The sequence below is a fragment of the Cryptomeria japonica genome, chromosome 5 (assembly GCF_030272615.1).
Source record: "Cryptomeria japonica chromosome 5, Sugi_1.0, whole genome shotgun sequence".
Lineage (NCBI taxonomy): Eukaryota > Viridiplantae > Streptophyta > Pinopsida > Cupressales > Cupressaceae > Cryptomeria > Cryptomeria japonica.
Window position 1 is genome coordinate 106,917,129 of NC_081409.1, and position 70,805 is coordinate 106,987,933.

General features: G+C 36.4%; 1 protein-coding gene across 4 annotated transcripts; it reads right to left on the reverse strand.

The window, feature by feature from the left end:
- Window positions 1-11,548: 11,548 nt before the first annotated feature.
- LOC131067286 (tRNA-dihydrouridine(47) synthase [NAD(P)(+)]-like) lies at window positions 11,549-60,726 on the reverse strand. Of its 4 annotated transcripts, none has more exons than XM_058002268.2 (10): window positions 60,128-60,726; window positions 42,136-42,252; window positions 41,738-41,977; window positions 25,516-25,705; window positions 25,028-25,293; window positions 13,745-14,017; window positions 13,020-13,301; window positions 12,730-12,850; window positions 12,083-12,252; window positions 11,549-11,962 (listed from the first exon to the last, which is right to left on the reverse strand). In XM_058002268.2, exons 1-10 carry the CDS (start codon window positions 60,416-60,418, stop codon window positions 11,864-11,866), a joined length of 2,049 nt encoding a protein of 682 aa, XP_057858251.2. In that variant the 5' UTR covers window positions 60,419-60,726; the 3' UTR covers window positions 11,549-11,863. The 4 variants fall into 4 exon arrangements, with proteins under 4 accessions (XP_057858251.2, XP_057858243.2, XP_057858235.2 ...); XM_058002260.2 differs by having other exon boundaries at window positions 25,028-25,296; XM_058002252.2 differs by having other exon boundaries at window positions 25,435-25,705.
- Between the last annotated feature and the right edge of the window lie 10,079 nt (window positions 60,727-70,805).

Below are 70,805 nucleotides of genomic sequence, written 5' to 3' on the forward strand. Positions count from 1 at the left end.
GCAACACAAAATGGAAGAAACTCTTATCCGACATATGATAAATATATGCAAAAATTAATGTAATCACATGTGAAAGAGAAAGTAAATCCAATTTATTAATTGCCGTTAAAAGTCTCTTAGGTGAAGTCTGAATTTGTTGGAAAGGCAGCTCTAAAATTAGGACCTTTTAATGAAAATTAATTTTAAGATGTGAATTAGATGAATTTTGAATTTGTGTTTGACCTTAGAGAGTGTTAAAATTGATGAAGTGTGCTTATTTTCTGGATCTGAGTAGAAAAATACAGTCACTTCCGTCTCCCGAAATTTTGGGAAAAAAGTCGAGGACTGTGGCGAGAACGCACATGGTTCGACCAAATTTTTTGAAATTTTTATGGATGATAGAGATTATGATTTTAATGTGAAATCCGAAAAAATAGCCGATTTGGAGATATCTAGATTAGTCAAACTTGCAGTCAAAGGTCAAAAATAGAAGAATCTTAAAAATTAGGGTTTTATGATTTAACCACTGAATTTTCAGAATAAAGAGACAGATTTGAATTACAATTTTGAAAAGAAATCGGATCTAAAACAAGTAATGTAAATTTTACACCTCATAAGCTTAATTTTCTCAAAATGAACAATTAGGGTTTTTATGCAATTAACCTCTAAAATTTGCAAATAGCTCAAACTTGAAAATGAAAATTTGAAATTAAAATTGCAATTAACCAGATCTAAGAATGAGAAATCAGAATTAATGTGTTTCACGTCGGGTTCACCAAAATGTAAAGTGGAAAATTGGATTATAGTGACTCCCCACCTAGGAGAGAGAAAGGAAGCCACTAGGATGATTTTCACTTGGGAGGAACTTTACATTCAAAAGAGGGGCTTAAATCTACTAGATCCAAATCCGAGGGAAACAAGGATGTGAATTCTGAGTGGATTGCAAGTGATTTAAGTGTGATTTACCCTCTTTTGTAAATGAGAAAGTTGACTTGTTGACTATGTGGAAAAGAGAAAGGAAATGAGTGAAATGAGGGGCTACTAGTTTGGGATCACGTTGTAACTTCAGATCTGAGCTAATTAGACTGATGCGGATCTGCCCTGCAAATTTGGAGAAAAGCCGTCAGGACCGTGGCAGGAATGTGCATGGTCCGCCACAAAATCCGCGAAACGAAAAGGGTTCTTTCGTCTCTACAAATGAAGCCCAAACCTGCAATTACAGTTGCGCACCTACAACCTACACACATAAAAGAGAGTGAGAATGGTTATGGATATGGGTTTGTGATGTAGAGCCCTGGTATAGGTATAGGATAGGTTCCCCCAATCCAAGGACAAACCAAGGACTCTATCAATCACAAAAGATTCTTAGGGGTATAGAAGGATCAATTTGACAAGTCCCACATCCTTACCTTCCTAAATGCTTCCTCACAAGGTCACCTACCTTGAGTGTTTTACAAGGTCTTCTAGTGATTCTTAAGGACCCTATAGCCCAACAAGGTTTTGTCCTCTCTCCAATTCATCAGTGCCTATCGAGGGTTTGATTTTAAGTCCCCTAGGTCAGGAAGACTCCTTCCAATCACCAATTTAGGCTCCCTCTAATGGTTTGTGCTAGTTGTTGCAATAAGGCCTACATATCCTAGTAGCCCTGCCAGATCGGTTTTCCACATTTAACTCCTCATTTCTCCAAAGGACCTAGAAAACTAATTCCAGATTTGGATACCCTTTAGAGAGTTACTAAACATATCCCAAGGGTTCTAATAGTTTGGGAACACAAGAGTCCAAACCCTATCTTGGTTACGAGACCTAATAGCCCTAATTAGGCCTATTTTACAAAGGAGAGGGTAGGCACAGACCCTCTCTTGTCAAACCAACATAATTAACACTCTTAGGGAATGGTAAATCCACCAATTCCTGAGTTATAGGCAATGAACAGACCCCTAACATCAGATGTGAGACCTATTTGCTTGCACTTGTGCGGTGGCCACATGGAGTTGCCCACCTTAATGCATCAAACCCTTGCCTCCAACCGGTCCTAACCTGCAAAAGGATTTCAAAATCTTAAAATACATTGGCCATACTTGCATCTCCTCTAGATTTGTGGGTCACCAATGAAGGATCAGCAAGATGAGTCCATTTCTTTGTGAAACCCTAATTAAAACTGTCAAATCTGCACCACTTCCAGAAAATGACCGGTTTCTCCCTTATCCTAGCGAATTAAGACCTCATACTTGATGCATATGAAATGTGATTGACCACTCTAACACATCCCACTAGTTTCCTAATTCCAAAATGATAGTACAATACGGTACCCTGATTAGAACAACAAAATTGCAAGAAATTCTCATAATTTTATTGTTTCAATGATGCCAATTATTTACAAAACTCTTCCCTCTCCTCAATGATGATTGGTAATTAAATTTTATACCTTACTCAATGGTTATCAACCACCTTTTGAACCGAGGTGACCGTGGGAAGGAATTTGCTCTTTGTAACCAAAAGTTGTCATGTTTGAGCAACTTTGACACATGTTAAGTCCGCATACCGAGAGTTGTTCCAACATGTCTCAAACCTTCCTAAGACATATCCAACACATAAACACCTAGAAAATACTCAACTAAATACCCCTAGGCCCATATGCTCATGGTGGCTTATCAACTTGCCAAATCCCTGTCATTGGGTAACAAAGTGGGGTGTATTACAAAAACCAAACAAAGTTATCCTAAAAGCAATCCTATTACATAGATTGAAAGGTCACATTACCATGTGTGACCTTTAGGCCTTCATTGCCCTGATTATCTTAGTCATGAGGTGCCCCTGCACCAGTTTGCCTCAGTCAAACCCCGATTGAGGAATCAACCTTGAAAGAAAGTAATTGCAAATGCTTGAATGTAAACAATGGAAATGTATACCTTGTAGATCTATAACTTGTTGATGATGATTGCTTTGCTTCTTAAATGTAACCACAAATGTTGTATGGAATGGTGTGTAATGTGACAAAACCCTAACACACACGCATGCTTGTAAATGAATGTTGTGATGTTGCTCCAATGGATGAATGAAGAAGACTTGAATGCTTGAATGCTTGATGATGACCTTGAAATCTTGTATCCTCTCCTTTATGCTTCTTATCCCTTATCATGCTTTTTTTCCTCTGCCCCCCTCGTCCATGAATGAGGGTATTGAATTCCTTTTCATACATGCCTCAAGGATTAATTTTCAACCACCGAAGGCCGACAAAGAGGAATTGCAAACCCTGAAGACAAATTGTGCATAGGAGACCGGGAAGACCTGACATAAGGCCACCTTAAGGGGTGGGATCAAGGGCGCCATGCCCCTATCATAGGGGGACAGGGGTACCATGCCCCTGTCCCGCCCTATTTTGGGGCCCGAACAGGGTCTAGAGAAGACATAAGTCATGAAGGAGAAAGAGTGAAGGGGTGAGAATGCAGAAATAGGTCTCCGTTAGGGAAGGAGATGTCATCGCCAAGGTAAGGACCCAAAATGTGGTTAAAATTGCAAGTGTCGCAATTTTATGACACTACACCAACAAGCACTATCACGAGCTTCTTCACGCTCGTACCATCAACAAGGAGGTGTTTGGATTTACGCCTCATCTTCTCTTTTATCTATTTTACTTACATGCAATGAGTCCTTTGCATTGTTGAATGTATCTATCATCTAGGTGCATTCATTATTTCTTACATTTCCAATATTTCCAATATTTAATGCATGCAATAGGGGTTTGCTTCCATTAAGTGTAGCATAGTTTCTATTTGCATATTTCCAAGTTTCCAATTTACAAAGTTTCCAATTTACAAAGTTTCCAATTTATCTTTCCAATCTATCTATCTTGGTGTCTGTGGCAATGGAAACACCTAAACGGGGGTTTGACTGAGGCAAACCCCTATACAACCCCAACAATTTTCCCCATCTTAGTGTGTGTAGGTGACGAACAGGTTCCACACGCAAGAAATCGCTTGTAGTCTTCTTTCTAGACATTTCCCTGTCTGTGAGCTATACAGACTACAACGCGTTATGATGGTGTTTGTGCCCCGCAATGGTGTCTGAAACTCGAGAGCTCCCCGACTGGAAGGTATAATCTGGTTTCAATATTGTGCCATCCTGTAAATCCAGTTTCTGTGTATTTATTGTTTTTGCGTTATAATTTTGTTGTTTATCTCTTATAGCATAGTTAGTGTAGTTATTTGTTATCCCCTAGCTCATCTTAGGGCCAGTTCAAAGAGGTAGCAGCGGACGGATTTGCCTTCTAAGATTCATCATCTTGGAGGAGGCAAATGTCCTCCCCTACAACATCATCTTCAATTTCCTAACGATTTAGCTACGATAGGCGTCATAAAGTGAAGATTTTGTTCAAAATATTGATTTCGATGTCAAGTTTGGTCAAAAAGTGCAACCCATTATTGAAGGATCACGCCTCTTTTAATTCAACTAACATCATCAAGTATGATTATTTAGTTAAACACCATTAATTAGTTAATCAACTCTTAATTAAAGTTATTCACACATAATTAGTTGAAATAAATAAATAAATAAATATTACCTTCACCTATATTCTACTACATGTCCATTGTTGACTTTGTTGACACCAAATATATTTTGTGTGTTGGCCATTTTCATTTTGTGCTCCACAATGTTTCCCACCTTGCTCTTCCTTATAGTCAATTATTTATAATTGATTTGAGACCTTATATGGACTCCCTTGCATATGTTTTTCCATCCTCCATACCTTGGTCAAATTTCCCTCTGGCAAAAATCATAAAATTTGGTGCTAAGTATGGTATTTTCAATGCATCAGGTTATTGGGCACTCATCATTCCTACTTTCTCCATACACATAGTATTCTGCATAGGTGATGCCCAACCCTAATAGATGCAACTTCTTTCAAAATTGCCAATTTGTATTGCTATTCTTTTGCCTTGGTGACATGTTTTCCAACTCGACAAACACCATCAATGCCTATCTACCTCTTCAACAGCTAGATTTAAATTCTTAGTCATTGCAAATGGGATTCAAATGATTTTGTCAAGACTTCCAATGATAAAAACAATGCATATGCTACATTCAATGTCTACAAAGATCTTTTTGTTAGATACATTGTCTGTATCATTGATTATGCAAGCAATTTCATCCTATAATGCAGTCAAACTTAGAGGTATTTAATGTCAGACATGACCATCTTGCAAAGGCATCCAGTCATGCCTTCTTTTGATTGCCAAAATTTGATTTCACGTGCCCAACTGTCTGCATGAAATTGGTGGTGATAGAGCCAATGTTTCTTTGATGATTTGTGTGCCTCTATTCTTCCTAATTCCTAGCATGAATGTTAAAAGGCATCATGAACTTCAAATGAAAGAGACAACAGAGAAGAAAATAATACAGAAAAAAGTTGCAAAAATTGTACAACAAGAGTATTCATGTAAAGCCTTGGGGTTTCAATCTCCAATTTTGGGTAGAGATATTTTGAAATTGTAATGATCTGGGTCTTACCCAAAATTTGTACTAAGCATTTGTAATCATTGTAGTTTGTTTGATTAATGGCGGGATCAATTTTAGTTGAGTGTCTCCTTGAATGTGTAGTGGTATTTCTAATCTATATTGTTTAGTTTCTTAGCCAAGTGTTTGTAAAACCCATTTGATGATATTCTATGGTATTTTTTCAACGTAATAACAAAGTCCATTTGAATGTTCAACTATTACTACGTAGATTCACTCAATATTGTGTAACTATGTATTGTTAACATAAACGTGTATGTAGAGCCTAGCTTGCTTGTATGTTCAAACCAACATAGTCTTTTGTGATATCTTGATTAAGGTATCACCTTGGTTTCAGTTATTGTGCATTCTATTTAAATCTAGGTATTTTGTTCCAAATTGGATATGGGCACTAGTTTGTCACTTCTTTTTTTCTCTCACGGTTCTCAACACACTCAAAAGTTCAATCATATTAAATATCTTTCAATTCCATTATTTTAATGTGTTTTCTTGCCATGTTTGAATATGCATAACAACATAAGGGGTTATTATAAATGCATTCTTAAATGCTCATATGGCAGGCTATATGTTTGTAAAATGTTAATACTTACATGTTCAAGCTAACAGATGGCTACATTGTCACACCAATATTGATATACATTGTGCTCTGGATATAGTTTGCATTAAGGGCGTCTTTAATATGTTTATTATCAACCAAGCATGTTAGGGAACCCCCTCTTGATTTTGCAGAGCTAATAGTGAAGGTCTTGCCCACCTTAATCATATGTCCCTAGTCGCTCAAATTAAAGACAAGTTTGTGGTGATCTTCTCGATTTTTAAACCCTTGGCACTTGAGAGATTACCAAGCCTTGGAGATTTGGGGTTTACAGTGCATATCACCAACAAACTCATTAATCAAAATGAAAATTCATCCAAAAAAGGCTCAATTAATGAACTCCTTGAACATATCTCCTCTAAATATCAAGTTTCTAAATTTGATCAATAATCTCAACAATTTATTTTCTCATCCTAAACTATAAATCCACTTTTCTTCCTCAATCCAAATATATGGACAATGATACAAAACATTATATGAAAACAAGGAAAATAATCATAATTATGTTGCTGCAATGTTTATGATCATTTAAGCAACTGTAATTTATCATGTAAGCATGCTAGGATAGGTTACATTAATCTTGCATTCCTAATCCATTCTCGTGTGTCTCCACATTCTTTGGAAAGTGTTCTAAGGGACGAGAGATAAAATATTTGTTATTTATTACCTATGAGTATCTCATAGAGGTGGACACTTGTCATTGATGGTTAGAGTGTTATGGGGGAAATATTCCTTCTAGATGTCCAGTTTCTAAATAGGGACCACCCAAAATTGCATGTATATGTATGTTGAAATATATCATTTGCATACTACCCAGATTTGGGTATGCATGTTTTTCGTGTTTGGAGATTGAGTCATCGGAGCCATCGGGAAGTTATGGAGCATTATTTTTTTTTTGGCTATGTTGGGTGCCCATGTGAAGGCCATGTGAAGCTTTATTATTTGTTACTAGGTTTACAAACTAACTATTAACTGGGGTGTATGATTTTGGAGATGGTATTTGTCTCTTGTTTTACAAATCTATAGTTGTTTTCACACACCATCTCTTCTATAAATTGTTGCCTTAGGTTAGTAGTATATAATAGTTTTTCGCAAGTTGGAGAAGTGTGTACATATATATGTACATGTACATGTGTGTGTGTGTGTGTGTGTGTGTGTGTGTGTGTGTGTGTGTGTGTGTGTGTGTGTGCATACATAATGAAGTGCTATTAGATTGAAGACACGAGAGTGTAGAAGTGAATGTATTGTAATCTCATACATTTGAAAATAGCATATGCTTGGCTTCTCTTCTTAGTGGATTTTTTTTCGCAAGTATTATGAAATGTTCTTCTTGTGTTGTTGATTTGTCTTCTTTGTTGCTACTATTTTATGGTGAAGTAATGTTCATTTCATGACATTTATGTTCATATAAGATTGGCTTATTAAACATGTTGAAGTGATTTTTTGGCATGCCAAAGAAGAGAATTACCTCAATGGCTTTTCAGATTAAGGCAACTTTTTTTTAATATTTGTATACGACCACAAATTTTCATTGGGTAGAGTTTAAGCTTTGAATCTCATCAATATTTTTATTCGATTGGATATTGAAATATTTCTAGTAATTTCCCAACTTTTGGTGTCAAAGCTAAAAGGGTTGCCATGCCTTGCATGTGCATGGTGTGAGTTGTATGTCCTTGCATTAACTAGCATGTTGATTGCATGTGTGCACGTTTCTTGCATGTGCTTGCATCCTATTGCATGTGAAGGATTCATGGTGTTTTGTTGTCTTGTGTGTGAAGAATTCATGGTGTTTTGTTGGCTTGCATGTGAACAATTCAATTTTTTATTTCGTAGACAAGCAAGGTTGTGAAAATCTATTAGAAGGAATTGCATATTGTTGGTGACATGTAAATTGTAGTGGATGATTTGTGTTTAAAATTGTTTTTCAAATTTGTGAGAATAGAAGCCATGAAATTTAACTTTTAGTTAGATATTATTAATGAGATCTATGGTGGGCATTTGAACCTCATGGGCATTTTGCTTGGAGTTGGTAATGTGTTTGTGCTTTGAATAGTGGTGATCTAGAGCTTTGATTTGGCAATATATAGCTCTCCTCTTGCATGGTAGTTACTTTCTCTTTCCTTGTGGTCATGTGTAGTGAAAGGGTGTGAATGTTGGTTGTGTGCTTTTATCCTCCTAGTCACATGTGGACACAATTATTATTTGCACTACAATGTGGAGTGTTTATATTGTGTTTGTGGTTTCAACCCTTAGTTACATGAAAGAATTGGATGATTAGCTAGTGGTTGTTTGTAGGTTGTGGAGCTGGTGTGTTTTATATTTTGTAAGCTTCTAGACAACCTATGTCATCTTTTTATTGAGTTGTGGAGTTGGTTATTCTATGACCTAAATGCTCTTGGACAACTTGGGTAGGTTTTACAAATTTTTTTGTTTCCAAAATTTGTGGGTTTGTAGGTCTAGGAAAATTTTCATTGATTCAGATGACACATTTGATGATGTGAATAATTGGATGGTTAAGTCGAGTTATATTTAAAGAGATGGTTTTATAGGTTTTACATGTTAATCAAAATATGTGTTTTGTAGATCTCTAATAAGATTGTAATTAATATGTTATGTATGAAATAGTTACAAGTTTGCATGGTTGCTTGGAGGGTTCTTATTAATCTATGGTTACTCTTGTGTGGATTTTTTTGGCAAATCAAAACTAGTGTTGATGTGTCTTGGAAATCTACAATTTATGCATGATTATCTCTATCATGCATGTTATGGATTGGGATTATGTTTAGTAATCCTTACTCTTGGTCATAATTGGTACATTTATTGCAGTGAGAAAAGGTTTTAAGGGACACTTGATATAGTTGTTCATTTGAATCTATAGCAATAGTTTATGGTGCATGAGAAGCCTTGTTCACTTTCAATAGTATTTTGACAATGATATTAGTCATGGTGCCATGAATAAATCAGTATCACTTTCAATGGGAGCTTTATGATGTCACATAATGTGTTTTTGTTATTAAAAGCGGCAAAACAAGAGTGCTAACTTGATACAAAGACAGGCCAAAAAGGCTGCAATCAACTAGTCAAGAACAAACCTTTGGCAACAAAGGCCAAAATAGACCACTTACAACACACTAGCAAAACAACTAGCAGCCCCCATCAAATGTGGGTAGAAAAATCACCCACAACCCAAGGAAGGGTTTGGTGAGGGGGGAGAACGATCTTTCCTCGTTGACAAACAACAATCCAAGCAATACTATCATTTGGAACACCATCAAAAGGGGGACCAAGAGGGGGGGACCCCATAGTGAGACTGTTAGCACCAAGAGAAAAAAGATGACTAGGCAACAAAACCTCCACCAAAGGCTACAATAGAATCGAAGCAACAAATGGAAAAGATTTTCTTGGGTCCAAAGGGGGCCACACCAGTAACAAGAGATGGAGGATCCATAGGGCCTAAAAAGGCCACACTAGTAGCAAGAGGCAAACCATCATCCTAGGAGGAATCATCAACATTTGAAGAGTCATCAGGGGAAGAATTGAAAGCTAGGACAGTTAGGTGATCACCATTAGCATCCTTCCACCGAGTGACAACGCCTTTATGCCTCAAGAAGGAATGATTTGCGGTTAAGTGATCAGTAGAGAAGCAACAATGACATCGAAAAGGGAGGCCCTCATAATCCAGCGACTGAGCTCATCGCCTATCCCCAACAATGAGGACCACATCCCTAGGAAGAGGCATGGAGATTGTCAATATTGATCAAAATGCATGCAAATGTAGAAAGACCCACTAAAAAAATGGTATCATCTACCTTCAAGATGCGACCAATAAAGTTGAGAATCTTCCCAAAAATGAAGGAAAAGATTGGGAAGACAAACCCGCACTGGAGGCACACTAAGTGGTTCAATAATAGAGTTAAAGGAGGTAGTACATGGTTTGGCCAAGGGTAAGTGAATGTACTATAATCTAAATGCTTAAGCACATGATTAGTTATATGAAAGAAAGGGTGTTAAATTAAAAACACCGAAATGATGGAAGTGAATGTACTATAATCTAATACTTTTGAAGATAATATATGCTGGTGGAGAATTTTTCCACAAGGGTTTCTCCACTTAAATCCTATGTTGTGAGATATTCTTGTGTTGTTAGTTTGTGCTTCTTTGTTACCGTTATATTATGGTGATGTAATGGTCATTTTATGACCTTTATGTTCATATAAGATAAGTTAATTAAGCATGTTAAAGTGGTGGTTGTTAGCATGGATTATTTCAATAGTTTTCCAAATTAGAGCACCTTAACTTTTCAAAGTTGCATACAATCAAAGATTTCCATTAGGTATAGTCTAAACCATGAATCTCATCGATATTTTTATCGGATTAGAGATTGAAATATTTCTAATAATTTTCCAATAGAGGGAATCCTCTCAGTAGAAAAGATGTTCTCTTATCCAAGATTCACATTCACCATATCGCTCTTTTATTGCTTCAAATTTCTCATTTAAATTCTAATCAAAGATCAAAGGGCGATAAAAGAAAACAAAAACAATGTTATATTCCTACTCCAAATAAAATGCAAACCTCATATTGAGCAAATATCAGTTGCTTAAACATTCATGTAAGATTTCTACATGGGTCAAATTGGATGATTTGGAATTGATATCTTGATTGTAATTCATTTTTTCGAACGAACAATATGAATTCATTGATTATTGAATGAGAGAATTGACGATTGAGATCTCTTGATTAGCTGCATGCAAACTTTAAAATAATATAATTCACCTGATTTATTTGATTTTAGACTCTGCAAAGCGTATATCAAGAAATTTGCTACCTGTACCATTTGATGGCTGTAGGATTAATTTTTGACAGTGAATTAATTATGAAATGATGACGAGTGAGGATAATCAATTATTTAATTATTTTTAATGAATTATGTGCATGAATTAATAGGTAATTAACTAATTATCAATTATTAATTATCTAATTAATCATGAAAGAGGATGCAATAAAATTCAATGGGATTAACTGATTGATGTGGTAAAATTAATTAATCAACATGGTGATATTAGAGCAAGTTATCTGGGTGAATTAACAGGTAGCAATGATGGATGAATTAGGAAGGAAGAATCAAGCTATTTGCAACATTTCAACAAATAATTTTGTCCACAATATAGAATCTCTAGCCCAAAAACTAAAATTTAATCAGTTGTACAAACATTAAAAATCTAACTAAAATTGCGCAATTAATCACTTCACAGGCATATCTAGAATTGAGGACTTTTGTTAATGTTCCAGATTCTCTGGTGTATCTCGGACTGTAAAAAGGACTGCCACCATCATAAATCAATAAACATATAGAGAGAAATTTGGCTGTGTTACAGATTTCTTTCTATTTTTTATTGAATCTCATTAACATCTCCTGTAACAAATATAGATCAATAAGCCAGATAAAGGGGAAATAAATGCACTATAAAATCATTTGTACAACTATATAAATCAGTGAAGTAAATCTCATACCTATGGCTCTGGCATATGACAGTACAAAAGGATGCTCGTGAATAAAACTGAAAGGTAACATGTTCCCCAATTCGTTTAGAAAAGAAGCTCTCTGTACCACATATGAAGCATAATAAGCTTGGCCACTATTATGGCCTCATAAGATTAATATAGCAATCAGTTAACAGCTATTAATTTGCACCTTTCGGTGCTTCTACAGTGGGCCTTGAGAGAATGCTCAAGGTCAGTTCTGATAAAATGAGACCAACGAGCATGCTGGCATTAACCATTATCTGTACTGTCATATGCATTTGACTTGTGTTTTGGTGTAAAAGTGAATCCTGCTGGAGCAGGCCCCAGCAACATCTCAGAAATACGAATCTGATGTAATATGGAAAATGAATATAAGAGGTTACTGTATAATTCTAAATTTTCCATCCACTCTTCTTAGTCAAACATTCATACCCTAGAAAGAGAAATAATTCTATTACTAAAACTTACCCAATCAGCTGCGCTCTCTGAAGCCATCAATGTTTCAAGATCATTCCTTCCAAAATAGCTTGGAGGCCTCCAGTTTATTCGCTGTGGTACAATATCCAGGAGGCCCACTGGTATATACCTACATGAATAGCTAAGCCACTCCAATAGAAAATGACGGGTAGTTTCCACGCCTGCAATAGGTAGTAAATCGGGAGTTTAAGAAACATTTTCTTCATTTCTCTAATTTAAAAGTTTCCAGGATCACTAAATCATCATATCTCCTGTACTTTATTCCAAACTTGATGTTACATGTTATTTCCACATAAATTTAATCTTCTATAGTTTTTTAACACCTTATTGATGAAAGAAAAATATAATTATATGCAACTATCATCCGGCATAATCATTAAACCAATCTCAAATAGGCATAAGGATCTCGGTTGCCTGAGAATCATAAAATAACTAAAGTACTGTAAAATTGGAGTAGAATTTGTCATGCAGCAATTGGACATCAAACTGTTGAATTATCTTTTCTTGTTTCTGCTTTAGGCAATTACATTATGGTCAGGCACTCTCTTCTTCCTGCTTCTAATCACATAATTGATGCAGATCATTCAAAAAATATTAAATAACCAAGAGAATTTTCACTAGGCATATGAGAGTTACACCTTTTGTATCAGATCCCCAATGCTGAAGTGCAAAACGTACATAATCTTTTAAAATGTCAAACCTCTCCCCAGAACTTATGTCCCAATGCCTTTGTTCCTTGATTTCCGTGAATATCCATGGCTGCAAACACTATATAATTAGAGGACTCACGTATATAACATTGAACCTATCATAATTGGTTAGGTATAGCGTTCCCTTCACATCATAAGATTTTTAGAACCAAAGAAAGCTAAGTAGAATACATGAAAATTGTAACCAGAAATTATAATCAAGTTGCCATGTAGAAAACCTTGACTAAAGCTCCTCGAGCAACCATGCATGTTGAGAGATTTGCCCCATTATTCAAATGCTCATTCCAATCTGTGTAAGCAGAAATATCTCCATTACCAACAACCTGCAGATCATCAGGTGCTTGTTGTGCACACTCATTAATGTAATCCCAGTTTGCAAGCTTGCTGTAGCGTTGCTGCCGAGTTCGTCCATGTATAGTTATTGCTGCTGCTCCTGATTTACTAATATCTAAAATTCGTGAATGGACCAGGTTCCTCCCTTCAAAATAGCCTGTCCGCACCTATCCCAAAAAACATGTATAATTTATTCTCAAAGAATTAGGTAGCTTCTGTAAATTATAGTATCGTTACACTAATATATCAGCACACTAATATATCAGCAGACAAAAGCACTTGAAGAAAGATCATCTATTGCACATCCTGCACTTCCTATGAATACAATTCAATTGATCTAGCAAGACTCAGCAAAAGAAAGGAAGGAGCACCAAGAACATTTAGTGGCAGATGCCTGTGGTGATGAAGGTTGAAGTACCTCTTAATACATTTTGTATGGAATTACTAGTAATATTGTGTCAAATTAGAATAACAAGTAGACCAGACGTGCATTGTTATCTAAACATCTAAAGCAAGAAAAAGTTTCTCATCCACCTTGCAAGCTCAAGGGACACAACATCAGGATGATCCACAATAACTGAGGAAAACAGGCTAGTGCATGAGCATATACCTTGACTGTGAGAGGTTTTTCTATGGTTGCAGCAGCAGCTTTTATTACATTCTGCATTTTTACAGGCTTGGTAAGAAGAGAAGAACCAGCTCCCTTGTTTACCACAATGTCTATTGGACATCCCATGTTAATGTCAATAAAGTCAACAACACACTCCCGCTCAATGAGTTCCACTGCACGTGCAACAATATCTGGATATGCACCACAAACTTGTACCCCAAACAAATCTTCACTGGAATGACGTCTTAATAATGCCCATTCTGAAGCTTGTCCCTGTCATAAAAGTTTCAGTTCAAACAGTAGGAAACTTGACACTAAACTTACAACAGAAATTTGTCACTGATTAAAGAAATCAATTAAATGAAAAGTCAAGACCCGCAAACTCAGTTTACTGCCTTATTATACAAAGAACATTAGATGGGGAAGAATATGCATATTTGAAAATATGATGAGACAAATATGAAATAACTTTAGATTTACAGATTTAATTTGTGTCATAATCAAATTATTCTTCAGTCTCACATTTAATTTATTATAAATCGAGTGTTAGAAGGCTTTCATAGGATTTTTTGTGAGATTATGCTTGAAGCAACCAAGATCAAAGAGACCACAAGATAGCACAATGACAAGAGAGATAAAATATGACAAGAATAAACTGTATTCCTATCAAGATGAAAAGAGATCAACTCGATCATCATTAATTGTTACATACAAAGTAGATGAGCCTGCTTATAAAGGCAAGGTTGAGAGACAAGAAAGCACACAATGATGACATGTGGCTCAATGATATGCAAGGGTAGGTAGGGGTAGGTAGGAGAAATAGTAAAATATTCCACATGAGGTAGATCACCCACCAAAGGTGGAATTATCATCCCACAATAAGTGGATATGATAAAGTAACAAAAACATCACACCATAAAAGGTGGAAATTCTCCTACATACACGTTCCCAATGTATGCACATCTCCCTAAGTGTCTCATATGCAAAATACAATGTAGTGCATGTACCTAAGTAAACTTAAGTAAAGTGTAATTATATCCAAGATGAATAAATAATTACACCAAAACCCCCCCCTTACATGCAACTTAGGGGAATGCACTTAAGTCTACAATGCAACTAAGCAATGCAAGATGGGTCCCGGCTACAAGGCCATGTTAGGTACCCATGTACAAATGCAAATGCAATCTCCCATAAAGCGGGGAAAGAGAGAGAAAACCAAAGGGAAAAAACCCTCCCCCAAAAGAGAGATGAAAACTATACAAAGAACTCTCAAAGAAGTATGTGAAGGACAAAACCCCAAGTGAAGAAAAAGTCCCCCCCATATGAGAGAAGAAGAGAGAGCAAGGAGCCCCCTCTCAATGTAGAATCTACACCAATGGTAGAAGCTTGAAGCTGAATGAAGAAACTGCTCCATGAACGTCGAACAACGTTCCTCCCCTTGGGAAGAAACAAAACCAAAGGTGTATCCATGTATGAAAACTCCCCAATCATGAAGGGAAGATGTAGGAAAAAAACTCATGATGAATGAAGTCTCTGAAAACTGCTCAAGTGTCCCCATGTCGATGCTGAAAGTTACCCCCTCCAAAGGTGGTGTACTGATCCACACTGCTGAAAAAGGCACTCCAAGATCTAGTGGAGATGAATGTAGAACAAGATCCAAAGACTCACGTCTCCTCTAAGGATAAAGAGACATTTTCCAACTATTCTACATAAGAATCCACAACCATGTCAACCTCGAAAGAATGATCATGTAGAGAATGAACAAGAGGGTCAGAGTGCTCCCTCGCAACAATCAAAGAAGGATCATCTCCATCAAAGAGAAGATGAATGTCATCAATGATGTCTCCCAAATCTGCAATGTAAGATTCCACAAACAAACCTTGCAATGTCTGTCAAGTAGTCATCCCAATGAACTGAAGCTGGAAGATGAGATATATCCTGCTGCACTGAATCACAAGAAGGCAAAATTGTCGCATCATCGGCATCATTAGGTGCAATAGGTGATGTGATATCAAGAGGAGAAGATGAAATGCAAGGCTCAAGAACGGGGTCACATGTGAGAATCCCCAAGTTCAAGTACCCAAAGTTCTCCTCAAAATCTGAATCATCACAAGAAGTGTGAGCATCATATGTAGAATCATCCTCATCAATAGGAACAAAATCTAAAAAGGAATATAACCAAGATGCATGATCCACAACCACAATAACAATGATAGCTCTACTCTCCAAGTCTCTAATGATAACCGACTCGGGTGTAAACTCCACAGTTTTCTTTGTTGCCCCATGTGTGATTTGATAGATGGAAAGAAGATTGTTTGTCAAATGGGGTACACACAACACATCATTGAAGGAGTTATCCCCAATGGCAATAGTTCCTTTCCCAATCACATCCATGTATGTATGATTGCCCATCAAAATTTGTGGCATGGTGCAAGGCTTAAATGTAGAAAACATAGTCTGTGAAGATGCCATATGATGAGAAGCTCCTGAATCTAGAAGCCATCTGCCTGAATCATGACTTGTAGTAGCACAAAGAGCTTGTCTTTTTCTAGTCCAAAAAGAGTGAGTTTTCCTGCTTGTTGATGCCATAAATGCTTGTCCTTTCCCCTTTGATTCTGAGGAAGTGGAAGGTGATGAATCCTCCTTCTTCTAGGCATTAGGCAAATCGATGTTGTTATTTTTGAGGATATGTAGGAGCTCATCAATCTTCTTAGAATGACAATGACGCTCCTCATGACCAACCTTTTTACAATAGGCACAAGTAGGTCTCTCCTTCTTTGGTGGATTATCCTTCTTGGAAGAGGATGAATCCCCTTGTTGTGGAGAAGGTGGTGCTTTGTCCTTAGGCTTTGATTGCCCTTTCTTCTTGTTTGAGTTGTCCTTTCCTTGATTTCCTTTGTTCCCTTGAGTTGCCACATATGCTTGAGACTTAGAAGTCTTAAGAATGCCCATGCTTATCAACTTAGTTTGTTCCATTATCAACATGTCGGTGAAAGCATCAAATGTAGGCATTGTGTAGCTTGAACCCATTGTCATCCTATGGGTTTGGAAACTAGAAACAAAAGCTACATATTCTTGTGAAAGCTTGCCCATCAAATTGAAGATCAATTGAGTATCCTTCTTATCAATGCCACAATCCTTGAGTTGTGCCCTCAACTCATTTGCCTTAGTGACATAATCTTGTATTGTATCAAAGTTCTTGGGATCTAACATGGTGAGATCACTATCAATTTGATATCCCCTAATCTCATCAACTTGACCATACAAGTCTTGAAACTTTTGCCAAGCATCATTAATTAAGGTACATTTCTCAATATGAAAGATGAAATCTTTTGATACATACTTTCTTAAGGTACCAATTGCCATGATGTTCTTAGTGAGCCAATCCGAGTGACCAATGGGATCAGCCTTAGGATCAGCGGGAGCAACAGTAGTTCCATCAATGTAATGAATAAACTCTTTTTCCATTAATTTACTCCATGCATCAATTTTTCAAGTAGCATAATTATGAGGAGTTAAGAGAGGAAACTTAGGAGAACCAATAGCAGCAAAATGAAAGAACACAAGAGAGAGAGAGAGCATGAGACACCCCCCAAATTCACTCAATCAAAGAACCCCCCCTAAAATGATGATTTTGACACTTCATATGTAGTGCGTGTACAATAGGCTACTTGCAAACAATGGCAAAGTGGAATTCTGATTTTGTTTTACAACTTGTACCAATAGGCTAAGAACTACAATGCAAAAAACCAAAATGATAGATCTATGCAACACAAGTGTCAAATTGGCCAAAAAAACCATATGTTGAAAGTACAATTTCTACTCAAAATCACTGCAAACTAATAGCAGATTATGAAAGTAGACGAAAATCATGCACTTTCAAAAAAAACAGCACATGAAAAGGAATTCGTATGAGCCCAAACGGAGTCCCAGAAGTTGCAGAAACGGGGATTGGACAAGTACAATCACCAAAGACTGATTTTTCTGAAAAATCTGTCCACCCAAATCAAAAAATAACACCACCACGTGAAAGTACACGAAAAATTAGCCCATTTCAAAAAAAATTGCACCCAAAATGGAGGAAAATGAGCAATATATGGCCTTCCAAAGTTGAACTACAAAACTGAAAAGCTCAATGAGCGGGGGCTGATAAATTTTCAAAAAATGGATAACGTCATCAAAACACTATGTTAAATTTGACAGTCGTATGGCATCACCAAAACTCCACCTCCCTGTCTGATGGGTGTTCGTACGGTAGGACTCGACACATGTTAGTCATTGATTCCGTCGTACTAATAACGTGGTAGGTGAGTCAACAGATGACGTGGCGCTGACTGGGTTACAAAATCCGACATTTCACTGTACAGATTTGCCGATGTGGCAGGTTGACTGGTTGTACAAACTGTTGATGTGGCAGACTGACTGTGCGTACGGTCGTTGACATGGCGAGCTAACTGGGCATCTGTACTGGACAAATATGTTGATGTGTCAAGGTGACGTGGACCCGTCTGGTGATAACACGTGGCATACGGAATCTGAGGTGGCAGTGACTATGCAATCCGTACGATACGCGTTGATGTGGCGGTACGGATCTGCTGATGTGTCGTGCCACGTGGCAGTACGAAAGAGTTGACTGGGCGTATGGCTAGGATGACTTGGCAGATTGCATGGTTGATGACGTGGCAGTATGGACCAATGGAACGTTGCCACGTGGAGATGAGTAGTCTCTCCCTGTCGCTGAGGTGGCGAATGGTGCTATGCCACATGGCAGCTAAGCTATCTCGGAAGTATAGTGGTTCCCGAAACGAATCGTCGATGGGGAGTTGACTAGTGGAGGTTAAAAGCAGATGCCGACAAGCATTGGGGGGCCGGCACAGAGGTTGCCAGCAGATCGGTGAGCAGTGTCGGAACTTCAGCGGAGGGAGTTCGCAAGGCCGACAGGAACTTCGGCAGCGACCGATGAGTTGACCATCGGCAAGGGCCGGGAGGGGTCTGCAGGGCCTACAAAAAGCGCAGGCTCGTACGGTACGAGGGGTGGGGTAAAATCCCCCCCCCCCCAAAAAAAAAAAAAAAATATAATTTTTATTTTGTATTTAAAAAATAAAAACTGCGAATTAAAATATGGAATTAAAAAAATTCACAGAAAATTTAAAAAAAAAAATTTATCTTTTTTTTTCCAAAAAAATGGTACCATGCAGCGAAATACGCTGATTTTTTCCTCTAAAGCCCGAAATCTGATTTTCACCCAATATAGGCGAATTTATAGTCAAAATTCATGGAAACAACCCTCCGGACGCAATGGAGAAGTTGGATCTAGTCTAGGATGCCTCTATAAGATGCTGCTCCTCAAATCTATCTCTTGACCTCCTTCAAATACGCAATAAAATCTTTCCAAAGGCTATGCAATGGTGCTCCAACCGCTCTGATACCATGTGAGATTATGCTTGAAGCAACCAAGATCAAAGAGACCACAAGATAGCACAATGACAAGAAAGATAAAATATGACAAGAATAAACTGTATTCCTATTAAGATGAAAAAGAGATCAACTGGATCATCATTAATTGTTACATACAATGTAGATGAGTCTGCTTATAAAGGCAAGGCTAAGAAACAAGAGAGCACACGATGATGACATATGGCTCAATGAGATGCAAGGGTAGGTAGGGGTAGGTAGGAGAAATAGTAAAATATTCCACATGAGGTGGGTCACCCACTGAAGGTGGAATTATCATCCCACAATAAGTGCATATGATAAAGTAACAACAATATCACACCATAAAAGGTGGAAATTCTCCTACATACAAACTCCCAATGTACGCACATCTCCCTAAGTGTCTCATATGCAAACTACAATGTGGTGCATGTACCTAAGTAAACTTCAGTAACGTGTAATTATATCCAAGATGAATAAATAATTACACCAACAATTTTTATTAGATTTACTTTTTTTGCGAGACTTCACTTACGTCTTCTCAAGATGTCCACAACTAGTCATTTACACTAGTGACATTGTAATTTTTCATGTATGCTTGTTATAGTTACAAGAAGGGAGCCAAGTTGGCAGAAAAACACCTCTAAACATTTGTTGGTAGGGGAAGGGAACAATATTTGTCCACTACCTTGGGCTTTTCATCCTCAAACCCTTTCCCCATTGAGAAATCTTTTAGAGCATTTAGTGCCTTATAAGTCACCCTTATCTTGCAATTCTATTTGATGTGGGAATAACATGAGTATAATCCCACATGTATGCAAGTGTTAAATGTTGGAAGATTTCACAAGCATTTCAGTTAATAATTTACCTTTTTGTCAGTTTCACTTGTGAAACTATAAGTTGTCTAAACATGAGCTCCATGAGTAGCTATTTACACTAATGACATTATATTTCCTAATGAATACTAGTAATAATTACAAATGATGGGGATGCACTTAACATACTAGCACCTCTAAGCATTTGTTAATAGGAGGAATACTAGTGTTCATCCGCCACTTTGAACTTTCCATCCTCTAGCCTCTTTCATCCCTACTAACAAAAGATTAGAGGTGTTTGTATGCTAACAGGGTCCCCTTGCTTTTTAATTATTTAAAGCACATGCATAAGAAAATAAAATGTCTAGTATAAGTGATTATTCATGGAAGTCATCTTGAGATAACTTGTAACTTCACATAGGTTAATCCTATGTTACCAAATCAACCTAGAACTACTTGGAATTGGGTATAGTATAATTTAGTTAAAAATCAGAATTAGGTACCCTATGGAAATTTGTAATGTCCCCTTTCTAGACGATAGGAGATGAGCAGGGGTTGACCTATCATTCGAGATCCCGTAGGTCAACAGTATGATTAGGGGACTCATTCTGAGGGTCACGGAGCTTGGCAAAGGCTCTGTGAGCTATTTTGGACCTTCAGACGGCAGTTCCTATTTTTTAGGGAGAACTGACAATTGACTAGATGACCACCCTGGGGACCAAGGAGCAAAGCAGGATCCTTTTAAGTAGTTACAGGGGTTTGGATAAAGGTTCCCATTTTTTAGGGCGAGTCCCTACTTTTTAGGAGAAATCGTTAGTTCGCCTATTAGGCAGCATTAGTGATAACAATGCTTCAGATGGAATTCAGATCTGAGTCTCGGATTTCATTTTATGAATAAATAAGAAAATATTTTAATATTTCCTAAGTTATGGATTTAAATAAATTATTTTAAAGTGATATTATAATCACTTTATAATAAAATAACTTATAATAAGTTGGCCCACTTTTTTCTAGGCGTTTTGAGGCATAAAATATTGTAATAAAAAGGGGAAAAAATTATAATAATAAAGTATAATGCCTAAGGGGTCAATTTTTGAAAAGGCATTTGGAGGTCATTTTTCATTATTACTGAATTCATTTTTACATAGCTTCAGCATTGGAGAGGTCTGCAACAACAAGCCACGGTTGGAATTCAGGTTGGGAACGAACACTCTCATCTTCTACAGTGTTTGGACGAAAACCCACACACTTGGAGCATTGAAGGATCCTCTTTCAAGCCATTTGGGGTCAATATTTGGAGGAGATTTTACAATTACAGCAGGTTTGAGATGACAACAACAGATTTGAGCAAATTGAAGGACTTTTCCAGCAAGTTAGTTGCCAATTGGTGCTGGCCATACCATTCTTACTTTTCCTGTGAAGCCAATTAAATATATTGAAGGGTTTTAGATTTGGAATTTGTTTGTACATTCATTGTTGGCAGCAAATAAAGACAGATTAGTGGTTCTTTCAGGGAATTTATAGCAGATTTGGGCTACATCAGCATTTTAGTGGGGAAAAGAGGTTGATTTTGGAGATTTCTCCTGGCAAGAATTAAAATAAAGTACCCGATCTGCTATTTCTTCATTTATTTGTTTTTGGTAATTATATACTGGGAGAATAAAACACTTGGAGCAATTTACAGCACTTGGAGGCTCCTGTATTGTTTTGTGCACCACCTCCAGCATCAAAATAAGCTCATCCAAGCTAGCATAGGACACCTGGTAGGCCAATTTTGGCTCTAGTTGTCTTAAAAAATTATTTACTTGAATTTGTAATTTGCTGGTAATAAAATCAGAATTTTGAGTTTTCATTTCAGTCAAATATTCTTTTATGCATTCAATCCTATTTTCATTCCTCATTGGCAAAAACTCAAAAAACATCGAAATTCACCAAAAAACCAAAACTCTATTACGCTGGTCAAAGATTGAAAATTGAAAACCAAAACTTCAGATCGGGTCAGATTCTTAGTTGGAATCTTTCAAAATTAAACAGGTAACTGATTTTATGTAGCAGAATTGGACAAGTATGTCCAAGGACATATCCAAGCGATTCTAAGACTAAAAAAAACAATACCCTAAGCAATTCCACATGGAACTAGTGCTTGTTCACTTTTTGTCTAACATGCTTCATAACAGCAGTGTGTAAGATAAATAAAACTTCCTCCATGGAAGAAAGGTGTTTATCTACTTACTATTGTGAATTTGTCTAAAACAGTAAGTTGATTCCTTTCATTGCATTTACAAATGTAAATTTTAAACAACAATAATAAATGAACTACAATTCTATTAAGCAAAGAGGAAAAGTTAGAAAGTAAGTCCATAGTTCATTGATTGATGCAGGTAGAATGTAAAAGAAGGCCAAGGAAAGTTCTGGAAGAAGTGTCTGAAAACTAGAATTTTGGAACAGATGATCTCAGCCTGGAAGTTGTAGTAATGACCTCAAGAAGTTGGGGAGAATTGCCAAAAAGCGGTAGAATAAAGAGGATAATTGAGAAGAAGTTGAATAAGTAATTCCCAAATTCATAATAAATTTCAATGAGGTACAAAATGCAATTTTATAAAGTTAATAGGAAGCTAGCTGTTTCAAAAATGCAAAAAGGCTAACAGAAATGGTTTTTGGCCATTTTAAAATTTGGTTTGCACACTGGACACTACCATGGTTCCAAAGGTGACCAAGTCACTACTGCAATCATACTAGAGTCCAAGCAGGATGCATTTTCAAATAACTACAACTAGGGAGGAAACAAATACAAAAGTAAGATTGGGTGAGCATAGCATCTTCATGAAGGATTTTAGGCTTAGAAACAAGTTAAATGAATCCTAAAACATATCTAAGGGAATGGATGCTAAAATGGGTGCACAAAATAGAGTGAAGAATGCGAAGTATGCACTTTGTGACTGTAAAAAATGCTTCTGCATACAGAACAAAGTTTGAAGCAACTTTACGTAACATTATGGAAAGCTTTAGCAACTTCTACAGAAACATTGCTAGCCAGATAACTGCAGAAGCTTTGAAGGTTTGTTTAAACCATTTATTAGATCTCTGCCATCACAAAAGGCGGCAATCATTTATTTGATTCTACAAACCTTCTTACATGTGATATTCTTGGATGTACTTTCAGAAGAGTATTAAAAGCTCTCCAGATTTTGGTCAGACTGGTCTCTATTTTTGAACAGTTGTCTGAATGGACTGACAGCTACCTTTCTTCAGCCTGGAAATTCAGTTGTAACTCCCTTTCATTCAATATGTGGAGTTGCCCCTCCAGTGAACGACACATAGTATGTATATGTATATGCATACATACATATATGTATATAGCACATACATATATATATATATATATAGTTTATTTCTAATTTAAAGCAAGTTTATTCATGGCCAAGCATGTCGGTCTATTTACAGAAACACTTCTCACCATGTGACCCCTGCATATGTATTTCTATTCAAAGTAATATAAAAGCCATTATAATCTAAGTTACCAGGGTAAGGATATGGGGTTTTGCCAATCACTTTAGGACCCCAGTTCAATATGATGAAGAAAATCACATACAAAAAATGTATGTATTAAAATATCGAAATGAGTTACCATGATATCAATGTTAACCAGTTATAAGCATAAAAATTACAAAAAACTATCAATAATCAATAATTTGAAAAATCAAATGACTAACCAATATGAAATGTGTCTATTCAAAATGGGAATATAGCCAATGGTCATAAGTCAGACTCAAGGATTATGTCAATAAATCATCAAGTTGCTCCTCACTGTAAGTCAGTCAATAATCGATTCATTTGAACTAGGTTGAACGGGTCTAGCTCCATTATGCAGCTCTTACATATAGGCTTAAGATTAGCTAATTGTGTGTGTGTGTTGTATGTTTTCTTTATAACCGTCAATTGACAGCCAGGTATGACTCAGGCACCCTAAGTCTGGTTCAGGTACATCCCAAATGGCAAATACAACATTGCCATAACCAGGAGGTACCTAGTTGGGACCACCAAAGATAGTAAAAGAACCCAGGAGGTACTTGGACTACTACCAGTACAAGGGCCTCTAGGGCAGTACCGTAAGTTTATGTTATTATTGTGTTCTACAAATAGGTCTTTTCTGTTATTGGTAATTCTATTGAATTGAGACTTAACACCATAGACTGAATCTTTAAGTACAATTGCGTGGCAAGGATTTGTGGTCAATAGAGATATAGAGAGCACATGAAGATTGTTGAGAAAATGATAGTTTGTGTGCAACTAGAATGCCAGACCGCATTTCAATGGACTTAAGTATGTGTGGAAGAAGGAAAAGCATGGGAAGAAAGGCTCTCAACAATTGAAGAGGCACTAAGGGTTGAGGTTGAGATAACGACTTCACACTGATTGTACTGATTGAATCTCCAGACTAACTCAACATGTAATTTTCATCTTGCAAATGTTTGAAACACCACCACTATTGATGATTGAAAAATTTAACTGTTTGCGACCATATCTCAGCATAAACATAAGAAGAATTTCTAATGCATAGGCCAACTCATGATCATTGTCAAATCTCTTGATTGTGATAAGCTCACCATCAAGCATTAAAAGTAAAACAGTACAATAGTCATGATGGAATCTACAGAAGAATAAAGACGGAATTTTTTAATAGTTGGGACAGAAGAATCAATCTGGTCAATGCAGCTGATCTAGCCAATGCAGACATTTACCCTCATCCAGGCATTTGCCTTGATGCAACAGCCTGGTTAATCTTATGACACCAATGATCATTAAACCCCACTTTATCCTTGAAATTTATTCTCATGGAACACCACAAGCATGCCTGTGAACAGTCTTTACATCACAACATAGGAATGAATTAAAAATTGATCCTTGAAAATTGCAAATTAAATATTAAATAACTACAAAAACCCAATCCATTAACATAGCAAATTAAATTTTAAAAACTACAATTAATGCATACAAATTTCTGGAATGAAAACTCTGCATAAAGAAAGTCAACCTGCAAAAGATTGGAACACATTGCCATTTCACCACAAGTGATATCTGCTCCTAAAAGCTTACACAATCTTCGGAAAGGAAGATTTCCAACTGTTGTAAGAGGAGCAAGATACAGCTTTCCTCTAAAATCTATGAGCTTCTTCTCTCGCAGATTCAATTTGGCATCATTATCAGTTTCAAATGTATCAAAATCAATCTTTGTTTTAACATGTTCAGATTGAGATTTGCTTCCATCCTCCACACCATCTGTTTTCTGCTGGCAGTCATCTCCTGTAGAAAAGATTACATGCTGTCATTTATTATTCCATACTCAGAAACAAAAGAATTCAAGCAACTTATAGTGAATTAGGGACATAAGATAAAAACAAAAACATTTTTGAAAACGCTTCAGGTAATCAGATCAGATACCATCAGTTATTTGACCAGCACCAATATCCCTTAAAACAATATCATCTTCTATTTTCGCTTTTTTTGAGGGTGGAAGATCACCATTTTGATTATTTCCCCCCTCGTTATTTTCAGTACCAGATAAGCACGGGCAGCTACTTTTGTTGGATAGAACAGAAGATTCTGAATCAATTTTCTCAACCCTTGGAGAATCAACAGACTCGTCCTCTGTAACATGATCAGGAGCAACATGTTTTTCAACCGTTTTGCCTGACTTTGGTTTACCTTTTTCCTGTTATTTGTTCACACAATCAAAATTAGACAAAAGACAAGGAAAACAAAAATTAATGAATAAAACCAAAACATGAAGACAATAGATGTGCTTGATTAGTAAATGACACTTGTAAGACTTGCCAGCACCTTTCTAGATACCAGTAATGCAACCAAACCTATACTTGCTAGCCATTTTCAATTTTTTTGATCTGTTTTCCCCTACTTAATGAAACTGGTGATGCCACATTTGCTTTCTTCAGCAAGCATGTATTCGGTCATGTTACCAAGTTCCTCTCTAAATATTCAAAGGAGAAGTAAAGCCTCTCAAAGTAGCAACACTTCTTCTGCAGGTTGAACCTCCATAAGTGATGATCTAAATCCATTCCATTTACAAAAAGGAAAACACATATCCCAGAAAAATCAGAATTAAAAATATGACACAAAAATGTCAATGTGAAGAAAACAGAAGAGTATCTTTTCTACTGCTTCTCTTTTTAATCGGATCTTGTCCACCTTTTATCCTGTTTGTGTTTCATAATCTTTCTCATTCATATGCTTAGACTTGAGATGCCTTCTAGAGTCAATTTTTTCTATAACTTCTGATGTAACTTAGGTCACCTTGAGAATTTTTCACTATTTGATCATTCCAAGACATTTTTTATTTATTTTCTGGTCTGTTTTTTAATAATTTAATATTTCAGTGCTCCACCTGGACACATTCCCAAAAAAAACCCAGCATTTCAGAGACAAGGGCATTCCAAGATGGGGACGTTTCTGAGATGCAGGGAATTGCAGGAAATGTGCCCCCACCACACCACCACCATTGGGACATCCCCCAGACGTCCAGGGGACTCCCAGGAATCTCCCAATCATCTCAAGGATGCTCAGGCATCTCCCACAGATGGCAAGCCATAAAGGCACTCCAAACTTTTAAAAAAAGAAAAAACACAATTTTTTCTTGAAACCTGCACCCAAGACCGAATCCTAATGGCCAATGGGCTTCACATAAGCCCCCCAAAATTTATAAAACTCCCTTAAATCCTCATTTTTACCCACAAACATAAATCAACAACAAGCTGATAGTGTGAATGTGAGAGTGAAAGAGTGAAGTGCTGCAAGTGCAAGAGGTAGGATTCTACGACTTTTTTAAAAAAAATATATTTTAATAATTACTAATTAGTTTCATATTCGTATTCAAATTTTCAATGTTTAATTTCGTAGACATGGTGGCGAGTGCATATTCATTGTTCAATGTTCATATTGTCATCAACATTGAAATTTGAAAATCAAAAAAATCATATACACGTAAATTGCAAATTTCAATTTCAATTTTCAAACTTTAAATAGTTATTAGCTTAGCTTAGTTTTAAATTTGCAAATTTGCAAAAAAAATTAATTATACAACAGCAAGCTGTCACATTTTTTATTTAAGTTTTACAAATTGAAATTACTTTTATTAGTTTATTAAATTATATGTTGAATTTTTTATTTCGTCAATCTAGGATTAAACTTTTGTGCATCCTTTGCTTTTTCACTTCATGAGACTTGAAGTAAGCAAAACAAAAGTGAAATACTTGGTTAACAAATATTAAGGAAAGATTTTTATTTGTGTATCCTCTGCTTTTGCACTTTGTGCAACCTGAAGTAACAAAAAACAAAAGTAAAATCTTTGAGTCTTAATCCTTTGCATTATGTGGCATGCAAAGTTTGAATTTTGATTTTAAAATTATGAACTTTTAAATTTTATATTGTTTATTGCAGTCACTATGATTTCTCATGGCATGAGTGAGGATGAGATTGAAGTTCAAAGTAATTATGCACAGAGGCTGATGAAAATGTAGAAACACAGAGGGGTGACCATGAAACCCAAACCATAAGTTCCATGGCGAGTGCAACTGCAAATATGAATTGCCCCTCCATAATACAGGCAAATTTTGTTGAGGGTCCCTATCCTAAGTCTCCTTTGAAACAATTTGCAACAAAATTATAGGGCAGGCCTCAGACATCTAGGGGCACAAGGTTGTGTAAGTGCCATTTTTGTAACCTTGAATTTCCGGGCAGCATTATCAGAGTTATGCCTACTTCATATCCAAGGAAGAGGTGTATATGTATTTGAGGAGTTGGGGAGAAACCTGAAATTTAGGGCTGAGATATGTAGGCTATGGAATGGTGAAGACAATCCAATTGCACCTACATCTGCTTCTTTGTCTTATAGGCTGAGGGGTCATCAAAGCCAGCCACATTCTTCTACTTCTAGTTTGCAGAGGCAAGTTGCATGTATGCCAAATTCTTCTACTTCATGGGCTAACGTGACAAAGGCTACGGGGAAACAGAAGTTGACAATTGATGCTTCTAACCCACTAGATGAAGTATTCAACCTATGAATCAAAGATGAGGCAGATGATGCCATTGGTAAATTCTTCTTTGCCAACATTCCTTTCCATGTGGCTTGATCTCCTATTGAAAGGAGGAGACGACGAAGGTAGCAAAGGCAGGACCATCATATGTGCCACCAAAAGAGACAAAATTGAGAACCACAATCTTGGATAAGAACTATTCCAAGATAAATGTGTTAGTGGAGCAAATGAAGGAATGTTGGATGGCAAGTGGATGTAGTATGTCATGGATGGGTGGACATCAATAGGCATCGTCCACTTATCAATCATGGTTACATGTTTAGAGGGCCCATATTTTCTAAGGCAGTTGATCGTTCAGGGCATCACAAGGATACCAATTCTCAGTATAATATCCTCAAGGATGCTATTAAGAAGAGTAGGCCACAAAATGTGGTCCAACTAGTGACAAATGCAGCCCATGTATGCAAAGCTGCAAGAAAATTAATTGAGGCAGCTTATGAACATATTTGGTAGACTCCTTGTGTGCATGCCATAAATAAAGCACTCAAGGACATGGGAAAGATTGACTGGATTGAAGCAGTGGTTAATGATGCTTGAGATGTGTTGATGCATATCTAAAACCACCACACTTCACATTTACTCATCAGAACCTTCTCTAAGAAGGAATTCTTGAAACCTATCGAAAATAGATATGCATCCTATTTCATTTTCTTGGAGAGAATGCTTGAGCTGCAAGAGGCGTTGCAACTAATGGTTATGACAGAAAAATGGAATCTGTGGCCCTAGTCCAAGACAAAGCAAAGGAAGAGGGTGAAGGATGTAGTGAAAAGTGATGGTTTTTGGTGTGATGCAAAATATAGTCTCCGTTGTTACTCTAATTTTCCAAGGCATTAGATATGGGAATCCCAATACATGGAGAGGTGTATGAGTGCATTAATTTTATGATAGACCAAATGAAAGTTGTCGTGTGAGAGGACAACCCCACATTAGCATTCTACAATGAGCTCATTTGGCCAATCATTCAACAGAGAAGGGAGAAGCTCAATGCTTCCTTGCACATGGCTACCTATGCATTGAACCCCAAGTGGTATGTGCAAAGGCCTAGCAGAGTTACACCCATATAGGATGTTGAGGTGAAGGCAAGGATCATGAGAGGCATCCAAAAGATGTATGATCCTATGGAGGCTGGCATTATTTGTACTAAGTGAACAAAATTTGTCACTCTTAGAGGCTATTTTGAAGAGGCCAAGATCAATATGGAAACTATATATATGAGGACCCAATTTTGTTGAAATGATCTTCACGATGTCTTTCACAAGTTTCACATTAGAATTAAGTAATTTGGGTTTCAGACTGGCTGTTCAAGTATGTCTCAGATTGCAGACTTTAATTCGTTTGTTTGCTTAATACAAATCAGTGGACTATGGTAATGATATTCAATGCATTCAGAGTACAAAATTAAAATAATGATTGCTGAGAAAATATTCGGAGCAATAAGATCTGATCTTTTTTAAAGATGGCACCAGTTTAGGACGTGTTGTGACCTTTTCACACATCGCCCCATTGCTAACGGGGACCCACTCTTTGCCGGCTTTCTGCGTTGTTAGGTTAGGGTTTTGGCTGCTTAGTGGGCAATTTTGCGTTTCCCGTGCCCGAGTCTCGGAGTTTTGATCATGCCCAGTGCCGTCTAGGGTTTTTGAAGTTATAGGATCACGTTGCAAACGTTGATATTTTTAATGATCCTAAGTTTTTTCTAAGTGTAGACTTATTGAGCGTTAACGTGTTTTTAAACACGTGCATCAGTGATTTTAAAGTGCCAAGGTATTCACAGACCTTTTGGAGTTGTTTTCTCACTCCTAGGGTATTATTTATGATGATTTCGCACTTTATTCCAATATTTTCCTAGCGTTTTGCTCATATTTTTTTGGAAAATTAGCCTAAGTCTAGTCTAAATTTAATGTTTTTAAGTGATTTTGAGTGGTTAAAATGATAAAATCCTAAGGGAAATCCTTATTCCAAGGGTTAAAGGGTCAAATTCCATGCTAGAGGTGCTTTTCCCTCACATTCCAGACTACCCAACCCATTCCCCCACTCAAAACCCACACTACACATGGGTTTCCCCTGAAATCCATACTGACTACTATTTTCCCCCACTGTTTATCCATACCCAAATCGATTTTCCCCTGGGAGTGTTAAAATTTGGCTAAGTGTCAAGATTTATCCAAACTGCCATCGATTTTCCACCAGGAGTGCGGACTGGAGTGCGGATTATAGTATGGACAAAGTGTCAGGATTTATCCAGACTGCCATCGATTTTCCACCAGGAGTGCAGACTGAAGTGCAAACAACATTGAGGATGATTCCATGCCTGGGTCGATTTTCCACCAAGAGTGCGGACTGAAGTGCAGACAACGTTGAAGATGATTCCATGCCTGGGTCGATTTTCCACCAGGATTTTTGTGACAACTAAGTGCGGATTTTTGTCCGGATTTTCATCCAGACAGACGTCGATTTTCCACTGGGAATATTTTGAAGAGTTTTGAGTCCGGATTTTCATCCAGACTAAGGTCGAAATTCCACCAGGGAGGTTTTTTCCAAGTTAAGTTAGTTTGGAGTGTGGATTTTTCAATCCAGACTGCCATCAAATTTCCCCTGGAGGTGATTTTTTGCAAGTAGAGTGTATTTTTGTCTGGATTTTTGTCCAAGCTCATATCGATTTTCCCCTAGGAGGTTTTTGTGTGCAATTTTGATGAATTTATGCATGGATTTTTATCCAAGCTAGGGTCGAATTTCCCTTATGGGGTAAATTTTGACATCTTAAATGATTTTTGAAAGGATTTTTCAATCCCAACCTAAGTCGATTTTCCCCTGGAGGCTTAATTTTGATTTAAATTGCAGTATTTTTAATAAATAAGCCCCACTTAATTGCTTTTAAATAATGATAAACAATTATTTAATATTTTAAAAGCAAAATTTAATAACTTGCAATAATCATTTAATATTTTAATCTTCTAGAAGCAAGTTAGGTTTTCACCAAGCAAATATATATACAAGTGTTTTATCCCACATTGTTTGTGTGGTGAAAGACAGAGGTGAAAGCAAGTATAAGAGAGGAGCCTTAGCATTATTTTATTATTATTTCTACCAGGTGTCTACATGAAAGCAATTTTTCTCCAAGTTGGGCAAATTTTTAGCAAGGCGTTTTGGTGAAGTGTGGGATTAAGGATTTATTTTCCTCCATTTTTTCCAGCTTGCTGATCTATTCCCCTTGGCTGCCATTAAAGAACAGTTTCAGAATTTCGATTTTGTTAAGTTTGGCGATTTTTCCAAATTTGGCATTTTTTGGTGAAAGTTGGCGATTTTATGTTTGGAGACTTGGGCGATTTTTTTTCTCCATCATTTGCTTGTTGTTCAGATCTCCATTGTTCTAGATCAAGCTGCCATTAATAACATTTTCAGATTTTCATTTTGGCCCCATAGTTGGGAAAATTTTGATTGTAGTTTGAGAGTGGTTTGGTGCCACATTTTGGTGATTTTCATGCATTCTTGGTGGCTGCCATCATCTCCAGCCTGCTGATTCGCTTCAGATCTGAGGTTTGCTACAGATTTTGACCTCCATTAATGGCTGCCATTAATTTTCAGACTTAAATTTTTATTGCCCAGCCAATTCCAACTTAGGCATTTTGCATTTGGAGGTGTTTTATGGAGTTTTTTGTGCATTTTTAGACCATCTTATCATTGTTGCAGGTCTGAAAACTCCATTGTTAGGCGATTGTCCTCAGAAATTTTCATTTCCAACAACCTAACCATTTTGGCGATTTTGCTTGGAGAAGATTCCTTAGCCATTTTTCATCATTTTCAGAGATTTTTGACTAGTTTGCAAGGTGCTAGTAAGTCTGAAGTATTCAATTTTCAGACTTATCCTCAGAAATTAATTTTTTACCAGCCATACTTACATTCCTGAATATGATTGTTTTGATCATTAGAACTGATTTTTATCAAGATTATGCACATTTTGAAGATTACAACATGTTTTAAAGAGTCTGATTTTCAGGTTGTCTTCAGAATTGTTGACCTCCATTGTTGACTGCGGAAGGTGTCTTCAAACATTCATTGTGTGAAAACACAACCTTTCACCCTTTTCCTTAGTCATCATTTATCCGGTATACTCCTTTGCATTTTAGCTTGCATATTTTCTAAGCATAAGGAGGTATTAATGAATTTTATGGAAGGCTTCCATGCCTTAGTGTTGTCACACTTTGAACTTAATTGCTAAAATTTATCAAGTGTATGGATTATTTTCCTGACTCCATACTCTAAATTAGCTAAATATTTAGAAAGTCAGGAATTTTATTAAAAGAACATTATTTATTTTCCTAAGTCTAACTTCGAGCTTTGTACAGGTGCGATGTCAAAGTTGAGATATAAGGATTGGAAAGAACTATTGAAGATGCTGGAAACTGGATTTTATCCAGAGCTTAAGATTTCATCCAGATGGAAGGAGATCACTGATACAAACATGCATTTCCTAGACTTCAACCAGATACAGCGTCGGATGTTCGGAGTCAAAGATCAGGTTCCTTCCCTAGCATATGCGAACATTATGAAGAGTGGCATTTTCCATGCCGCTGGATTTCCACAGTCCATACAGTGAGTGAGCTTATCCTAGAGTGTACACGATGTTACGATCCGCTCACAAGAATGATTAAGACCCCCAAGGGCGTTGTCATCGCCTACCTTGCTGAGGATGCTATTGCAAAGGTGTTCAGAATTCCACGCGGAACAAACATGAAGGATGTGACCAAGGAGGATTATGCAGAAAAATACACGAAGAAGATGGGTGTATGCAAGAATTTAGTTAACAAAGAGTGGATGATTGAGCCTAGGTCCCATCCTTCCAAGGCTCCCAAGACACTCATGTGCATAGATTTTAAGGAGGAATATAGTGATTTGATATTCCTACTCAACAGAGTGATGGGGATGCCGCAGGGAGCAATATTTGATGGATGGATGTTCTACTTCATCCAGGATTGTCTTAGAGGAACACTAGTGAATTGGTCAAAGATTATAAGTGGCAACCTGGATTTTCAGCTGAGGAATGTAGAGCGGTCCAAGTCATTCGCCATGACTTCTTACCTGATGTACCTGCTTGCATGGTTTGTTTCATATAGAGGATTAATATGCAAAGGTGAAGTCGGGAATGGGCAAAGACAGTTCAAGAGTCATGAATGCTACCCCCAACTGAGCATGTACAGAATTGAAGACTATAAGAGAGTGAATGATGCATTCACTATGTACATCACACGAATGCTGCTAGGCGGAATCCACAGAAGATTGTCCAAGGAGGCAACAAAGTTAATAGAAAAATATGGATCATGGTATATACAGTTTCCCACTTTCACATACCTGAGGATTCATAGGTTTCAATCTGAACCCTACAAACTTCCTAGGTATCCTACCGACAGAATGATCTTGTTGGAAATGGTAAGACAGCTTCTAGAGTTCGATGTTATCCAGAGAGAGAAGCACAGGACAGGAATGACATTCCCTATTTCAGTTGGGAAGACATCAGAGGTTTGTCAGTCCGCAATAGCCGCCAACACTGCGAGTGAGGAGCTTGCATTCTATCGATTTGCTACATACAAGATGAGAGAAAATTTTGATCCAGACAAGAAGGTCGGAAGGATCAGAAGAGAGAAGTTCACTCACAAGGTTGACATGGAAGATTATTGGGCTAACCTAATGGACGAGCAAGCAGTGAAGAGAAGAATGTGGTCCAGAATGTCAGTGGATTTTGTGAGGAAGTGTGGACTTTTCCTCATTCCTGATTATGTATTAGATGATAGAGATCATACACATCCACAGTATGAGAGTGAAATGAAGAAGGCAATCCTATTGCCTAATTGGTCAGAGTCAAAAGAGATTGACCTGAATATATTGATGAGAGAGGTCTTGAGTTTCTCCCGCATATGGGTAGATATACAGATGAATAAGTTAGTTGACATGGGTGTTCCCTTCACTTATGAAAGGATGAAGCCAGAAGAGTCTACTTCCGAGGATGATCAGAGGACTATCAGTGATGTCAGGATTCATGCAGACGAAGAGAGTCAAGCTCCCAAGAGAAGGAAGAACATGCCAAGAGAAGTCAAGGCCAGGGGGATGAAGATTGAGGAGGTGAAGAAGAAACAAAAAACTATCATTCCTCCACTTATCATTCCTTCACCCCCTCCCAGTGTCTCATCAATCGAAGTGATTGAAGTAACAGAACAGAACAAGGAGACTCAGCAGTGTTCCAACACAGTGATACTACCAGAGAATATTCAGGAGTTTCATGCCACAACGACATCTGCACCTCCTGATGAGAATGATGATCAGTCGGGATCCCCTACTTTCCTTTTGGAAGTTAGTTTGGGAAATGAGGTATATGATTGGACCAGGAATAATCCTAATGATGATGATGATGTTATCTCGGCATTGAAGGAGATTGATCGAAAAGTATGTCTCGATGATGGTATGGAGATGGCCGCTATTCTTGAATAGCTGATGAGAAGTATGGAGAAAAGTAAACAAATAATAGAGGTTCAGCCTATTGATGATATTGATGACTACCTAGCTAGGAGTGCTAAGGAGAAGGAGCCCAAGAGAGCAGAGATTTTGTCGCACATAGCTAGAGATGAGACAAGAATGCGGATTGCGCAGATTGTTGTTCCTGTTGCAGGCGTGACAGCGGACATTGCTACTCCTATGGATTTCCAGATCACTTCAGTCGCCCTTGGTCGCACATCCAAAAAGCAAGAATTCCAGGAGATTGGTGAAAACCTCCAGGCAATTGATGCGAGGTTAGGCAGAGCGATTGCGGAGAAAGAAAGGTACAGAGAAGAAAATATTAGACTCAGAGAGTATATTGCAGGGACAAGGCGTGAAAATCCCACCCTTATTTCCCCTATTGCAGTTGACCATGGAATACATTCACACTGAGAGGTAGCGTGAGGTACACACTCGGAGGTGGAAAATTGGATTGAGAGCACAAGAAAGCAGGCAAATGATTTCCTTACTCAGTTTGTCCATGCATATGATAGGACAACAGGGCTTGTATTCAGAATCCAGTATTTGGAGGGAGTTTGGGAAGAATTCCGGCCTATCCAAGAGATGACTATTCCACGCCTCCAGGCTTTGAAGAAGATTCCTAATTCCACCTTGGTCAGCAAGAACATTGTGCACAGTGGAGACAAATATGATTTCCATGGCTGGTATTGTTCACTAGCCGTGAAGAAATCAATTTATGAGAACACCCGGTCGAGTTGTATGGAGATGGAAGGATTAATTCAGGACATTCAAATGAAGATCCTTGCCTCGATTGAGGAATTATTGGGTGTTGATGTTGGTGATGCTAGTGGTTTACACTTAGCCGAATTAAGAGACAAGATGAAATTTATGTATTTTTGCCAATTGGACTCTTTGAAGAAGAGTCAGATAGATGACTTGGTCTCTTTGTTGATTCATGTTCATAGTTTGCAGAAGCTCATGCCAGAATGGGAGAACACTTTGAATGCTTGCTTGGATTCACTGGACGTGATTGATTTACAACAGGATACCTTGCCTAGTATTTCCATGGAGGAGTTAGATTTAGTATTGGCTAGATTCTTGGAGTATGCTAGGAGAGAGAGAGATGCAGGGAGGAATCTTCTAGAAGATTCCCTATTTGATGACTAGGTATCTTTTCATTGGGCCATATGTTGGTGGCACCATTTTTTATGTAACCCTAATTAGGGCAATTCTAGGGTTTTGTTAGCATGATCTTGACTGTTGATCTTAGATCAATCTTGGCCATCCATTTTGTAAGAGACTCTATATATGCCTCCTTGTCTCTCATTTGTAAGAGAGTTTTTGTAGAATTGTTGGTATATCGTACAGCTATTTGAATCCTAATCATTGTTCAATTGTTGGTGATTTTGCTCTTCAAATGTTGTCTTTGCATTCATGGTTCTCAATTCCTCCAAGTTAGATTAGATTTTAGATTAGAATTTATTTTCATGTATGTTAAGATTGAGTGGAAGATTTGTTGAATTCATTTGTGTGGAATCCTTAACCCATACCACTAGCCTCTTGCCGCTGGTAAGTGCGCCTTGTGTGGTCAACTGGAATTTGAGTAAGCATAACTTCAACTATTACGCATCCGTTGACAAGCATCAACTTGGATGGTGTCAACGTTTGATGGTGATAGCTTGAAAACCTTTAAGTATACCTTAGACGATTGCACTAAGCTTGTGTCAATACCTGATTGTGAGACCTTGCCTGGTTTGATTCCACTAAATCCATTCATCATTTCCTACACTCCTAGTTTTAGAATAGATTTCCTGAACCCTATTCTTTTTCCCCCTTTATTAGTAAGAAGTAAATCCAGAGCCATATTGATAAATCTTGAGTTGTCAGCACACCTATTCCGCATCATTCATGATAATCCAAACATTTGCGTAAAAGTGAAACACAGCAATTCACATCAACCATTGAGTTACCCACTCGTCAAGACCTAACATGTAGAAACCTTGGAATCATTTTAGTTGATCTCATTATTAGCATCTGAGGTGATTTTGTTCAAGAGAGGGTAAATTATCTTGGTAATTTATTCTGTAATGTTATGTGCCTAAAACACACATCAACAAGACGATATATTAATATTCAGCATTCGAAGTCGCTGATATTAATAAGCAGTGAATACATGAATCGATACTCTTATCCTTTCTATTGTGGCTATGCTCACAATCAGCAACTCCAGGTCTTAATGAAATACTCGCCTCAGAAAGGGAGGCTCGTACAATCGACTCAAAATTATGCAACTACACCATAGGCCCTAAGCCGTCATATAAATATCTTCCACCAATTCTACTACTGGATGCACCTGGTAGAGAGGAAGCTCTGACACTGAAAGGGATTCTACTCCAAACAAACCCATCACCTAGAATAGCCATGAAAGACCAGATCTTTGCCTTCGACCAAGGAAAGATCCTCTCCTATACTAGAGAACAGAGGCCCTTACACAAGCATGTGCCACTTAAGACCTCTGAAACAGTAACCACAAATACCCCTAAGAATTGATTGAAGATCCTCAAACAGCAAAATCCATCACCCAACTCTTTAATAATGTTGCGGCTCAAATACTCAAACTTCCCACACATTAGAAATATTATACATTACCTTTGGTAGAGAAAATCTTTCAAACAATATATCACTCCAGCAATCAAATATGATAATTGCCCTTATATAATTTGCGTACTTTCCTAATTTATTCCTTGCATATATTTACCCAGCGATCAATGAGAAAATTTCACAAGTAACATAATCATTTCATTATTGAAATGCCCCGACGATCATATATATATGAGGATATTACAATACGAATATAGAAGCAAACAAATGGCACTATCACTGTAATGTTCCCTGACCGTACTGGCAGAGGAAGCAAGGGTGTACGATGGTCTCAAAGCAGGACCGTACGGTGGTGCGATAGTACGGTGCTTGAGCAAAGGTCGTACGATGAATGAGATTGGTCGTACGATTGTCAAGAAAGGGTCGTACGGTAGTGTCGAGGAGGTCGTATGGTGGTGTCAAGGTCGTACGGTGGTGCCAAATGGGTCGTACAGTAGTGTGAGATTGGTCGTACAGTAGTGTGGAAGTCAGTCGTACGATGGTGAGGAGGGAGTGTAACCGTACGGTGGGGGGGTATGGTAGACTTCAACTTGTGCGGGGGTTAATCTCCCGCAAGTGTATTGAGTGATGAATTCGGAATATTAGGAATCCTTTATGCATGTAAATCAGATTAACAAATACGCAACTGGAGAAGTAACAATGATGAAATTCAAGATTTGCCAGATCCGGAACAAGAACACTGAACAGAAAAGGGTGAGGGGTGAATCCCACCGAAACTGCAAATACCAAATAGGGAGGGTCTTTCACCTCCGAAATGGCGGAAACCAGAACTCCAATAGGAATTCGCACGAGGGAGAAAAATATCAAAATTCGCATACCTACAACAATGACTAACACGGACATATATATGGGCTCCAGGAAACTTCCCGAAGGGTTACAAATGGGCCGACACTACCAACCAAAACTTGCCTAATCTAATTAAATAAAAGGGCCCGAAAGATTTGTTATTAAATTTGGGGCCTTACAATTAAGTAATTAGATTTACTATTTAATTATATCGGGGACATCACAATCACTCTCTAAATATAGTAATATTTCCACCTTCAGAATATAAGTGATATACCATACAATATTCAAACATAATAAATTTGGAAATCAATGCAATATCTTTATTTCTGAAACACCTTAAACCCTACAAATTTGTCTCCAATGGAAACTTCACAAATTTGCACGGCTGTGAACTCCCTCATGAATCCATTCCCAAGAAGAGTCAGGTTTTCGTCCAACCCTTCTATCAACTCCTGAAGGTTTTTGTCTCCAAAAAGCATAAAAAGTTTATCAAATTCCAAGCATGAGCAATCCATCACCAAGAACCCCCTTATAGAGATCTCTGAAATGTATCTAGAAGATAGGCCAACTTAGAGAATTATAATTAATAAAGTGACATTATAATTATATTTTATTACTTTATTATTATTTGATCAAATTAATTAATATTAAGTCATCGTTTGAATTTTATTTTTTTTGAGAGCTTAATAAAAATCAATTTAATTAATTGTCACTTAAAAATTGGGGGCATTACATTTGTGGTGGACTATGCAAGGACTGAATTCTTTGACTACCTCTCAAGCCATTTGTTTGCTATCTCGGGTTTCTAGTTCTTCTACTATTAAGAAATTGGTCTACTTATAGCTCCATCCACTCTCTTAAGAGGAACAAGCTTACCTCTAGGAAAACAAAGAAGCTTGTGGTTGTACATAGCGTGTTGCATCTCATTCACTACAACACACTTTCATACGAAGAGAGCCCAACAGCACAGTAAGATGTAAACCCAAAGCAGCCAGCACAAATTGATGAGGATACTATAGTTACACAGGAGGGCTGATTGGTATTAGTTTGGAGGAGCTTGATCATGTGGAGTCCAGCAGTTCTAGTGATGAGGAGTTTGGGGATGATTAGAGGCCTCACTTAACTCCGATTTGGTATTTTATTACTTTAACACTTGTGTAGTCACATAAGTCTGTCCACTTAATTAAATGAATACTTAGTATTTATTTGATTATTTAACCATCAATTAATGAATTAATTAAATTAATATTTAATTAATCTATCTTAACCCTCTTCTCCTATTAATTAAATAAATTATTCAATTTATTTGATTTAATTCACTTAACCAAATTCAGACCATTAATTAAATAAATAAATCATATTTGTTTAATTAAATCTTCTCTCACATTTAAATAAATTAATATTTATTTAAATCCCCCAAAATCCCACCTCTCACATTTAAATAAATTAACATTTATTTAAATCACCTTTATCCTCTACCCACTTGTATTTTCCTACAAAAGCAAGTTGCACAATTATTTTAAATAAATAATTTATTTAAATCACCTTTATCCTCCACCCACTTGTATTTTCCTACAAAAGCAAGTTGCACAACTATTTTAAATAAATTATTTATTTAAAATCCTATTTATCCTCACCCACTTGAAACCTTTAATGGTTTCCCTTAAAGTATTCAAACTTGATGGCTTTAAAGTCTTCAAACTTGATGGCTTCCTTCTATAGTCTTCTTAAGACTTTAATGGTTTTCCTTAAAGTCTTCAAGCCTTTAATGGTTTCCCTCAAAGTCTTCAAGCATTTTAATGCTTTATCTTCCTTTTTCTCATTTAAATAAATTAATATTTATTTGAATATTTATCCAAATGCAAATTACACCATTTAATTGAAATAAATGATTTTATTTTAATTGAAAATACCAAAATTTCTCCCACTTGCATTTTCCTACAAAATCCACTTGCATGCCTAAACCCCTTCTAGAATTTTCTAATCACTTCTAAATAACCTAACCCCTTCTCTAAACTTTGTCACATTCCTAAGCAAAAGGGAAGTCACTTCTCAAACCCTCAAAGTCTTTGATAACCATTAAAGGCTTTCAACCTTCAACCACTAAATGGCTCAAAGTCTTTGATAACCATTGAAGGCTTTCAACCTTCAACCACTTAATCCCCAAAGTCTCCAATAACCATTAATGGTTACCTCAAACCCTCCCACATGGTTAAAACATTTGTTTTGACTCAACCTCTACCCAACCCAAAGGTCTCATCAGGCCATTAATGCTTTGACCATGATTATCTCTTAAACATTTGCACAAAGGTTTATCTTTGGATTAACTCTTAATCCAGTGGGTAATCTTAATTTGGACTTGACCCTTAGCCTCTAGATAACCATGAGGTCTTCTCAGGCCTTTAATGCCTCCAACCTCTTCTCTCAACCCAATCCTATGTTGACACTTGTCACCATTTTATTGGTGCCAATTGTGCACATGGATCCCCAACTTTCAAACTTGACCCTTGATTAAACCATTCAATCTTAACTCTTCATTTCCCCATTTCTTCTATAAATAGAACCCTTCTCCTCAAGCAAAAAAAAGAAGGAAGCATTAGAGTATTGTTGTTATACTGGCATTAGCATAGAGCTTTCTCATAGCATCACTATCTACACTTGCATAGCATTTGCTTATCATATTCAACTATCTTGAATCTCCATATGGCATCCATGGCTAGTGCTAAAAGCTGAGAGCTACACTCATTTGGGACTTGGAGAGGAGAGGAACAAGGGAGGAGCAACTATGAGCATCTTGATTAGCTATTTTATTCTATGTTTATATGCTTTCTATTTCATGCTTAATATCTCTCTTGATATGCCTGTTTAGGATAATCTTTTGTTGCTAACACTAACGTTTGTTTCTTGTTCTCTTGTGTGTGTTGCCATCAAACAGATTTTCTAATCCTTTTTGCAGAGCATCAACTTGTACTCATCATTGTAATCATAATTATGAAATCTTGGATATAATATAAATTTCAAATTCGACATTTTCATTGTTTACTGTTAAATTGTTAATGTTCACTTCAAAGTTTTATTGCTTTTAAGTTTTACTAATTTGTCAAAGTTTCATTTATAATTCTTATAATGACTATCTTTTCAAGTACTATATATATATATATATATCAGTGCTGCCCCCCCAACACTGCCCCCAAATTTAGGCCCTTGGTCCCCCCATTCTTGAAATCTGTCCCTGCATCCCCTTATCAAGAAACTCCATGGAACTATGTTTGATAATGACTTCATATTAAGCATATTAAAGTTACCAACAAGAAGGAATTATGAAGATACTTAAAGAATACAGCAAGATAAACTCAAAGTAATTTATTTTGTTCTTGCACACGGGAACTGTGCATTTGTACTCTAGAGATACTTCAACAAAAAAAAAGCCACTTGAACAATAAAGAAATTTATCTAATTTTGCAAATACTACTTATAATTTGCCATTTAAACTGGTTCTCTTAATTTATCATTCATTCCCATCTATTTGTGAGATGTGATAAGTTTGGCCTCAGATGAAAAATTGACATCAGGCATTGCAGACATTATATCAGATTCATATGCTACATATTTAGAAAGCCATAGAAAAATCTAAGAAAATGAACAATTGAAAGATAACTTAAAAGTACGAATCTAATAGTTGAAAACAAACATCATACCAGAATCCCCAGGTTTTTAAGTTGCTCTTCTGCCTTTGGGAATGTTACAGCATTTTTCCAAATAAGCTTTTGCAAATCTTTGACAAGACTATTCATCTCAAAACTAGCATCACTTAAGGCATTCTCTACTTGTAAGGAATCACGCTCTTTATGAGTTCCAGCGTATCGACAAGCAACTCCATATTGGCATGGTTCTGTTTTATATATAAAAGGACACTTTCCAGGGAGATCTGGAGGTTTCTGCAAATAAATACATATATATCAGATCTGAAGAAATAATGTAAACAATGCAAGGAAATCTTCAGCTCATAGTCAGGGTAATTATTTTTATGGTCGGGTTCTCCATAAATCCTAGCAAAGCACTTTCGTAGAAGCAACCTAACTCCCTGTCAATATACCTGAGCAAGAAAGCCTTCTAGATCATGACTTAAACGGCAATTATCTCCATAATTGCATGCTTTGATATCACCTGCCTTCGCCACAGCAACACAGATATTTTGTGCTGATTTCCTTTCCTGCAAACAAAACGAGATTTACAGAAGGCTTTTTTAATTGAGTGAAATCACCAGACAATATCTATTAATTTAAGTTTTTCAAGCTAAATATATTTGAAGTCCTTTCAGATAGTGAACGCCTGCATATATGCCTAGAGATCTTAGTAGAAAACAAAAGGATTTCCAAAAGCTCAAGTTTGATTGAGCTTCTTACTTAAATCCTAGCCAAGAAGATGGAGGTGAAACTTTCCTTAACCAGAAAAGACAAGTTAGACTAGTTTATGCAATATATGAACTGGAGAAGCCATCAATAATGATGCAGAGATCTTAGCCCCACATCACCAGGTCCAAATAGACTCAATGTTATTCAACGGCTAACTGAAAGAAAATATTAGAATAGCAATAAGGGTAAAACTGAATTAGTAGCTAAGATATTTATAAACATTCTTGTATGTGCCTCCCGACCACATGATGGAGAGGAAGCAAACTAAAAATACATATATATCAATTATTAGAATAATAGTGCAATCTAATTAGATCTATAATATATCTAGACAAAAATATATATGCATATATTGTGAATGAAATCTTGGATAAAACTACTGAAGTATTATTAGTTATTATTTAATGGTCATTATTGTAATATATGTTAGTTTAGTTAGTTTCTATTTCTGCATTCTGTTTACAATTGTTTTGTTTAAAAACATTGTCTTGTAATTGCCTATATGTAGTCTTTCATCTTCATAATTGATTATGTGATTACCATTTCATGGTATCAAAGCCAGTTAACTTTTTCGCTGGAATTTTTCAAAACAAAAAATTTGTGGATCGTGAAGAGAATTTTTCAGAATTTTTATTTTTTTTAGTTGAAAAATCGTGGACCCATTGGATGGAATTTTTCGTGAGTTTTTACAAAAACAAAATCGAAGTTTTTGAAAGTATTCTAAGGGTTTTTTCATTGGCCCATTTTTCTTATGAGATCACAAGTTTGAATCATGCAACTGCTAATGATTTTTGTGAAAATCGTATGCGATTCAAGGGTGTTTGCAGTCCTCTTCAAGGTAGCAAATCACAGGTCTAAGTTTGAAAAACATGACAATTCTACAGCAAATCACGACAATTCTTCTTTTTTCTCACGCATCAGGCTTGTGTCTTCCGCGACACCCGAGGGCTTTTGTTTACACACGACCTATTTTTTTGCTCTTTCACAATCTGCGACGAGTCTGTTGGTGACGAGCTTTGAAGTTTGTTTTCTGCAATTCTTCAATCAAAAATCATCGCATATGTTCTTTGAAGGTTTTCTTCGTCTGTTTCTGCAGATTGTGGCACAGGTTCTACCTTTGGTGCAACCCAGGTCTGTTGTTAACCCACAGCTAGGGTTCTTGCAAACAAGTTTTGGTCTACATTGGATTTCTTACATGTTTTTGGTGATTTTCAGATAAATCGTGGCTTTTCCTACTCACAACCTAGGGTTTTGAAAAAAATTCTGCCCTCTATCAACTGTGCCCTAAGGTTCTCTCTCTCTCTCTACAATCTGGGTATTTCATCTCTACGAACTAGGGTTTTATTCTTTTTGACTGATTTTTATATAAAAATCAGGGTTTTTTTTTAGACCAGCATCTTGGGATCTGTGCCTCAGGCTTTGTGTAAGGGTTTTGGCTAATTTTCAACCAAAAAAAAATCACATTTAGCTGCTGTAGTTTTTACCTCATTTTTCATGCATTGGAAAGCGAGAGAGATGGCATCATTGACCAACATTATGTCAGAACATAATCAGCGCTTCAATGCCAAAAATTACAACATGTGGAAACAATGAATGTTCACAATATTTGAATACCGATGTCTAGACCAAGTTGTTCTGGGTACGACTCCACATCCCACGATGGCAGGAAAAGACCAAGACAAGTTTGATGAGCACAATCGGGAAGCAATGCTGCTCATAAAGTTGTCAGTCACTGACGACATGCTTCCACAAGTGTCATTTGGCAAGACCGCTGCGGAGCTTTGGACGCATCTGAAGGACTTCCATAAAACATCAAACAAGAGCCGAGCATTCTTTCTGAAGAATATGATAATTTTCAATCATGATGGACGATAAGATGTCTTTGCAAGAGCATCTTACAAAGATCAGAGATATACGTGATCAACTAGAGGCTATTGGTCGCAAGATGGAGGAAAAAGACATGGTGGTAATCACACTCAAAAGTTTACCACACTCTGTTGGCTTTGTTTTGAGACCACCAAATTTGAACTTTTGATGAGTTGATTAGGCCTATAAAGTGATGATGCCATATGATTCTTGTCTCCATCCATGTTTGGAGTACCATTTATAGTTTGGTTCATGTAGAAAGGAACAATGGCTTGAACAGGAACCCTCCTCCAATTCAGTTGAATTCTTGGGAGGGATGATATAATTTGCAGGGAATCATGAAAATAGCTGAATTTGAATATTCGTAAGGAATGATGCAAATTTGAAGCAGTTTGTGGCACAATCAAAACAAATCAACATTGGTCTTCAAAAGTTAAAAGCTCTTTGCAAAATGTCAATTGTAGTTTGTTAAATCATGGAAAATTTCAGAACATCATTTAAATCCTCATCAACTATTAGAGAAAGAAGTTGAGAACTAATATCTATGACTCCAAACACTTACATGGAAGATTATGTAATCTTTCAGCAATAAGAAATTCATCGACAAGTTGGTGTCTTCAAGTAAATTACCGAAATGACATCCTTATTGGCAAGTTGCTTCTCTTTACCAAAACACCGACAAGTACTAACCTAGTGCAAACTATGAAGTTACCTAAAATTTGTGGCAAACAAATGCATTTCATTACGGAGGCGCCATCAATAAGTTGGTTTGAGTTAACAAAGAAACCAATGCACTTGGGTTCATTATCTCAAAGTAAGAATTCAAATATCAGCAACTTGTGGCACTTTCAAAAGTCACCGATGGAGTGAAGGTGCAAAGGATAAGTAAAGCATATCGGCAAGTTTGTTTATCTATGGAAATCACCGAAAGGAAGAGCCAGCTATGACAATTCATATTTCAGCAACTTGGTCAAGTTGCGTGACTTGCTGATGCATTTACAAGTTAGTTAATATAACTTTGAAATGGATGAAAATACTCACGTCAGCCATTTTGCTAAGTTTCACAAATGTAAAGAGTCCGACAAACTTATGGCTACCACCAAGGATGCCGATAATCAAACACTACATGAATCGGCCTTCTCAGCCAGTTCGGCAAGAATCCAAAGTTGTTGATGAATGAACACTCTAGAAGTTTTCATTGTGAAAGAAAAGGTTGAAAGACAAAGTTGGTTATTATAACCAACTCGTTATAAGGATAAGGGCAACTTCTCATGGATACCGTTTCATCTTCCCTCTCTACGAGATGAGAGCTTTAGAACTGGTCATGGGCATCCATCAAAGTGCATGATATGCATGAGACAGATTTGTTGTAAAGACTTTAGAAACTTTCAAGCAAATGCAAATGCCCCACTGGACATATATGTAAAATGCAGAAGCACAGACCGTGCACCTAAACTGTATAACCGAGCACCTCAATGAGAATTATCTCATGGTCTGCAATGTTACAATTGAATATGCCAAAGACATGTTTGCAAAATGTGGAAGCATAGAACAAATCCCATGAACTATTTAAACAATGCCTCGAAGAGAAGCCATCTCAAGGAACGTGGTCTCGTGACCCAACATGTCGCAGAATAGGTGCAATATTCAACCTGTGGAAAATAGTAGCTTTCAAACAATGTATGGATGTCCATCAAAGCATCAAGGATCAAGGGATTTTGTGAAATGTTACAGCTGCAACTGCACTTGTAGACATGTATGTCAAAGGGAAGCACGCAGAAGGAAAGCGGATTTGATAGACAAAGCGCATGAATTGTTTAACAGAATGCCTCGATGTTATGTCATCTCATGGAATGCATTCATCGGTGAATATTGCCCTGAGTCCAGTCTCAAAAGGAAGGAACCTACAAATATATGAGGAGTTGCAGTTAAGGTTGAAATGGTCAAGAAGTTAATGGAAGATAGATAAATTCAAAAGATACCCAGACAAATGCACAAAATCTATAAAAAAAAGTTGGAGAGGTTGGCTTGGCAAGTCAAGATAGTAGGGTATTTCCGAATTCAACTCATCTACTCAATGTTGCAAAAGATAGAGGAAAATAATTATTTGTCAGCCACCATACTGACAAGTTGGCAAGTCTGCATGAATTTGTATACGTGGATAGGATAAGAATCCGAAGACAAAGGATAATTTTCTAAAAGTTGTTGACTTCATGCTAAGGAAACTGATCAAGTGAGGAGCTAGTCATTGAAAGGTTTTCTCATTGTTGATGTGGGCTATCATTGCAAATGTGTCTTATCGATGGATATTTGATCGCGAGCAACTTTCCAAGTTGGAGCTGGAGTGAATTTCCTTGAAGATCAAGTTGTTTGTGATTGCAAGATGACATAGTGTTCACTCCGACTAAGTTGATGACTTGTTCATTCTTTCAACAAGTGCTTCCAATTGCCTTTTTGTAAAAGTGACATATGTCACTCATGTAACTACAAGTTAGAATTTGGACTTGACTTTTGTAAAAGTTAGGTTAATCCTAACTTGTTTCCTAAAATTAGTTATTAAAAGTGGTCACTTGGGTAGTTATCTTAAGTTGGTACTTAAGGTAGTTATCCTAAATGGTTACCTAAGTCGGTTATCCTAAGTAGTTACGCTAAGTAGTTATAAGGTAGTTATTCTCTCGAGCCTATAAATACAAGGTTTTGGCATTGTAAAAAGGGGGACTTTTACAGAGGGGAAACTCTGCTGAAATTCTAGGAGAAACTTGTAATGACATTTTGATTTGCACTATGTATAGAAAGGATTTTGGACTTGTATATTTCCAAAAGGATAATGAAGAATACATCTTAGCTCGTGTGTTCTAAATGTATTCATGTGTTATCATTACCAATTTCTCGTATATCAAATTGGTAGTCTTTTTATGCATATGCGATTTGTACAATTGATGTGATGATACACAAGCAACCTTTGGTATCTTAGTTTGAATGTGTTTAAGTATCTTATCTCTGCGTATGTCAAGATTTATCATTCTTCTTTATCATCATCTCATGGCTAAACATGTTATGTTATAAACTCCCCTTGTAATTTGTTACAAATGCTGAGAAATCTCAGTTGATGTTCGTATGTCTATCGTTGGGGTTTCTATCTTTTATATCTCTTTAGTTTTATGTTTTCTCCTTTATGTGCTTTCAGGTTAAAAGTACACAAAAATCCCAAAAAAAACCCCATCATACGAGGGAGCTGCCCCTCTCAAACGCAGAGGAAGATTGCAGTTTGATTGCAATCTCTCCAACTATTGGAACAGTTGTCACTGCTCTTCGGGCGAACAAGGTCAATTTTGAAGGAGAATTCACAGTGACAAATCTGTTTACCAACACACTCCTACGAACACTTCATTGAAACGCTCAACATTACATCCACAAATGTTGACCTAAAGTTTCTTGACTTGTGCACGAAACTCCTAAAACAGGATAGATGGAAACTACAGTTTGGGAGTAGTGTTCGAAACACGGTTGCCGTTGCACCAAAAGATCGACCTATTAATGCCTGATACAACCACATGACACATAGAGTCCACGGGAGGCAATTAAGCCATGTCGCAAACCCGTCGCTTGTGCTGCACAACACAAGGAGACCAAAGCGCACAACTTTGCCTCATAAATTCCCTTCTTGTGCCTTTTTTCCTTTTACTACCTGCCACATGAGAAGCATTGAGCCTCATATTTAAATGGCCTGGGGTTGGTTGCCTTTGGGGAGAGACATGACTTAATTGAAAGTAAAGTCACGTCCTCCTCCTATCATTGTTTCTTTTACAAGATTGTGACTCTTAGGTTAGTCCCTTAGGAACTTCGATTAATGTTCTTTTATTAATTAACACATGCTTAATATTTATTTATTATTTATCAGTTGGTTAATATTTATTTATTAGTTATTATAGGTATCTCATATAAATACTTGCTTATTATTTAAATTTATAATATAATCAGCTGTTGATAATTAATCAATAAATATAGTTAGGACAATTCTTTAATAAATTGTGAGGAAATCAATAAATAGGGAACATTGGTCACTATGACCAAACATTACATACATAAATAAAAATGGATTATGGCTGGAACATGACGCAATCCATGCTGTCTAATCATGATAAATCTTAGTGATAGATCTGATTTGTTAGATTCGGGGCCATGGCATTATCTAAACTCTAGCGCTGCTTTGATAAAGATGATAAGGATAATAATTATTATTTATTTATTACTATATTTATTTATTGTGCCAATCCAAGGATTGCCACCCCCGCCTTTGTTAAGATGGTAAGCAATAAGACTATCAATGCCTTCAGTGGTGTATATAAGTAAATGTTGTTGTATAATAGTCAAAGATCGCTGCTCCTTAATTATTACTGATTGTGGTTAGAGACTGACCCTTGAGGATCATTCTTGCAACGTCTCAGAGATATCTCTGATTTGCTAAATATGAGCAACTGTAAAAGATATGAGACTCATGAAATTGTGAAGTCTTACATTTGTAAGACAATCTCATGTTACAAGCTCAAGTACCTAGTCAGGGTCATGACAAGCGCAAGCAGGGGGGTTGAACCCGTGACCAAGCTTTGATACCACTTGTTGGAAACACGGTTGTTGTTGCACCAAAAGATCGACTTGTTAATGCTCGATACAACCGCGTGACACATAGAATCCATGGGAGGCGGTTAAGCCATGTCGCAAACCCGTCACTTGCGCTGCACAACACAAGGAGACCAAGGGCGCGCACCTTGCAACAAGTAGGAGCATCTCACCCACAACAAAACAAGCGTTTTTCGCCAAAGCCAAGGATAATGGCAAAGGCAAGTCCTTTCAGCCAAAAGGATAGAGCAAACCTACGGACACCTCCAAGAAGGTTATCACATGTCACTATTGTGGTAAGCTTGGCCACATGAAGGAATGATGTCGAAAACGGATGGCTATTGAGTAATCCAACTAGGGAGGGTCTCAGCAGAAGGCCAATGTTGTAGAGCACACTGAGCAAGAGTCTGCTTTTTATGCTTTTATGGCCAAAAGACCAACAACCCAAGTTAAATCATCTGTTTGGTAAATTGATTATGGAGCTTCTTGACATTTCACACACAAAAGAGATTGGTTCACAGAGTACATGGCTTGCTCCGATTCAGTGATCTTTGGAGGAGGTGAAGAGTATACAATTGTTGGCAATGGCAAGGGCAACATTCAAATTACATCTGGTGGGAGGAATCTCATTTCTCAATGTATACTATGTTTCAAGCATAAGGTTCAATCTGCTTTTTGTTAGTCAGATGATGCGACACTATCTGAAGTTGGATGTGCAAGGGCAACATTCAAATTACATCTAGTAGGAGGAATCTCATATTTCTCAATGTATACTATGTTTCAAGCATAAGGCTCAATCTGCTTTTTGTTAGTCAGACGATGCGACACTGTCTGAAGTTGGATGTCATCTTCAATGCACACCAGTGCCACATTGTTGATAAGGAGTCCAAGAAGACAATTGTTCTTGGCCTCGAAGAATGTGGATGTATAGGCTAATTGATACTAGAGAGTCTCAGGAGATTGCAATGGCTGCAAAGAGTTCTTCCATAAGCATTCTTTGGCATCATAAGGAACTCTCCATCCTCCATTACAATAATGAAAACTGCTCTACATGACAAGTCTTTGATGACCAACTTGGATTTGCTACACTTTTTTTGGCAATTGAGATCCATTAGTCTACATCCATGATTATGTAATGGCCCCTACCTAATTAACATAATTAATCTATTTCAATATACTAAAATTGATTGAGAGACTAATCATGAAGTCAGTCGTTGATATTCTTCAATTTATTAGTTATTAACAAGCGTTTATTAGATGATTAATTTTATTATTCATAGTTCTTAATATAAATATCAGACCCTGCTACTACTTCAATTTTAAGGGAGAAGAGTCTATGTATGTTACCAAAGCGCTTAGAGACCAAATACAATAGGTTCCCTCAAAGTTTACAAATCCAAGCCCTTACCTACCTTGGGTCTATACCCTCAAGGTTTATGGGTCGTTGATCCCCTCCCTATCTTGGGACTTAACCCATTGCTTAGATTTAAACTGCCCCTCTTTGGAAACAACTCAATCCCATCTTCTTAAATACCAATAGTAATAACATGATTTAGACCAAAGATGAAAAACTCCTAATCGGCAATAAATCTTTTGGCCCAAAATTTTTTTAAAATCGGGAAAAAATCGACAATAAATCGAAAAATTTATCGAACATTTGAAAATATATAATTTGTTAAAATATTCAAAAAAAAACACATACATTAAATTTATAGAACATATTAACATATTACTGGTTTCCATCGTATAGAAACCATAGTTTGACTCAAATACATAGTTAGCAGTACATCAGTTGATTATAAAGCAATCATTTTAGAAATGTGTGACTGGTGTAATAAGATATGCACACAAATTCCATCCAAGAAAACCTTAGATTTTCTTTTGTTTGGGTAAATTATAGTTCTCCTAAATCCATTGTCTTAGAGATCGAGAGCCATGGTTTTTTGGAGGAAGGAATTGAGGCCAAGTTGAAGAGGTATGCCTCTTTACATGTGCAATAGATGGTTAAACCGCAGTAGTTAATAGAACATTGGTGCATCTCTTAAGGAAGTAAACTAGAACGCATCAGAGAACATGCCAATGAAAATTTTGCATTCATATTCAGCAGTCACTTACAATAGAGATGCACATATATCGAAGACTTATATTGGCTAAATTTCTCCTAATCCTTTCATGTTCTTTTGGGACAACCAAAAGAGAATTAATATCATTGATCCCGTCGAATATCCACAAACTCCCATCAATAGATAATGATCCCTCGAATCCACACTCAATCCACAAATTCCGTCGGCCGTCGTGCTTAGGGAAACGAAATTGCCAAAATCATTTTCGTTAAAAAATAAAAAACAAACTTGGTTTTTAGGGTTGCGTAAGAAAACAGCATCGTTTTTTTATTCGCAATTTTTGTCCCATTTGCACGCAATTTTATCGTGAATTATTCTATTTAAACATCGCGATTTTTACAAAAAAAATCCTTCGCAATTTTTTGGAAGATTTAATCGTTTGCAATATAGAATCCCGATAAATCACGATTTTGCCGATTTTTGGACGATTTTTTCATCTATGATTTAGACTATAAGTATACTAACTTCTCATGTATGATGAATATATATGAATTTTAGAATGACTGTCATAAATATTGCAGTCTATATTAATATTACTACTAAATTCTGCATAACAACATTATCAGGCTTCATATATTAAGCACATCCTAACGCAAACCCCAAGAACAAGGATGTTACTGCCCGTAACTTAATAATGGTTCTGATCTGATTTGATCCATGGCGATGTTGCTAGATGCTTTGATTCCTTTCCTTTAAATCTCTCAATGTGAGGGAGAGGTCACACCTCTTCATCATGCATGCCCTTTGACAAGAGACACACCTTTTCACCATTAGCACCTTTTGAAAGAGTGCAACTCTCCATTATTTCTGCCCTTTGAAAGAGACATAACCTTTCATAATCAGATTTATACTTCTTATTTAAATCAGATGTGCACTTCTGATTTCCAAATTATCCCACTCTCAAATGAGGTTATCTTCTCCCTTTTATATCTCATGTGTGAGGGAGTCACAACTTTTCATTTTATGTCTTTTGACCATTCATTAACTTAATCAAATTTTAATTATATTTTTTTATATTTTAATTTAGTTTTTAATATTTTAATTTTATTATTATTAGATTCTATTTCAAAGTGGGGGACATTACAGATTAGCAGTGCAAAATCCAAGTATGCAATTGATTTGCTCTCACGGTACCACATCCCTTTCTTTCTTGATAAAAACTTGCAGCAGTGTGTTCTTCACCATTGGTTGCTGCTACCCTATATCTAAAACTTGTTGGCAACCCTATTTAATCAACTCACACTAGGCCCAACATTTCATATGTCGTTGGCATGGTCTTTAGATGTATGCAGGAACTGTTGTGAGATTTTCACACATTGCCCCATTGCAAGAAATGTCTGCTTTTCGTTTGAGCGAATTTGGTTGAGTCTAGGGCTTGTTTTGGGATTTTTGTCTTTAGTCCTAGATTTTAGGGGTTTTTGTTAGGGTTTTGGAAAAACTGAGCATGGAACTGGAATCAAGACCTTTCAAGGAACCTCCCAGTAAAATTTGAGCGAAATCGGAGCAAGAAAGTTCCTATTTTTTTAGGGATTTTACTGTGCCCCGGAATGTCTTCATTTGGCTGAAAATCAAACTTACAATTTTTAGTAAGTTTCCATTTATAGTAAGTCATCTTGCGTCCTGTCTTGGGGTCTAACACTGACGTTTTGAAAAGTTTTCTATTTTTGGAAAGTTTGTTTTTGACAATACCGTTCAGGCAGACACTGAAGACTAGATGTTCACAATCACTTCTACATCCGGAGAAGTCAAAGAGCAAGTAGAGTGATCAAAATTTGACTAAGTGTGGGAATCGGTCAACGAATGGAAATCTCGAAAAATCATCGAAGTCTGGAAATTCACATCAATACACAAATGTCATCTTGATCCAAAAATGGCCTTGACTGTCTGAAAATTTACAAGATCTTCTAAAACCTAGAATTTGCATAATAATTCCTAGAGATCTGAAACCACTCTCAAACATCTTGCCAATATATACATGAAATATAACTTAAAGTATAAGAAAGAAAAAAGACTTATACTTAAATGTTATATTTCATGTATATATTTTGATGAAGAGAATGAGACCGACTTGAAAAAAATCATGAAATTCCTTCCCCAAGTCAATTCAGCGGCTAGGATAGTCAGGTGGGCGCCAAAATCAACCCATCATGGAATTCATCAAAAGTATGAAAATCCCTCCCAAAGGCAAAATGGCGCCCTAGTCTTGGATAGGGCACCAAAATTGGTAATGCATGGAAAATGGTGGAGGTCATGAATTCCATGCCTTACGAAAAATTGCGCCCATGTCTTGATCAAGGCACTAAACAAGGGGCATCAAGGAAAATCCGAGATGAAAAGAATTCCACCACTTAGTGAAAATTCCGCCCTAAGACAAGGAAGGGCGCCAAAATTGATATTGCATGGAAAAATGTTGAAGTTAGGAATTCCTTGCCTTGGGGAGAATTGCGCCTAAGGAAGGTACTAGGGCGCCAAAACTTGATGGTCATGGAATACTTCAAAATCACAAAATTCCTTACCAATGCAAAATCATTACCCAAGTCCAAAGGCAGAGGTGCCCAAGTCAAGGTATCAAGGAAGAGCATGGAAAGGATGAATTTCCTCCATCAAAGTCAAAATTCCATGCCCAATCAGGAAGTTGAAGAGAAAATTTCTAAAGCATGGAAACAATGAAATTCCTTCACCAAGCTAGATTCCACGTTCAAGTCAAAGAATGGAGAGAAATTGTCTAAGGCATGAAAATCCAAGGGTCAAGGAGGAATGGAAAAGCCGAAATCCCCTCGGGAATTTTTCAGAAAAATCCATTTTTAGACACAAAATCTCATCTTAATTCCAATTTTTTTGCAAATTTGGATTCGTGAGAGATTTCCCTCTATCCTGGACCGAGGTCCTAAATTTTAGGAAAGTTCCTAAAAATAGGAGATCGCGGAAAAGTGTGGAAAATCTCGTCCAAAGCAAGGAAAGTCCAGCCAAGCGTACGAATAAGGTGAATCTCGAGAGAATCCTCCAAATTTCCCTCCAAAATTCAAAAATGGAAGGTTGACGAATGGTGGCGGCACACTTATTGCTGGAATATTCCAATTAAGTGGCCGCCCGGTCAATACATGTTGAATGCATGAAGAATCTTTTGCATGCAGCCACCATATTTATGACTTTATGACAGATTCCTTCCGCATGTAGCCGTTGCATGGAGAATGATGGGCATTTATGTCTGCATGAGGAATATTCATGATATTTTGGGCAAATTTGATGTAATGGAGTGCATTTAATGCACGAATGGGTGCCATTTTGGGATTGTTTGAATTCATTGTATATGGGCTTAGTGGACATTAATTGTTGATTCCCACCTTGTTGCATCTTGAGTGGGGAATCTTTTAGAGAAAACCCTAATTAGGGTTTTGCATGTAATCATGGCCTAAGGCCTATATAAGGGGTGACCCCCCTCATTTGTAAAAAAGAGGGAGCTTTGTATGAAATTATTGTGATAAGTTTTTGAGAAAATAACAGTGAAACATTGTTCTCTGATGTGTCCACTTAAGTTATTTTTTCAAAACTTGCATGGTTTCACCTTCCTCACTTAGAGTAGAATTTTATTTTCTCAGTTGCTAGATAAAGTGCTTTAATTTCAATTGAGAATGTAATGGTATTTGATGAATTTCCATGGTTCATACTTTTTGCATCTTGCTGATTGTAAGTTGCAATGTAAAGTTAGCTTGAACCCTCAAATTTATGCTAAGTTCGATTGTGAATAGTCGTTTGGATTGCGTCGTGTTGGGTATTCAAATGCACTTTCTCAATGTGAAAATCCTTCAACATCCTCAGAAGATTGCATCGGTTCTTGCGGAGTTGTAGTTAAACTTGGCGAAGCAGAGCTTGGTTTGTTTGGAATTTGTCCACCAGAGCACTATCTATTGATATTGTGCACCTGATTTGTTGGAGGCCTGCAAGACAACAAGCAAACATCAAATGCACCCATGAAACATTATATCAAGAAATCTAAATGAAGAAAACATGTTCATCAAATCAAATTGCTCAAAACCATCTCATGGTCCTCTATCTCCAAGGATCTTCAAGATTCAAGGTGGCGCTCACTTGGAAGAGCACTTGATCTTTAAGATGACAACCTAAAGAAAGAGATTGACAGATGTGATCTAGGATCAAAATGGACGCAACTAAGATCCTAGTGATGAGATGAAAAGCTATTGATATGATATGCAAGATGGAGGTGTATTTCCAAATTGAAAGATTAAATGATCTAATTAAGCTAAGATGAAGATGAGATATGAGAATGCTATGGAATTGATATGAAATTAAGCTAAGTGATAATCTAAAATATGATATAATCTAAGCTATGATGCAAGTAGGATGGCCTAGATGCTTGAAGATGAACAATTGGAGCTCCTTGATAACCTGCACAACAAAATAACTATAATATGGATGCAAAAGAAGATGGATGGATAGATTGAAGAAATGGGCTCTATTTATAAAGAAAATAAAGAAATGGATGGTTGAGTTTGAGCAATCTCAACAAGGGCTAGGATTGAAAGTTATCAATCCATGGGAGGAATTCAACCCAATCCCAAGTTGACAAATGACACCTTGAGATGGCTTGAGAGGATGCTAAGCAAGCATTAGATGCTAAGTAAGCATTATGGATAACCTCAAGGGATGACATCATTGGATAATGCTATTATCCAAGGGAGCATGCTATTTTCCAAAAGGTAAACTCTTGTGCAAAGTTGAGGAATGGCCAAAGGGACAACCATCGTGGGCTAGGATGATGTCTTGCAAGAGGCATTAAATGCTCTTTGAAGACTTTGGAGGTTAACTTGTTGGAAGGTAGATAACCTTCAAGGCTTGTGTAAGAGCCTTACAAGTTTGGAAGACTCAACAAGTTAACTTGTTGAAGAAGGTAAAAGTCTTCAACACATTTTGAAGACTTTTCCCCAAATTTGGAGAAGTGACTCCCCCAAATTTAGGGATGTGACATGATTAGAAGAATTAGGCTAGTTAATGAGGGGTTAGAGGGGTTCTAGAAGATTATTACCATGCTAATGGAACATGTTGGAGAATGCAAGTGGAGGAAAATAGGCATTTTTAGATAAAATAAAAGATTTATTTTAGCCAAAAGGGGTGCAACTTGCATTTGTAGGATTTTGCAAGTGGGGGGGCTATTCACAAATAAATAATGATTTATTTAAATGCAAAGGGGTTTTTAATCAAATGTAAATTCAATTAAAAAGGAAAAGTCTATTAATTAAATAAATAAGATTTATTCAATTAAGCGGGTAAAGAGTACTTAATCAAACCTTAGTTTAATTAATGGGTTAGATTGGAAGAAAGGGTAATTAATCAAATCTTTAATTTGATTAATAGGTCAATTAGAAGAATAGGGATATTAATTAAACCTTAGATTAATTAATAGGTGAATAAATGATAACTAAATGAATATAATTCATTTAATTTGTTATGCTAGTTTTAGGTGTCTACAGATATCACTGCCCTTAGGAGTAAATTTAGATCCTTCTAAACCCTTTCCCCTTTATTTTTTGTTCATTTTAGTTCGTTCAAAGAAGAAGCATCACAGAATCACTATATCCAATGATGGAGTTCCAGCCACATCAAAGAAGTGAAAGAAAGATCCAAACGTAAGGCCCCTTGGATTACCAGCAATCACATCAGCTAACTGAGTCACGTCCATAGCATAAAGGAACCTTGGAGTTGATTGTTTGAACTTCCTGCAATCTTAGAATGCAATCGCACTTTGACCAAGAGAGAGTGAAGTGACCATTAGGCAACTTTATTCTGTGTTAGGTGTTGTTCTAAAACACACATCAACAAGAACCTCATGAACTATACTAGAAGGCAACAAAGCGAATCCTCCACTACATTCAAGGCACTCACAATTTTGGGATTCACTATGTAGCAAGAACTGATATCGAGTTGGTTGGGTACTTGATTCTAATTGGACAAGCGATTCTCAAGATCACAAGTCCACTTTTGGTTACAACTTCTCACTTGGTTCTAATCCTATATATTGGTCAAGAAACAAGAAAATTGCTACTGCTCTTTTTCTTCCACAAAGTTTGAATATCAAGGTGTTGTGAATGCTAACACTGAGACCCTTTGGCTTCAGCATATTCTAACCAAGTGCAATAGCCCATTTCACAAGCCATTTGTCATATTTTGTAACAACCATAAGCAAATAAAACTCATTGAGGTCCACGTGCATTGCATTAGAGCTCATTCATGGAAAAGTCATCAATCTCTATCATTGCTCAACTTGTAAGCAAGTAGCCAACATATTCACTAAACCCTTTAAAAAAGCAAGTTTCTTCGTTTATGAGCTTTGCAAGGGCTCCTAGGAAGATCTTTTCTCTTTCTTTGGGGAGCTATTTTCTTTGGGAGGCAAGAGGTGGGGTCATGGGTAAGAATTTATATGTACATCAGTACCTCATCAAGCTTCACCTACTAAGATCCATGTTCTCACCCACCATAATTGTGTTTAAAGGGGTTGTTAGTGTGGGCTTTTATTTTCCTTTATATTCAAGTTTATTTCCTTTTTCTACACATGTATTTAAGCTTACTCGGGTTATTGTAAATGGTATTTATGAGGGTACACTGCATCTCTCATAAGAGAAATGTGTGCAACTCCCCCTATCCTTGGTACTTGGAATTGCTCTCTCGAACGTGTACACTATCTTTCTTAAACATTTGTTTGTATTTTACTAAGGTGTATTCATTCGTTTGCCATCTTCCTAGTAGGTGTAACTTCCATCTATTTCTAGTAATTGGAGTTACTCATGTTGATTGTGTTTGTCTCAATTCTATCTATCTACTCCACTCATCACTCATTTCTAATGGTGGAGAGTGAACATCCTGTCGTTTGCATATCCCTTATGGTGCTAGTAACTAGCTATAATCTTCATATTTTTTATTCTAGGATCATCTGTTACACAATTCTATCATATCTACTCTTGCACTAGGTCTTAAATAGTTTCTTGTTTATTTGTAAAATCTCACAAAGGACCTAAAGTAAAAGTACAAGTTCAAGAAAAGTGTAATTAATAGGCAAAAAGATGAATAATTTTGAGTTTTCGAATGATTCCTTGATAAGAAAAACACGCGTAAGAGTCTACGTCAAATCCACAAAGTAATAATTACCATGTGCTCAAGGTTCAATGGTTTAGTCACACTTTAAGTTGAGACTTTGGATATAGTTTTGAGCATCGATGAAACCAATGAGAGATTATTTCTCATCAATATGTATATTTTGCAGCTATCATATCTTGGTCAATTTTTCCAACATTGTCACTCATGATCCAACTCAATAGATTCTTCTTCCTTTTTCTTTTTTTAATAGATTTTTAAATAAGACGGTTCCAAAATAAACCTACTATGATTAGAATTTTATTGGTTGGAAAAAAATTGGAACACTCAACATCAAGCACCATTGGATTTCAATTGTCTTTCATCTAAGAGCCAAAACCATTAACCTAGTCATGTTGAAATTTTATGTTAAAATTTATTTCTTCAATGATAATATTTAAGTAAGATTTATAAAGGGCCAATGTTAAAATACCCCTTCATATTAATATATAGCAAGCCCTCCTAACTTAACCTCCAAAAGGGACTGAACCATACTTCTTCAAATGATATAATATATATATATATATATATATATATATATGAGCTCATGCCCATCCATCTGTTCATGCATGCCTACTTTCTAAATCGCAGATATTCTGGATTGAATTCATTTTATACACCATTCTGTCTATTTGTTTTAAAGCTCAGATGCAACAATATCCAATCATCAACATTAAAATAGACTCTCCAATGGTCCAACCATCTGGCATGAGGTAATAGATTAAAGAAGAATAGAATGTATTCACATTATAGCCAACTATGCAAACTGCACATAGAAACTGGTTAATGGACCCATCCTAGAATACCTTGGAATCAGAAAATTTGCAAGCAGTATAATTTAACTGAAATATGGGATGGAGAACGTTTCCTTTCAAGTTGCTCATTGTAAAAGACACCCATAGGAAAAATTAACGAAACAAGAAGATACATTTGAGTAGTTTCTCATTCTACGAATCAGTTTACTGATACTCTAAATGATGCTAAAACCGTCTCATTTATCCGTATATAATATATACAATGCATAAGTAATATTATCCTTTTATAAAACTATATACATAAATAATAGTCTGATATAACATGATCATGTTTGTCTATATACGTGATCTGAACTAATGTGTATTTATAATGTAAATATGAGCATGGACCTGTGCAAATCCCTTCTGTGTATGCTTTACAACTGAATTCAACCCACTTGCAAACACTATGAAAAGATGTAGAAGGGAGCAGACATCAAATGGACGGAGAAGACATGTATGACTCGAATAACTACCTCTCACAAACACAGATGTAAGGCAGGTAGATGGCCACAAAGAAATTAATCTACGTAATATTTATTAAGGAAGCTTCGTCATTAAATGCCATGTTATAGTAACATTTGGGTCATCCCATTAGAAGGATTTTTAAAAGATGAATCTGTGTACTCTTTCTTTACCCATAGAATAGTAGAAAAAATAATATATTTCATCAAGGAATGCCAGATTACAGTGAGATTTTGAGTCATCTATGTGGAGACCTCAGAATGAATGAAAGAGCAAATAACAAAAACCACAGGGCAATATCTGATCAAAATCAATTAAGAATATTCAACCTTCAGCAGAAGATGACAATGTCTCAAATTTTGGCTCTCTTTTGGTGGCTGAAGCAGCTATAATTTTTGTTGTCCTTAGAATATTAGCTCTGATAACCCTAGATTAAATCATTTGAAGCAATGCTTACTTAAAAACCCTGTCAGTTTCTATTAAGTGGTTGAGAATATTAAATTTACACAAATATAATATTTTAAAAATGGGCAGCAAGACATCATTGCCCATTTAAACCATGCGAAACCAATTTCATTTCATTTGCAAGAACTTTTTTGTTGTTGAGAAAATTAAAAACTTTTAACTGAGTAATATAAAGAAATATAAATGAATCCCACCTGTTGCCTCTCTCTTTTAAGCTGCCTTTTCGATTTCTTCTCTGTAGAAACTTTCTTGCATTCATTAATAGGCCTTACAGCAGGAGCAGCCCTCACGTATTCCTTCTTCACAGGAGCCCTGGCTTTGGAAACCAACTCTTCTGCACTTGGGTAATCCAAAATTTCGCCACCCTCACCGGATTTGGCCAAACAAGCAGAACCCACTTCGTTTGCATTTGCTTTATCAATATCAACACCCATATGATCAGACATATCTTCTGAGGGAAGGACCTCTGTTACTTGGGCCTCCATGTACAATAGATGTGGTATAAGGATAACCTACTGATGATTTGCTTTATTTTAAATTAATCTGCATTCTACGGCAATGATAGAAAATTTTCTGTGATGATTGCAGACGTAGCTGGCTGCGCCATATTCAGGAAAGTTTTACACTAGCGTCTTTGCTTTCGCTAAGACAAGCTGGGGTTTGGGTTTCTGTTGTGGATTATTCCATTCAAAAACTATGGTCTTTTTCTCTTTTTCTTTCAAATTTATTTGCACTTATTGATTTAAATAATCAGAGGTTGGAGACTCATGGTAGGATGGAAGCGGCTCCGGGGATACTAGCCAGTTGTTTATTTTATTAGTTCATCCATATCAGGCTGAGAGGCCTAAAGTTGACGGTCTGCTTACCTATCCAGCCAATTTCCTTTCATGGGTGAAAGTATGTTTTATTTAAAAAATATATCATAAATTGGATTTTTATTTTAATATGTTTTTTATATAATTTATACGGTTGTTTTAAAAAGAACTATTATAGTGTTCATTAAGGAGTTGGAGAGAGCTTTGAGGTCCTTTGAGGAAGCTAAAAAGTTGATGTTTTTTGTTGTTCTATTTCTATTTTTTGCCTATTTCTTGGTGCTCTTTGCTATTCTGGAATTCAAAGTCTCATTTCTCGTTTTGTGGGGTGGTTTTTTGTTTTATGTTTTTCTTTTTCTTTTGTTTGATGTTTTTTAATTTCTTTCTTTTCATTGGTTTCTCTCTCTTTATCTCTGTCAGCTTTAGGTGTCTAAACTATATTAAAAGTTAATGCTTGGGGATAGCGAAGTTACGAAGGCTCAAGAATCAAAGCTGCTAAAGAGGATGAAATTAATATTGTTGCAAGTGAGGTATCTCAAAAGAAAACATTTTGAGATGTCTCAACGAGTGACAAGCTCGAGAGATCTCCAAAAGGGATCAAGATCAATGTTGTGGTGGGCAAGAATGGAGTTAATGTAGTAGGAGGTGAAGAAACTGCAGGAGAGGAAGGTAATTTGCCTCATCCTCCCTTGAAGACATTAATCCTTGAGCCAAAGTTATGATTTCAGTTGTTGATAATGAAGAAAGTAGGTTAAAATCATTGTTGTTGTTGATAGGGACAATATCCCTATGAGGAGGTTTTTGATGAATGGATATCTAATGTTTCAGTCAAAAATACTTGCTTCTATGTTTCATTTTATAGTTTGATTTAGAAGTGTTTGTTTGTAAAAATTTTCAAAAAACATGTCATGCAAAAAATGGCTTTAAATAAACTTCTTTGGAATATGAGGATATTGATCTTTGGAATGGTCTCTTAATTCCCAAATATGATGAATGAAGAAGTTCTAGCCATTTTAGTACCTATGTGGGTTACTGTCAAGAACATAGACTACCTCAACTTTGAACCTTCACTCCTCAATTGCTCTCTCCACTAGAAATGGTTCCCAAAGTGGAAGATTCCCAAGCTACTCTTCTCCATTCTTGTTTCACTCTCTCTAGGGATTGAATTACCTAACCAAGTTGCAATTAATATGAACATTCATTTTTCACAAATCAAAAAGCATGGGTAGTCTTAATGCCTATCTTCTTAGAAAAATAAAAAGACACCATATAAGAAAGATTGTCTAAAATTGAAAAAACAATTTGGTTATCATATCTTGGAAACTAAAGAGAAGCCTAATACACAGCTTGATGTCCTTTGATAGAATAACCTTAACAAACCCTCAACTAAGCATAAATCCTTTGATTCTAATAGTTTGCAAAAATAAATTCAAAAAGTTCATTTTGGTATTGCCCACTATGAAATAAAGGAGAATAACTTGGGACATAAAAAGAATATCCAAGTACTTGTTCTCAAGGAGATTAAAAAGAAAATCCAAAAGGACCACAACAAGAAACTTGAAGCTATTTTTGTCTAAACTTTGATGTTTATAGTGCTTTAGATCCAAGTGAAGATGTTTGAATCTTGTCAAATAAGAGTAACGTGGAGAGAAAGTCTGATAATATAGTTTTTGACAACCCATGTTATTTTCAAGTGATGATGATCCTATTTGAAAAATTTAAAATATCTCGTCTAAAAAAGAAGAAACGTGTTAGTAGAGAAGACTCTGAACACGAATTTAAGAAAAAGAGTAAACAAGCAAAAAAATCACAATGGTTTGTAGACTATATGTCATGAATCCTAAAGTTGCACAACCTTGTCTTACTTTTGACGAGCCTAAAGATCATTAGCTACAACGTCAAAGGTCTTGAGTCCCTTGAAAGAAATATTGCTAGAAGACTTCTAAACAATTTCAAGGCTCTTGACATGCTCTTCATTCAAGAAGTCAAGGTTGTTGGTTTTCTATTGGAAGTAAACCTAAACTTTATTTGGAGGGATGTTATCCAGTTTTGTGGTGTTATATTGAGCCTAATTAGACTCGGAGGTTAAATTTTCCGTACTTTTATCAGCACAGTTTCCCCCATAATTATTTCATGGGGGTTTGGAGGCAGCGCCCCTTGCGGGATCCAGGGGCAATGCCAAATGACTTATTATATTATAAAGGCGTCAGGTGTTATTTTTTCTATTGCCTAACATATTGTAACATTAATTTTTGTAACTGACATAAGTCTTGTTCAAATGGCGAAGGGTTAGGGTTTTTTGTAAAGAATTTTGTAGCATTTTGCAACGGCGTTGAGTTGTAAGGGATTGTTGGTTGTGTATGCTAGAAAGAGTGGAACCTACAAAACAAAGGTGAGCACATCAAGCATACCAATGAAACATTATATTAGAGGATTTGATAAGAACAAAACATGTTAATCAATCAAAACTCTAAAAGCATCTCATTATTCTATATCTCCAAGGATCCTTCAAATCAAGTTGGCTCTCAGCTTGGAAGAGCACTTGACCTCTAGGATGACTACCCAAAGAATGAGGGATGGTTTGATAAAAGACCTAAATGTTGTGCAATTAAGATCTTAGTGAATGATTTTGATATGAAACTAGACAATGATATGTTACAAGAATGATGATATTGATACGAAGTTAAATTAGCATGAAAATGATATTAAGATGGTATTAAGCTAGCATGGAAATGAGACTAACATGATATGCAAAACATGATAAATCTATGCCATGATGCTACTAAAATGATCTAATTGTTATTATCAAAGAGAGGCTAAAATGCTTGATGAAATGAGACTATAACTTAGATGCATGAAGACTTGGATTGATGATAATGAAGGAAATGAAGCCTATTTATAGAAGAAATGGGCAATTGGAAGGTTAAGGTTGAGTAATCTTAACAAGGGTTAGGATTGAAGGATAATAAATCCATGTGAGACTTTCAACCCAATCCCATGTTGACAAGTCTCACCACGAGGATGCTTGAGAGGAGAGACAAGGAACATTAAATGCTTGAGGGGACATGATGGTTACCCTAGGGGGTTGGGTTAGGGTTGGTTAATAGATATTCCTCTCATCCAAGGGATAAATGAATGTTCAAGTGTTAAATGGTTACCTTAGTCAAAGCAATAAATGCTTTGAAGAGACTCGTGAGTTAAAAGGATGATTGAGTTAGAGGAAAGTCTCTAACCAAAGGTCAAAGGTGAGTTAACCATAAATGGTTATGTAAGAGCCTTTAATGGTTTGGAAGACTTTAGAGGTTAACCATTTAAAGACATAAAGCCTTTAATGGTTATTGAAGACTTTGGGGTATTTTGAGAAGTGACCTTTTTTCTTAAGCAGCGTGCAAACGATTATGAGGGGGATTAGGCTAAATTGGAAGTGATTAGAATAATCTAGAAGGGGTTTAGGCATGCAAGTGGATTTTGTAGGAGAATGCAAGTGGGAGGATTTTTAGGATTTAATTAAAATAAAATTGATTTATTTCAATTTTTGGTTGCAACTTGCATTGATAGATTTAAATAAATATTGATTTATTTAAATGTGAATTTTGGATTTTATTTAAATAAATCTTAATTTATTTAAATGAGAAAAAGGAGGATAAAGCATTAATGGTTCGAAGACTTTGAGGGAAACCATTGAAGGCTTAAGAAGACTCCAGAAATAAGCCATTAAAGGCTTAAACGACTTTAAGGGAAACCATTAAAGGCTTGAGAAGACTCTAGAAGGAAGTCGTTAAAGGCTTAAAGACTTTAAGGGTTAACTTGCAAAATTTTCTACAAAGTGCAAGGGGGGGGGGGGGGGGGGGGGGGGGGGGTGATTTTAGGAATTTAAATAAATAATTCATTTATTTTAAATAATGGTGCAACTTGCCTTTTGAATATACATTTAAATAAATATTGATTTATTTAAATGTGTGAGGGATTTAATTAAATGTGGATTTAATCAAATGTGGAAAAATAAATTAATAAAATAAATATGATTTATTTAATTAATAGTCTGAATTTGGCTAGATGAATTAAATCAAATAAATTGAATAATTTATGTAACTAATAGAACAAAGGAGGCATTAATTAAATATTAATTCAGTTAATAATTGAAAAATGGATGATAGATTGATTAAATGTAAACTTAATTAACAGCTAGATGGAGGATAATTAAACAAATATAAAATTCATTTTATCAGGTGGACAAAAATAGGTGTCTACATTTTGCCCCTCCTTGAAGTGATGTGTGATCACACGTTGATTCAAAGAAAAATAATTGCTTGATGTCGTTGATAAAAATTTTGATCGATTTGCCCTTGATGTTGATGGTTGGATAATGATGTGATGATGCCCCATCGAGAGATGAATCAGATAGATTTATGCATTTTCGGGATTTGGACAATCGATTCATTTCCCGATTAAATACTTGATGATGTTGATTAACTTGATATGATCTCCCAAAAAATATCAATTTCTTGATTGTGTTGATGTGTTTGCTTAGTTAAATGATTGATTGAGTTTGATTGCCCTCATGATTGATGAGTGTCAATAATATAAAGTCATGATTTGATAGGATTGATTGATTGTATGACCTCACGATTGATGAGAGTCACTAATATGTTAGGTTTGATTGACCTTCTGATTTATAAGAGCTTATGATAGAAACTTCATTTTTGATGATTTCGTGATCGCGCCACCGATGGGATAGGTTTGATGAACCTTTGATTGATAAGATTTTATAATAGAAACTCCAATTCTGATGATTTCGTGACTTTGCCACTGATATGTTAGGTTTGATGAACCTTTGATTTATAAGAGTTTATGATAGAAACTCCAATTTGGAGGATTTTGTGACCTTGTCATTGATAGATGCTTGAAGAGATTGATTAAGATCTCAAATGAGTGGATAGGATAACTAATGGATTGATTTGATCGATTGATAGATAATCGACATTTTCTGATATCATGTTGCAGGCATATTTAGATGTGTTGATGTTGATGCATCTAGGGGAGCAACAAGGTGATTTGATGCACTTATGTATGATGATGTGTGTAGACACCTAAAATTAATATTTAATTAATTTAAGCCTATCATCATAATTAACCAATTTAATTATGTTAATTCCCTTCTTATTAAGGCTAATGAAATCAAATTTAATCAATCTTGTCACTACAGTCCAATAATTAATTTATCAAATAAATTAATTATTTCCTTATTCTTCTAAAGTCAACCAAATCATTGAGTCTTCTAAATTCCTCTTAGTTAAATAATTCCAATTAATTAACTTAAGTCATGTGATTCCTACAAATCACTTTTCCTAATCCCCACTTAACCTAATTAATTCTTCTCCAATTTTATATTCCTCCACTCATGTCACGTCAACATTGAGACTTTCAAGGAAATTCAAATTTCTTTGAATTCCCCCATGCATCCTTTATTTTGGAATTTTAAATTCCTCTTTCCTCTCCACAAGGAATTTTATATTCTTTTTTATTCTCCCCACGCACCTTGATCATGTCTTCCATCCCAAATCAATCTCAACCCTTCTTACCAAAATCAATCTTGGTCGTCCATTGGCCTCCTCCAATCTATAAATTGGAGTCTTGTTTCCTCACAAGGGACACATGGAATTTTCCTCTAATCTTATGTTGCCCCTTTCTTCCTTTGTCTTCTTCTATCATACCCTTATCATGTCCTCGTGATCCTTCATCAGATCCAAATCTATTCATTTCCACCTAATCCAAATCCAAATCCTACCAAATCATTACAATCTTGTTATGCATTTGGAGAGCATTCCACATCCATCGAGAAGAGCACATCTAATCAGGTTGGAGGAGAGGCACTACTTCAACCTCATCCCGCTCAATCTGAGGGACAAGTGAAGATTGGTGAAAGTATAATGGTGTTTGTTGAGTTTATTTGAATGTTTTGTGCATATTCGTATCCAAAGTAAAACTTGTATCTTCATGATAGTTTTCACTTGGTTCAATGTGTAACTAATATGTAATGATGATGATGTGATATGATGATGCTTTGTAACATGATTTGGAATGTTTTGGATGATGATAAATGTTTTGATACTGTGTTAAATGTGCTAATGGTAATGATATGCAACTAAATGATATGATACTACATGAATGATACTAATGAAATTATATTAATGAGATGATACTAATGATACCAAATGTAACATGATGTGCAAATGCCCCTAAATGCAAATTGAATGATACGATATGATAATGCCATTATATGATAGGAACTGCAACTAAATGCACTTTAAATGAGATGATAATGCAACAAAATGCACTTTAAATGATGTGGTAATGCAACTAAATGCACTGTAACTGATATGGTAATGCAACTAAATGCACTTTAAATGAGATGATAATGCAACAAAATGCACTTTAAATGATATGGTAATGAAACTAAATGCACTTTAACTGATATGGTAATGTGCAACTAAATGCACTGCAACTGATATGGTAAATGATACTAAATATATTGTAAATGATATGAAATGTACCCTCTGAGATAGTCATCCTTTCGACCAAAATGTGCAGTGCTTATTTTTTATCATCATTGAGCTTTTTAAATGTTGAAAGTTAATACAAACAACATGGTATATTCGAACCATGTTGACCTGAGTATAACTTACATGGATTTTGATATTGCAAGATGACACAAACGTTGAGGTATAATTGAACCATGACATCCTGAGTGTTGCTTGCATAAAATAGACAAGAGTTAATCTTCATCCTATACAAATTCGAAATGTAGACAAATTTGCATAGTAATAAGGTTTCACTTGCAAGTAGTAGACTAAGAAAATATCAAACTCCTTCCTTGCATCTCTAGTCTTTAAAACATCCTTGATTCGCTTAGGAGATATGATCACAAAAATAAATAAAAAACTAGGTGGACATGGGTAAACATGCATGCTACCCCATGTATTTGGCAGATCACATCTTGCAAATGTATCATTGTTTGTGTTGCAAAAATCATTTTGTGCATCCAGTTTTTGTTTGATGTTTACCATTGATAGTTGTGATCTTTGTTTTCATTCAAGCATCTATGTTTGTGTTGTTTGATTGTTTAAACCCAAAAGGCGAGATGCCCCAGTTAAGTCAAGATTTTCCCCCAGCTATGGACACTTCTTTTGATAATAGATATGTACATTGATCACCAAGTCATGGTGAGATATGATGTGGATGACTATTCGGATAACCAAGGACAATGACTATGCTAATTGTGTCCAAGATTGTGTCATGTTTAAAAATTTTGGCGAATCTTTGCCGATGGCTTAGCTCAGATGGATGTAAACAGTATGACATATGTACTGATAGATAGAAAAGATGGTAGATTAGTTTGATGGATGCTAATCAGTGTCTTATTTTTTATTTCTCAATGTGATGGTTGATAATGATGTCTGGTTTCAAAGAGTGAGTACCCCGTGTAAGACCAATTCGTTTGGTTTCGAGTGTACCTTTCTTTGTACAAGACATGTTGATGTTGATAGATTTTGAGTGATGGATTGATTAACAAGACGTGTGATCAATTTGATTGTAGACGTTGAGAGTTTTCTTGTTGTTGATTTGATTCAATGGATGGTCTATGCATTTTTTTGTCCTTAGTTTTGCTCAAGATCTAGGATGGAAAAGGGGATATGGATGGAGATGGGATATGGATAGGAGAAATAAGATCATAGATAATGATGGATTTAGACAAGGTAATGGATATTGGATGAAAGATAATGGGAGATGTGGTGAGAAGAATAGATTGGATGAAACTTGCCCCCAAGTATAGAGGTTTCTATTTGCAAAAAGGCAAAATGTGAGATTGTCACAACATCTAGCACCACCTGAATAAATGTTCTTAAAAATTTCAAAGATAGAGACCCAACCCACACTTACAACCGAACATATCTAGAGACTAGGAAGCATACTCAAAAGGGAAGAAGAATCCCAAAATGGATCAAGGTACCTAGTATTTGATTACCCACGTGTGTGCAAGTGGGTTTATTCTAGCTCATATGGTCATGGTAATCTTTACAATCTGACATGACTAGCTACACGAGTTACCCTGTCTTTAAAAACATCATGGATAGAGCCTTGCTGCCAGCAAGCGTCCATAGCTCCGATAAGGTTATTGTTGTAATATCACAAATATTGCTCCATTGCCAGCCAGGCGTCCATAGCCCTGATGGAGTTACTCGCATGTTCCCAAAGCCAAGCATTTTGATATTGCATTTTGCTTTTCTTTATATTTATTTTCTTGATCATGTTTTTTATCTTTTGATATTGCCTTTTAGTCTTGTCATTAATTCTTTTATGCATTGGCTCGTAAGCAATGAATCTCATGTGGGTTTGAGAGTTACAGTGGCGCTGGAGTAGGATTTTAGATTTTTCACTAGCCATGTCTTCAACTAAGAGATCACGATGATTCAGAGCAATTGATTAAGTGTATGAAATATAGTAATCAAAAAGATGTTGGCACCAAGATATAATAAAGTGGTTCTGTTTTGGATCGAGTATGCATCATAACCAAAGGATAATGTTAAAGAGGAACAACCTTGGATTCTGAAGCGTTTACGAATAGATAGACCAAAAATAGACCGAAAATAAGATTGACCATGGGCAAGCATGTGACAAAATGACACAAACACCTATCTCACAGATGCAAGATTTATGCAAAGGATTGAATGGGAGGGATGGAAGGATGGAAAAGAGGTGTTGGATAATAGATAGGATGTTGGAAGATTTGTGCAAGGATAGATGGAAATGTTTTCAAGTTGAAAGTTGGCACACACCTTGAGAGGTGATGAAGTGATGGGGGGAAAATGAATTTTGGGACAATGAGGACCCAAAATAGATAAGGGGATGTTGGACTTAATATAGTATATTTTGAGACGTAAGGGCCCAGAATGGATTTTGAAGATGGATAATTGTTAAATGGAGGATTGGAGGACTTATGAGTGGAGGAAGCTCGTGTATTAGCAAGTTTGGATGCCAATTCTGATTTCTCTTTGAGATGCATTTCTTTTATGAGTTGCTTGGGAATCCACATGGTTTTTTATTTTTTCTTTTTAGGCCTTTGTGGCTTATTGGATTTTCCTTTCTTTTGGATCATATTTTCCTTTTGTTGAGCACCGATTTTTGATGGGACATGTTGATCCTTGAATTTTTGTGGATTTATATCTTTATGCATTTTAGATTTGGCACATAAATTATTTTCAATAGCAATGATATGGGTGCATGAGGATGGATGACTCGGTGATTGTATGGATAGGATTATGGAGGGAGAATGTTGGAAGGATTTCAAGGATGTGTGCCTTTGTTGATCTTGCTTATGGATCATTTGAGGTGATGGAATGGTGGATGGAGGGAGGTAAGGACCCAAGATGGATGGAAGGGATGAGGGGTTTGAATTTGGAATGAAAGGACCTAATGTGGATTTGGTGGATGAAGGGATACCTTGATCTTGACTTGGAATATGATCATTTGAGTTTTCCCTTTTCTCTCGATTTTGAATTTGATCACTGAAGGAGATGGAAGGGATGTCATGATCTGGCTTAAGAGGTGGATGTTGAATGAGACTTGAAAGGACACTCTGCTCTTGAGATGAAAGGGGATCATCGTGGATGGAATACCAAAAGCTTAGGGTATCATTTTAAGATTCTTGACAGGTGGGATCTTGATAAAAAATGAGATTAGATTGGAGAGTCATGATATCTTGATCTTGATTTATGCTAGGACTCATTTCCTTTGACTAAGATTCTTATTTTTCAAGCGACGAGGGATGGTCATACGAGTGATCAAAGTTGATGTTGTTGATAGGTTGATTTGATAATAAATACCTTATTTGGATACTCAAGCCTACTAAGTCAAATAGAGGGTTTGATATGCCCTCTATTGATGTGACTAAGTATGTCAAATGATTTAATAAAGTTCCTTGATTTGAAGGATGATGTATCCTGATTTTGGGAATGAGATTGATTTGACTATCTTGAACTTGAATATATAGACTAAGTAT

What these genes read in the sequence shown, in the direction of transcription:
- LOC131067286 (XM_058002244.2), bottom strand. Translation starts at nt 60,418, where the DNA reads ATGGAGGCCCAAGTAACAGAGGTCCTTCCCTCAGAAGATATGTCTGAT. An exon ending in TTGGGGATCTGATACAAAAG is followed by an intron (nt 12,253 to 12,729) that starts GTGTAACTCTCA and finishes TACCTATTGCAG; the next exon opens with GCGTGGAAACTACCCGTCAT. An exon ending in CAGAGAGCGCAGCTGATTGG is followed by an intron (nt 11,963 to 12,082) that starts GTAAGTTTTAGT and finishes ATATTACATCAG; the next exon opens with ATTCGTATTTCTGAGATGTT.